At 43.2% G+C, this 72,089-nt stretch overlaps 3 protein-coding genes across 3 annotated transcripts in view; all 3 read right to left on the bottom strand.

Moving 5' to 3' along the window:
- The window catches only part of LOC306767264 (leucine-rich repeat and fibronectin type-III domain-containing protein 2-like), a gene marked incomplete at both ends in the record, with an annotated part of 16,018 nt that extends 12 nt beyond the window's left edge, over positions 1 to 16,006 (bottom strand). Inside the window, 6 exons of the mRNA XM_079255185.1 lie at positions 1 to 60; positions 3,087 to 3,160; positions 4,074 to 4,245; positions 4,387 to 4,935; positions 10,925 to 11,789; positions 14,634 to 16,006. The exon at positions 1 to 60 is cut by the window's left edge and continues 12 nt beyond it. Of these exons, the coding sequence (XP_079111311.1) occupies positions 1 to 60; positions 3,087 to 3,160; positions 4,074 to 4,245; positions 4,387 to 4,935; positions 10,925 to 11,789; positions 14,634 to 16,006 (3,093 nt within the window). The remainder of the gene's footprint in view (positions 61 to 3,086; positions 3,161 to 4,073; positions 4,246 to 4,386; positions 4,936 to 10,924; positions 11,790 to 14,633) is intronic.
- Positions 16,007 to 40,984: 24,978 nt separating this feature from the next.
- On the bottom strand, positions 40,985 to 57,410 carry cfap206 (cilia and flagella associated protein 206; the record flags this gene model as incomplete). Its single annotated transcript, XM_079255184.1, has 12 exons — positions 40,985 to 41,209; positions 41,310 to 41,450; positions 41,599 to 41,792; positions 42,880 to 43,020; positions 43,121 to 43,319; positions 47,762 to 47,881; positions 47,969 to 48,183; positions 52,758 to 52,925; positions 53,343 to 53,531; positions 54,638 to 54,728; positions 54,920 to 54,994; positions 57,339 to 57,410. The coding sequence occupies 12 exons, from the start codon at positions 57,408 to 57,410 to the stop codon at positions 40,985 to 40,987; spliced, it is 1,830 nt and encodes a 609-aa protein (XP_079111310.1).
- Positions 57,411 to 59,676: 2,266 nt separating this feature from the next.
- LOC306767578 (uncharacterized protein) lies at positions 59,677 to 69,763 on the bottom strand. The gene is made up of 8 exons (XM_079255654.1): positions 69,639 to 69,763; positions 67,155 to 67,277; positions 66,694 to 66,822; positions 65,066 to 65,258; positions 64,828 to 64,952; positions 63,702 to 63,889; positions 63,258 to 63,391; positions 59,677 to 60,013 (listed from the first exon to the last, which is right to left on the bottom strand). Exons 1-8 carry the CDS (start codon positions 69,708 to 69,710, stop codon positions 59,781 to 59,783), a joined length of 1,197 nt encoding a protein of 398 aa, XP_079111780.1. The 5' UTR covers positions 69,711 to 69,763; the 3' UTR covers positions 59,677 to 59,780.
- Between the last annotated feature and the right edge of the window lie 2,326 nt (positions 69,764 to 72,089).

Here is a 72,089-nt window from a genome sequence, read left to right as displayed (position 1 = left end):
TTTCTTGCTCTGGTGTGAAAATGGCCCCCCTTCCTCCTTGTCGCTCTCGTCCCCTGTACCCTATGTGAAAAGACACACTTGTGAGAAATTGCTCAGGAATGAGTATGTGCAGTGCAGCTATGGTATATATGCAATTCTGTAATTCTGTTGATGGATTTGTTCTTGTCGAAATGTACGGATTACAGATGCCACTGTATATCTGCTCAGATTTGGCTGGACTCTGAGCCCAGCTTCCCTTAGTGTCACTCCATGGTTTACCATATGGTCATCTAATGTTGCCCGGATTTCATTTGAGAGATTTGGTCCTCTCCTTCTTACGGCATGTCTTCCTGCTTAAGGTCTGCCTCTGCCTCTGCATAGTTCAATAAATGGGCATTCACATTTGCTATTATTTCAATAATAGCTGGTTCTAGTTATTATTATATATTATTCTGCCAAATTTTGCCGTGCTACTACTCCTGCACCGTTCAAGTCACTTCAATCATTCAGATCTTAAACTGTGCAGCTCCTTCAGGACATGTGCTACGATTTTTTTTTATTTTAAATCTTTGTAGTTTTTGAGATATTTAGCATTTTGTAAAAACTAAATTCAGCCTTGTGATTGGATGAAAGTCCTTCGAACCGAATCCAAATTAGACGTTGAAAAAATTCAGCTCGGCAATTGGTTGGTTTTTGCATAATGAGCTGAAAACAGCTTCAACAGGGGTTCGGAGCACTGCACCGGTTTGCAGTGTCCAGTTTGTCTCGGTCCCGGTCTCCATTGTCTTTCTTGCAAAATGTTTGAAATGCTACTGCTCCTACACTGTTTGTCTCACTTCAACCATTCAAGTATCAAACTCTTCATCCCATTCAGGAGATATGATCTATGACTTTTGGTCTTTGTAACATTTAGACTTTTTTTTCTTCAGCTTCAAACTTTGCACTTAAAGTATGGCCGGTCTGTACATATATGTTACAATTAGTGCAATGTCTGTCCTCAAAAGTTGCACCCTTAATACAAAGTGTTTCTTTGAAGTAAAAAATAAACCGTGCAAAAATGACAATTCAATAATAAATTGATGTTAAAATGCTTTGAATGAAACAAAGTTTTCTTTCCTGTGCAAAATGCTATTCCTCCTTCACCTTTTGCCTGACTTCAACCATTCAAACATCAAACTCTTCAGCTCATTCAGGAGATATTGCTATGACTTTTGGTCTTTGTAACATTTAAACTTTTTAAGGTATTGAAGTTTTTGTCAATTTTTCAAATCTGTTTCTGTGATTGTCTGTTTCTAGAAGTTGAAAACCCAATACAAAGTGCATTTTTCAAGTAACAAAATAAACTGTGCATAAATGACTGTCCTATGTAAAATACTTACTGTGACAATGCTTCAAATGAAACAATGTTGCTCACGTAGAACAATGAAGGCCACAGCTGTGATTGTTTAGTGGATAAATGAATTACCTTGTATTCAGAAGGTTATGGGTTCAAACCCAGGTACTGGATCTTGATAATCTTGCCAAATGGTTGTACTTCTTGTAACACTTATGCTGACAAAAACTAATTTCATTATCTTGTGTGCTACTTCACACATTTAAATCTTTTGCCGATTCCACACTGCAGGAAGTTTATACCATTCCAATGGTAAAACATTTTTACGCTTCTGCAAGCTACAACAGAAAGCTGTGCTGGTGTAGTGGTTAAAGAAATGGCTCTCATTCAGATGTTCATGGGTTTGAATCCCAGTGTGTTACTATAATAAATTAAGTTGGATAGTTGTGGTGCTTCTCCAAAAGGTTATGCAATTGCATAAAAGAGCATTTGCTCTTTTTTTTTTTTCAAGAGAAAAGAAAGAAGGGGAAACAGTGTGTCTAATCTGCTAAAACTGAAATGAAAAACACATTATCAATCCCCAAAGGGAAATTCAATATTGTAGTATATAATAAAAACACAGTATTTGCAAAAACAGTAAAAAACTACAACAGTATTACAGTACAACAAGATATACAAAGTGGAATAATAACAATATGCAAAAAGAAATCGACGCACACACACAACCGTTATCAGACATGCCTGCAGAGAGACTTAACAGATAAACATCTGCAATAGTTAGTAGGAAGTAGTTGGAAAGATGAACACTTTTGTGGGCATGTACATGTGAATGTGCAACCTGTGGTCATGCCATCAAGGATCAACTGAGTGCTACCATGGCCTGAAGCATCAGGCAGGAACCCAAGACCCCAGGGCCTAGCAGGCCATTCCCGACTCCCGGCCAGGCACCAACCCCGCCCCCCCAACCACCTGCCTGTGTCGTGTGTGCATGGGTGAGTCATGATTGTAGTGTAATTAAAAATAAAAGCAGTATTATTAGTAGTGTTAGTACTAGTTGTAGTTGTAACAGTATTAGAAGAAGAAGTAGTAGTATTAGTAGTGGTAGTAGGAATTATAGTAGTAGTAGGAGCAGTTGTAACAGTAGTAGTGTAAGTAGTAGTAGAGGTAATTGTAGCAGTTTTAATAGTAGTAGTGTAAAAGTAGCAGTAGTAGTTGTAGCAGTACTACTAGTAGTAGTTGAAGCAGTAGCAGTTGTAGTTGTAGCAGTAGTAGTAGAAATAGTAGTAGTGGTATTATTAGTTGTAGCAGTAATAGCAGCAGCAGTAGTAGTTGTAGCAGCAGAAGTAGAAGCAATAGTAGTCGTTGTAGCTGTAGTAGTAGTTGTAGGAGTATTAGTAGTAGTAGTTGTAACAGTAGTAGTATAAGTAATAGTAGAGGTAGTTGGAGCAGTAGCAGCAGTATTTAGGTTGAGGTAAACTTTATTAATCCCCGAGGGGGAATTCAGGTTCAGGAACAACTTGTCCTATAACATTATACACAGGTCACAGGTCTGAGTGCCGACCCTGGATAGGGCGCACCGCACACTCCGTACCAAGCCAGCACAAGATGACCTGCCACAAAGGGCATTTATGGTAAAATGTCACTATTTTACAGAGAAGGAACTACTTCTCAAAAAGGCAGCTGAGGCGGGGGTGATTACAACCACAGATGGTGATCGTATCTGCATACTACCAGACTTGACCCAGGCTGTGAGTAAACAGCGCGCCACGTTTACCGAGGTGAGGAATCTGCTTCGGAGCAGCAGCGGAGTTCGCTCCGACCTGAGGTACCCAGCAACACTGAGGATTACTACAGCAGATGGTCAAGAGATGACATTCAAGGACCCAAAATGGCCAAAAGAGTTTGTCATAAAGGTAGAGTATGTAAGATTTTCAATATTTTCAAAATAAATTAACTAAAAAAATAACTACAATCGTAATTAGATAGTTTTTTTTAAACATGTAGGTTCCAGTCTGTCATATTTGATGCGTTATTAAATGACAAGTTTAATTAATGACAAAGACCCTTCTTCAATGTTTGCCTACCAGTAAAATTTGCCTACCTTTAAATGCCGGCATGCACTAATCGCATATCCTATACTGTCCAATGTTCATTTCACCCCGTCTCTGATAGATCCATCTTTTCAACAGTGGCACAGGAGAGGAATCAGATGTGTAAAGTACCTTTTTATGGGAGGCTGATTCATAACTTTTGATCTGTTCAAAAGGGACTTTGGTGTACCACAAGCTGACTTCTTTTGGTATCTCCAAGTACGCAGTTCTGTAAAAGCAAATTTTTCATTAACATTGCCTCAAGAAACATGGCTTGATTAATGCTTGGACATGAATGGTAACGGCTCCCGCCAGGCATGATGTGGGTATAATCGTGTCCAGATTGGAGGGTGATTCCTCAGGACTGAACTGACGTGAGAGGGCATCTGGTTTAGTCTTGTTGGACCCTGGTCTGTAAGTAATGACAAAGTTAAATCTTCCAAAGAATAAGGCCCACCGGGCCTGACGAGAGTTAAGTCTTTTAGCAGTCTGGATGTACTCCAAATTTCGATGATCTGTCCAGACGATAAAAGGCAGTTCAGTTCCCTCCAACCAGTGCCTCCACTCCTCCAATGCCAACTTTACAGCCAACAATTCACAATCCCCAACGTTGTAGTTTCTTTCTGCTGGTGATAAGCGTCTTGAGAAGAAAGCGCAAGGATGGAGCTGACTCGTCTGGGCTGACCTCTGTGAAAGAACTGCGCCGACCCCAACATCAGAAGCGTCAACCTCCACAATGAACTGTCTGGTGGGATCAGGCTGGTGGAGGACAGGAGCAGAGGTGAAGCTTGCCTTCAGTCTCTGAAAAGCACCTTCAGCATCCTCTGACCAAACAAAGGGAACCTTCGAGAAAGTGAGACGGGTAAGGGGCGCAACAACGTGACTAAAGTTCTTAATGAACCGCCTGTAGAAATTGGCAAATCCAATAAAACGTTGTAGTTGTCTAACAGAATCAGGTCTTGGCCAGCTGGCTACAGCCCTCACCTTCTCAGGATCTGTTTTCATCTGCCCACGTGCAAAGATGTATCCCAAAAAAGTCACCAACTCCGCATGAAACTCGCACTTCTCGGCTTTCACAAACAGTTTGTTCTCCAACAACCGTTGGAGAACCTGACGAACATGGCAAACATGTTCCTCATGGTTTCTTGAGAAAATTAAAATGTCGTCCAAGTACACAAAAACAAAGCGATTCAGGAAATCTCGCAAAACATCATTGACCAAAGCTTGGAAAACTGCAGGAGCATTGGTAAGACCAAAGGGCATGACCAAATATTCAAAGTGTCCCATCGGTGTGTTGAAGGCAGTTTTCCACTCGTCACCCTCCTTGATGCGAATCAAATGGTATGCATTCCTTAAATCCAATTTGGTGAAGATGGTGGAGTCCCGAAGTGCATCAAAAGCAACACAAATGTGACCCAACTGGCCACAATAGAAGCACTCACCAGCCTGCCTTCTCCTAGTTCGTTCTGCTTGGGTCAGATGTGCTCTTCCCAATTGCATGGGCTCCTCAATAGTTTGATTAGAGGGTTGAGTCTGTAAGGAAGGAGATATATTAGTGGCAGCAGTCCGAAGGGTTGAGGAAATCGCTCTCCTTTCTCTCCGTCTTTCTCGTAGCCTATTATCCACTGTGATGGCAAGAGAAATTAAAACATCCAGTGAAGTGGGAAGATCACATGTAGCCAGTTCATCTTTAACTGCATCGTTCAAACTGTTAAGAAAATGATCTTGTAATGCCTCGTTGTTCCAGCTGGCGTCTGCCGCCAAAGTCCGGAACTCAACAGTAAATTCAACTTAAACCACCCTGATGAATTGAGAGTAGTCGTTTGGCTGAATCTCGGCCTCTCACAGGGTTGTCAAATACCTTCCTCATTTCTTCCAGGAATCCATCGAGAGAAAAAGAACTTATTGGTCAGCTCCCTAGTACAGCTTCTGCCCAGGAAAGGGCTCTGTCACTCAAAAATTCGACTATATAAGAAATCTTGGCCTGGTCAGACAAGAAGGTTAATAGTTTCTGTTCAAAAACCAAAGAACATTGCAATAAAAAACCTCTACATTTCCCCAATTCTCCAGAGTATGGCTTGGAATCAGGAACATGACCCTCTCGACTGGGCAGGGGAGCAGGTGGCACTGAGGCAACAGCAGAGGTGCAGAACTGAGGAAATTGAAGGCTGAGAGCATAAATTAAGCAAGGCTGCCACCCTGTCACTTAGCTCAGCCATTTTGTTTTGCATGGACTGCTGACTTTGTCCAAGGGTATTCAACATCTGTGAATGTTGTCCAAGCAAATTACCTTGGCTGGCAACAGCATGTAAAAGATCTGTGGAGCTGGGTTCCGCTTTCCGGTCAGCTGGGTCCATGTTGGCCAGATCGTTCCGTCACATGTGCAGGGTTTTGGACCCAAAGAGCAGACAGGGAATGTTGGGCTGAGCACCAACTTTATTGTGAGCAGGTGAGATTCAGGGAGCTGATGGAGTTGCAGGCCGGCTGGCAGGTGAATGGATGTTTGGGAGTTCAGGTGGATCCGGGTGTGGCGCAAGACTGGTTGCTGAGTGGGTTCCAAGAGATTGAAGATGGCGATGGAATCAGACTGGATACTTCTAGGAGGACAAAGAATCATTAGACATGAGATAAGCGTTTACATAACCTTAAGAATTCTAGAGACCAGATACCACTAGTTCGTAGTACAATCTGGCGTTGACTGCTGGATGGACTCTGAGGGATATACTGCTGTGTGATGGGTTGATGAATGACAGCTGTGATGGGTTGATGAATGACAGCTATGATGGGTTGATGAATGACAGCTATGATGGGTTGATGAATGACAGCTGTGACGTAGGAATCTGAAAGAGAACCCCCCCACACACAGAGTCTGAAGACCTATGACACTATGGGAAACCTTTACAGATAGAGCTTGGCAGGAGGCAGTCACAATAATTCATTCTTCTTCAATATGCATTAGATATGGTCTACTACACTTTCAGGTATTACAAAGACTGCATTTATCTCCAAGTAGAATAGGTAAAATGTACCCTGGTTCAGACTCATTTTGTCTCAGGTGCAGACGTGGCCCTGCTGACCTCAGTCACATGTTTTGGCTTTGCCCTAAACTTTACACATTCTGTCAGGCCATCTTTAAGACAATATCATTTATGTGTAAGAGGAATATTGAACCATGTTCTATAACTGCTCTATTTGGGGTTGGCCCTCCAGGTACACCAATTACTACGCACCAAACCGATGTAATAGCATTCATTACACTACTTGCAAGATGCTTAATACTGCTCAACTGGAAAAAAGCCGCTCCCCCGTCTCATAAGCGATGGATAGAAGATGTTATGTCACACTTGAAGCTCGAGCATTTGAAACATACTGTCAATGACTATTCATAAATACATTGTGACGTGGCAGCCATTTCTGTTGTATTTTGAGACTGAATTTAACAGATTAAGTGATTCCACCTTGTGTCCTAGCTGCGGTGTCCTCGCAGAGGAACCAATAACTGCCATGAAGGAGGAGGTGCAGGAGATGGAGAGAAATAAACACCACCCTGACAGAAACCACACTAAAGATAAACTTGTGAATAATTGAGAATTCTCCACCTCTGATGTGTTGCATCACTTCTAGACGTAAAGTAGCAGCGTTTGGTTCCAACGTGAGAGGATGATTGACAACACAATCATTCAGATTGGATGATTGTTCAGGTGAACGCAGGTGAAGCGCTGACGCCATTTAGTAGCATGTTATGTAGCGTCTCCACTATCTGCACACATCTGCAGCTGTACAACAGGTTTCCTCCTGGGCATGGAGGCACCTCCACCTGCCTCCATCTGCCCGATGGCCGCTACACCACGTCTGGCTGTGGAGAACATCGTTCTGTTCCTCTGCTCTGGGTTGGGAAAAGGAGCGGATCCGACCTGTCAGTCCCTTCCCTTTGGAAGGTGCCGGACTGGAGTCCAGAGTCTCCAAGGCTCATCCGCAGGGACAGATAAGCCACTGTACGCCTTTACGCATTTGGGTGGATTTTATATCCAACCATCCCTTCATGTTCTGTATCTGCAGGTGGAGGAAACACCCTGATCAGCCTGATGATGGGCGACACGTCATTTTAATACAATTACTCATTTAGACCTTTATTATTATGGTTTCTGTATGACTTAACTGTGTGAAATGGTTTTTATAACATGTAAAACTACTTCGTTTCAGGACAGAATTCAGCGGTTGATGTTTGTGGTGGTGTAACAATATAAAAGGTGCATTTTCTTTTTTTTTTTTCTTTATTCTTTGCACATGCTGTTAATGTATAACATTTTGTGTGAAAGTTTATATTTGATTTTGAACAAATGTTTCAAATTTCACACAATTTCCTTGGTTTTATTTTCTGCCTTTGATGTCACCGTTTCCAGATGTTGTGCGTACGCCAGGGTCAGAGTTGGCGTGGAGGTCAGGATGTTTTACCGCCAAGTCGTGTTTTGACAAATCCCAAAAGTTGACTATAATTGGCATACACCGGGTTTTGTGCGACAGCTTCGTAAATAAGGCTCCTGATCTTTTTTCAGTCAAATAGTAAGGTGTTTGACTTGTTGTTTGTGTTCTGAGTCAAAAGGATTGAACTGAATCTGATCACATTAAAACGAACTAGAGAAGACAAACTACATGTTGCAATAACCTTCTGCACAACAGGCTTTCATTAAAGATTTTATTACAAACGTTCAGTTTGAAACCATATTTTAGTTAGACATTGCAGGTGTAACGGCCCTTGAATGGTTGCTGACAGACAATAACATCACACCAAGGATCAGGATCTGCACATTTATTCTGTGAATAACATGAAAGGGCACAGTTGAGACACGGACAACGGCACAGTCTCTCTCTCAGTGGGAACGTGGGAAAATCCCCAGCACATTTAGTCACATTAAACTCATTAACTCATTAAAAAAAACTAAAAGAGTAGCAGTAATATATTCACTTTCTTAAGGCGTCTAAGCCAAAGCAAAACATTTTTTGACCGTTAGCTTGTTAAAGAGAGAGACAACACTGAAACGCGTCTTACCCATACAAAAGTTTCCCAGCTGCAAAATGTCACACATGCAGCTGTGGTGCACCACTAATTACAGCCCCCCTCACAACAACAGGCTACTAGGAACTTTGATAACAATGTTTGATAGATGACCTGACAAATATTTAAAAAAAAACAGCCATTTGACAGTAAAGTATGACAGGTTTGAAGAATGTTCATAATAACTGATTAACATTAAGAAATGTTCATCTTTTCTTTAAAAAAGCATTTTTACTCAGCTACACAGGTAGACCATGCATGAGGTGGGCATGGAGGACTACAATCTTGAAAATGTGGCTATCATATCATATGGTAAAACCAAACAAAAAAAAATGAGTATGCAGTGTTTTCAAGTAACCCATGAGGTCTGCGTGAGCACATGGAGGTGCATGTTCCTTCCAGTGAATGAGTAAAAGCACTTTTACAGGCACTTTGGTGCATTTTAAAAAAGTTTTTACTACAAATTAAACAGTTGGGGTTGTTTCTCCTGGTTTTTCCATTTACTTTGGTAACCTTAATTAATTTTTTTCCATTAATGCGACACCTGGGTCTTTTTTCATGCTGTTCTTTTAAAACTGATACAACTTAAAAGCATTTCAAATATAGGACTATACTTCATTATAGTATTTTTGGCCCAGTACTCTCCAACAGTTTGTGTCACTGATCTGGATAAACTAAGCACAGAAAGTGAGTAAATGAGTGTTTGATGGGTTATTTCTTTGTTTATGATGATAATAATTATTAGGAATGAATATGGTACTGTTGGTAAAGTTTGTTTATTTCCATTTCTATTGAAGTCACAGCTGTCAGGAAAATGAATTTGTGGGATGATAGGTGAGTATGTGGAGGTATCAGAGTACAGCTTTACATAGTGCTGAGGCCCCTGTTTGTAAATGAAGAGTTAATTATACATTTTGTTCAGACTTAAATATTGCACATAAATTAATGACACCAGACAAGAATCAGGAGCAGAGTAAGTTATTAAGACAGAAGATTTGGCACATTTTCCACAGCCACCATCCACATACTCAACTTTGCTGTGCATCTTTCAGATGAGTTTCCCTGACAAATGTGGCCCTGTTTAAAAGGAAAATAAAGACTTTCCAACTACAAAAGGACAGTTGGAAATATAGTAGTAGTTGATGATCCAAGTTGGAAAAAAAAAAAAAAGCATCGTTATGAAAACAAAACAATCCACCACGCATTGTTTTAAATAAGTTTTGTTCTCAGTTTTAAGTTCAACTATGATGTTTGTCTTTTGCATAATTTTTTAGTTTTGCTTTTGTGATGTGTCCAGATTTCAGTAACCAGTTCTGGCTAGTACGTTATACTTTTACTGATAAATTCATCTTCCTAGCTGAGGTTGTAAAAAAAGAAAAAAAGAAATCCTCCATAAATGTATACCTTAATTGTCTGTGTAGGTATTTACCAATAAACCAGGACATCATGTTTTGTTTAATGCAGTGATGGCAAACCCTGGTCCTCGAGAACCACAGTCCTATATGTTTTCTATGTGTCCCTCCTCTCACACACATGATTAAAATCAAATTGATTCAACATCCTATCCAGTTCTGAAGGTGATTCATCAATTTAAACCAGGTGTGATAGAGCAAGGACACCTGAAGATCTTGCAGGATGAGGACCAAGGTTCCTTACCGCTGGTTTAACTTAAGGTGTTCTTTGTTTGCTTTGCAAACATGGCTACTGAAAATTATTAAAATAAAAGTTAAAGAAAGAAAAAACACTCGATTGCAACTGAAACTAAAACATATTTATACAAAAACTGATACTAACAGGCAGAATTATGCAGGTTATCCTATCATTTGCATTGATTTCTTCTTCATGTCATTTGGCATTTTTAAACAAAACAGCAACGTTTCACATGTGATGCGGTCACACAGGATATTCATGGCTATTCCACATACAAATTCCCCTTTAAAACATATACTTTGTATAAAAAAGTACATATATATATATATATATATATATATATATATATATATATATATATATATATATATATATAACCTGTCTATCCACTCAGCATTGGTGAGTAGCGAAAATAATCATTTACAAAACTTTATAATGTAACCTCAATTACACTTTACTTAAAAAGTCAAATGACATGCAGTGGAATATTCATGAGAACATTTAAAATAGAGAAAACGAAAATGTAATACTTTATATGGTAGAGTAGAAATTTGTGAGAAACACCTAGAAGAATATCCATGTAACACACAGGCAGAAACACAAGATCATTTTGTGGGAAGAGCAGCATCAAGCCATGAATCCTGGTTATATTCCTCCTGCACTTGGTTATTACACCTGCCTCGTGCAAGACAAAAACCTTTTATTCAGTAGTTTTGTCTTGAAAGGCAACTGGCCATCAGTTTTGGAAGAGTATATTTGCACAGTAAGACTGATGTCTTAAACGGTACTTTCTAACACCCAGTCAGCACTGTCTACCTTCCCCCTGCTCCCACATGTACCCTTTTTCTCCTCAGACTGCAGTTGCATGCCATTTGCAGATAGTCTCCTCTTTGTCCAGACGTGGCTGATTCTACAAGGTTTGCTAGGAAGGTGAGAAGCACTATCCATTGTGTCTCCTAAGTCAAATGACTGGCTCCTCTTTGGCTTGTAATTAAGCGGCAGCATGAGAAGCCGACTAAGGCTGTAGTCGATTGTCTGACTCAGCTTTGTCGTCATTGTGGTACTGCTGAATGCTACTGGGTCACAGCCCTGTGCCCCTCGCAGGTGATCCAGGTTGGACAGGGGTTTGGCAGGAGTTGATCTTAAAATGTTGGTAAGTGTGCTGTTTGGGCGGCATGATCCACCAGCAATGGAGTTTGAAGAAGAAGAACAGGAAGAAGAGGTGAGGCTGCTCTGGAGGGAGTCACGCTTGAACTCCATCACCTCCTCCTGCAGAGTCATGTTGACCTCCGGCTCAGTTCGATGCTGAGACAGAGGCCAGAGCATACGAAGTCGGTCCACATTGATCTGAGAAATTGTTTCTCCAAGGATGCTCAACTTTCCTGAAGATGGTTCAATATCGGTAGCCTTGTGGTGTACTATGATGACAACAATGAACACTAGCAGGAAGGTCACAGTGATGCCCCCCGCCACCAGGATCACGCTGCCCCCTAGCAGTTTGCTGGACAGAGACTGGCACTGAAGATATCTATCCTGGGTGAAGAAATGTGTGCAGCCCACCATATTGGTGGCTGTGAGTGTGCTGGTAGTGTCATCCCAGGTGGCAAGCAGGCACAGATCATAGCGGGTTCCCGACACCAGATTTGTCAACAAGAAAGTATTCCTTGAGGCTGGAACCATCCTTTAAAACAGACAAATAGACAATAAGTTATATACAATAAAAAATGAACACTGGACCTTGTTTAACAACTTCTGATGAATCTTCTAAAAAAACTTAACTTGAACTTAAATTTTTTTTTTTTACAAAAACTGCTGTCAGTCTCATAGTACCAGTCAAAATTTTGGACACACTTTGTTATTGGTTTTAATCGGAAAGTGGTGAATAGCGTTTTTGTAGGACCATAAAAGCTCCTGATGTATACACACACACACACACACACACACACACAGAAACCAGTTTGTCCCTTATTTTAAAAGTAATAACCTGGTTATAAATAATCACACAGTGAGGTTCAATCACTTCAGGTAGTTGCTTTATAAAGACCAGATAATAACTTATATTCATGAACATGGAAAACAACCCTGCAGTCTGGTCACATGATCAACATCCTCCTGGTGTAGTGGAAAAAGAAGGAGTGATGTACTGCAGAATAAATGCTCATTCCACCTTAAATATGGAACCTCTTAAAGTTTGTAAAGTCAATAACCTCCTAATGCATCTAAATACATTCAGAATCTTTCAACACAGATGGAGCGAGTGGATCTGATTGAAGGTTGATCAGCTGGGTTACTAACCAGGAGGTCCGTATGTTAACTAGGAGGTCAGTGTTTAACAGGCAGACGCTTTTATCCAAAGCAACCTACATGTGATCAATTAACCATAGGAATTAACCTAACAAGCAAGTCTTGTCGGTGGGATGAAGACGAGTACCCAGAGAGAACCCACACATACACAAGGAGAACATGTGAACTCCACACAGTTTAAACCAGTGACCTTCTTGCAGTGAGGCTCCAGGACTAACCACTATGGCACCATCCTGTTTCAGTATGTCATTATCCAGGAGGTCCAGAGGGTTTGCCATGTTGCTAGCCAGGAAGTCAGTAGCATTATCACCCAGGAAGTAAGCTGTGTTATGAACTGGGTAGTCAGGTCATGACCTTGATATCCTAATAAAACTAAACCATATCATAAAAAGACAGTGTGATTGTAAATTTAATTTTAATGTAATTGCTGAAGATCACATCCACCAGGTGGATCAGTAAGTCACAGGTCACTTGGAGATTTATCTGACTTGTTCTTAAATTAATTGACAAAATTGTATTATTTTCCCTAACGGAGATTACTACAGGACACGGTTGCAGTGTTAGATATTCTGGATGTCCCGAAACATTACAGAAAGTTCCACTCCTTTACAGCAGAGGGCGCATACTGTATGTGGGTATGTACTGACACGGAGTAGGGAGGAGAATAATAAAGAGTGGAAGTATGGCTGAACAGTGGCCGTGTTTATTTATCAAACTCATGTGAGTGCACAAAATATTACAGTGTCAGAAATCTAAAGCATCTGTAGCAGATGTTCTCCGGGCCGCTGCATGACAAGGGCAAGGAAACCCATTCTAGCTACCGTCTCTTGTTGCGAGGTGAAAGAGGCAGATATGTCTATAAAAAGTAGAACCTGACAGCGGAGGAGGAAAAGAAGCTGCAGACATATCACAAGTTTTAACAATGTATAATGATGAAAACAAACTATTTTTGCCAGATACGAAATTTAATGAGACTGCAGGGGGACTCTATGCATTTTGTGACAAAGCTAAAGCTACTAATGCAGCAGTGCGACTATGCTAACAGTGATCAAATGACAAGACTGTGTTCACCAAACACAACCTAGGACGTTACGTGACATTGTAACAGACATGAATGATGTTATATTACAGGTGTAGTGATTTGAATACTATTCCAAACCTTGTTTAATTAAAACAGGAACACCAAGGATCAGCGATACTCTGGTCATGTCTGTCTTTGCAGTGCATTGATTTGGTAATGTGTGCTGAAGTCAAGTCTTGATGATAAAATATGTATAAAACACCCCCGCATGTTCTCAACCTAAGTACACAGAATTTACATCAGATTCACTAAGAATTTATGCAGAAAAGCAGCATTAATTTCTGTCCGATCATTTATGTTAACGGTTTGCCATATATGTGCATCATCGTAACGGGACAAGGTAACGAGCATGCGCAGAATGACCTGAATTGAAAAAGAGCAGATTTAACCTTTATATGACAAAGGAATCTGTTCAGATTTAAAGTATAAATATATATATATATATATATATATATATATATATATATATATATATATATATATATATATATATATATAAATTTATATATATATATATATATATATATATATATATATATATATATATATATATATATATATATATACATATATATATATATATATATATATACATATATATATATATATATATACATATATATATATACATATATATATACATATATATATATACATATATATATATATATATATATATATATATATATATATATATATATATATATATATGCCCAGCCCTGGTATGCCGGGTGGTGCTGGCCTGTGGTAGTTTTGCTCTGGGTGGGCTGGTCCCACTCTGTCCTGGTCAGGGCTCTTCTGGGGGGGATGGGGATTCCTCGGACCCATGTGGTGCTGGCTCTCCATGCGCCATCCGTCCGTCCATCAGTTAATCACTATTTATATAATCTAGCAGGGATCATCAACTCTGAGATCTTGGGCTATTCTTCTGCAGATTTTCTGCTTCAAAACATCTCACTCAACTTAATGAACCATTGTGCAGAACTTGGAAAGCTGTTGGAGAACTATTTAATTTGAATCAGGTTTTTAGCAAAGGTCAACATTTAAAACCTGCAGAATAGCAGCCTAAGAGCTCCAGATTTGGTAATTCATGTTCATAGACTGCACCAACATCACTTGAAAACAAAACAAAATATTTACCTGTAGATTAGAACCTTGTCATCAGAGCAATTATACTGGAGCTGGTACATTTTCACCTTTGGGGCTGACTCTCTCATTGTCCACTTGACCAACGCTGTAGTAGTTTTCACGTCTGAGACAGACACTGTCCTCTCTGGTTGGCCTTGTGAAGTCTTGCTAATTCTTACAGTACCTGCAATGTCAGATAGATGGGTATTGAGTTGTTCTGGTCTCCCACTGCCATTGTTTAGATGAGGGAGATATATGATGGACACCTCCACAGAGGCACTGGACTCCCCAGCAACATTGGAAGCAATGCAAGTGAAGGTGCCATAGTCCTTGGAGGTGGCAATGTTGATAATCAGAGTTCCATTGCTGAAAACTGTGATTTGGGAAGAGTTGCCAAGCAGTCGGTCATCAGGTGACACCCAGTGGATGGTTGGGCTAGGGTCTCCAATTGCTTCACAACTTAAACTTGCCATCTGTCCTTCTAAAACAAGCATCCTGTGTGTATGCTTTGTAATACGAGGTGGTTGACAAACAAAGTCCTCTTCCTTTACGTACCAAAAATAAAGACCCTTCAGGGCAGGTGGGGAAGCACAAGTCTCCAGTTCATTTTGTCTGTCAAGCCTACGCAGCCACAGCATCTCACAGTTACAGTGCAGTGGGTTCCCACCAAGGCTCAGGGACAGCTGAGGAGCATACAGTGCAGTAAGGAAAACTGGATCCTGTGCTCGGGCAAAGGCTGAATCTGGGGGAAGCTTCTGCAAGTTATTTGATGCCAAATCAAGTCTTGTCAACTTTTCCAGGTTTGCAAAGGTACCCTCTGGAATAAATTTTAAAAGATTGTGGTCCAAGCTAAGCTGGTGCAGATTAATCATTTGTTGGACTGAGTCCCAGGGGAAAAACATCAAATTGTTATAGGAAAGGTCTAAATCCTCCAAAGCAAGCGCCAGGTCTTCAAAGGCCTTGTCATGGATGTGTCTCAACTGGTTGTTGTTTATAATCAGATGCTGTAGGTTAACCAAGCCTCGCAAGTCATCAGGCCCTAGCTCTATTAAGCGGTTGTTGTCAAGATGAATTGAGTGAAGCAATTCCAGGTCAATAAACGAAAAGGGCTGAATGTAGCTGATAGTGTTCCTTGAGAGGGTCAGGTCCACTAAATCACTCATGTTGGCAAAGTCCTGCTGCGTGATGCAGCGGATGTAGTTGCCTCCCAGCCGTAGCTCCACTGTGCTGGGGTCAATGTCTGAAGGCACAAAAAGAAGACCTCTGGAGGGACACAAGGTCCCCAGGGATTCCGAAAGATTACGGCATTCACAGTACTTGGGACACTTGTGGGCGATTATCACCGTTGCTCCCACGACCAGCAGACAGCTGATGATGTGGTCCATGTAGAGATGTGGTCCATGTAGAGTCCTACATATAAATCTAGGCAGTAAACAAAGTTAAAAAATAGATTGGTTGTGGTAGTTACTGAAAAACGTAACTAGTTACAGTTACTAGTTATTTGAATTAAAAATTAACTCAGTTAGTTTGTTGACTGCTTACAACAAAAACTAAAGTATTGCTGTTAAAAGTAACACTGCCCTCACATTGCTCAAACTTCCTACCTGCTCCTCTGCTCTTCTCAGTGTTGTCTGCTTCTCATATGAAGACTACTGCCCAGAGGTCAAGTGTCGTACCCTGCCGAAGGGTCAAGTGTCATACCAAGGCAGAGAGCTCAAGTGTCCGTACCCCTGCCCAGAGGGCATGTTGTACCCAGGCCGAGCGGTCAAATGTTGTACCCCTGCCAAGAATGGGTGTTGTACTCCTGCCGAGAGGTAAAGTGTTGTACCAAGGTCGAGAGGTCAACTTATCGTACCCCTGCCTAGAGGTCAAGTGTCGTACCCCTGCTGAGAGGTCAAGTGTCGTACCCCTGCTGAGAGGTCAAGTGTCGTACCCCTGCTGAGAGGGCAAGTGTCGTACCCCTGCCTAGAGGTCAAGTGTCGTACCCCTGCTGAGAGGTCAAGTGTCGTACCCCTGCCTAGAGGTCAAGTGTTGTACCCCTGCTGAGAGGGCAAGTGTCGTACCCCTGCCTAGAGGTCAAGTGTTGTACCCCTGCTGAGAGGGCAAGTGTCGTACCCCTGCCGAGAGGGCAAGTGTCGTACCCCTGCCGAAAGGTCAAGTGACGTACCCCTGCCGAGAGGGCAAGTGTCGTACCCCTGCCTAGAGGTCAAGTGACGTACCCCTGCCCAGAGGTCAAGTGTCGTACCCCTGCTGAGAGGGCAAGTGTCGTACCCCTGCTGAGAGGGCAAGTGTCGTACCCCTGCCGAAAGGTCAAGTGACGTACCCCTGCCGAAAGGTCAAGTGTCGTACCCCTGCCTAGAGGTCAAGTGTCGTACCCCTGCCTAGAGGTCAAGTGTCGTACCCCTGCTGAGAGGGCAAGTGTCGTACCCCTGCTGAGAGGTCAAGTGACGTACCCCTGCCGAAAGGTCAAGTGACGTACCCCTGCCGAAAGGTCAAGTGTCGTACCCCTGCCTAGAGGTCAAGTATCGTACCCCTGCCGAAAGGTCAAGTGTCGTACCCCTGCCGAAAGGTCAAGTGACGTACCCCTGCTGAAAGGTCAAGTGTCGTACCCCTGCCTAGAGGTCAAGTGTCGTACCCCTGCCTAGAGGTCAAGTGTCGTACCCCTGCCGAAAGGTCAAGTGACGTACCCCTGCCTAGAGGTCAAGTGTCGTACCCCTGCCTAGAGGTCAAGTGTCGTACCCCTGCTGAGAGGTCAAGTGTCGTACCCCTGCCGAAAGGTCAAGTGACGTACCCCTGCCGAAAGGTCAAGTGTCGTACCCCTGCCTAGAGGTCAAGTGTCGTACCCCTGCCTAGAGGTCAAGTGTCGTACCCCTGCTGAGAGGTCAAGTGTCGTACCCCTGCCGAGAGGGCAAGTGTCGTACCCCTGCCGAGAGGTCAAGTGACGTACCCCTGCCGAAAGGTCAAGTGACGTACCCCTGCCGAAAGGTCAAGTGTCGTACCCCTGCCGAAAGGTCAAGTGACGTACCCCTGCCGAAAGGTCAAGTGTCGTACCCCTGCCTAGAGGTCAAGTATCGTACCCCTGCCGAAAGGTCAAGTGTCGTACCCCTGCCGAAAGGTCAAGTGACGTACCCCTGCTGAAAGGTCAAGTGTCGTACCCCTGCCTAGAGGTCAAGTGTCGTACCCCTGCCTAGAGGTCAAGTGTCGTACCCCTGCCGAAAGGTCAAGTGACGTACCCCTGCCTAGAGGTCAAGTGTCGTACCCCTGCCTAGAGGTCAAGTGTCGTACCCCTGCTGAGAGGTCAAGTGTCGTACCCCTGCCGAAAGGTCAAGTGACGTACCCCTGCCGAAAGGTCAAGTGTCGTACCCCTGCCTAGAGGTCAAGTGTCGTACCCCTGCCTAGAGGTCAAGTGTCGTACCCCTGCTGAGAGGTCAAGTGTCGTACCCCTGCCGAGAGGGCAAGTGTCGTACCCCTGCCGAGAGGTCAAGTGACGTACCCCTGCCGAAAGGTCAAGTGACGTACCCCTGCCGAAAGGTCAAGTGTCGTACCCCTGCCGAAAGGTCAAGTGACGTACCCCTGCCGAAAGGTCAAGTGTCGTACCCCTGCCTAGAGGTCCAGTGTCGTACCCCTGCCTAGAGGTCAAGTGTCGTACCCCTGCCGAAAGGTCAAGTGACGTACCCCTGCCTAGAGGTCAAATGTCGTACCCCTGCTGAGAGGTCAAGTGTCGTACCCCTGCCGAAAGGTCAAGTGACGTACCCCTGCCGAAAGGTCAAGTGTCGTACCCCTGCCTAGAGGTCAAGTGTCGTACCCCTGCCTAGAGGTCAAGTGTCGTACCCCTGCTGAGAGGTCAAGTGTCGTACCCCTGCTGAGAGGGCAAGTGTCGTACCCCTGCTGAGAGGTCAAGTGACGTACCCCTGCCGAAAGGTCAAGTGACGTACCCCTGCCGAAAGGTCAAGTGTCGTACCCCTGCCGAAAGGTCAAGTGACGTACCCCTGCCCAGAGGTCAAGTGTCGTACCCCTGCCTAGAGGTCAAGTGTCGTACCCCTGCTGAGAGGTCAAGTGTCGTACCACGGCTGAGAGGGCAAGTGTCGTACCCCTGCCCAGAGGGCAAGTGTCGTACCCCTGCTGAGAGGTCAAGTGACGTACCCCTGCCGAAAGGTCAAGTGTCGTACCCCTGCCTAGAGGTCAAGTGTCGTACCCCTGCCTAGAGGTCAAGTGTCGTACCCCTGCTGAGAGGTCAAGTATCGTACCCCTGCCTAGAGGTCAAGTGTCGTACCCCTGCTGAGAGGGCAAGTGTCGTACCCCTGCTGAGAGGGCAAGTGTCGTACCCCTGCTGAGAGGGCAAGTGTCGTACCCCTGCCGAAAGGTCAAGTGTCGTACCCCTGCTGAGAGGGCAAGTGTCGTACCCCTGCTGAGAGGGCAAGTGTCGTACCCCTGCTGAGAGGGCAAGTGTCGTACCCAGATAAAAAGGACAAGCTTCATGCCCTTGCAGTTAAAAGCAACTCCCTTAAGGATGGCAGTAACAGCATGTTGTTGTGAATATATTGTTTTTAACATGTAAAGCATTTTATAAAAATTTTGATTATATTGTTTAAAGTTGTGCACAACTCAGCACAAAGGTTGGGTTTTCTTTAATGCTGTGAGTAAATAACTATAAGATGGCAAAGAGAGTATGAACAAAGTGTTGCATTCTCTGTTATGTATTCAGTTACTGTACTAGATGTGTAACTATGTGTAAATTTACTGTAGTTTTCAGATGGCTGTGCATCCAGTGCGCAGTGTCCAAAATTAACTTTTTGGCTTACCGGCCAGGTAGGCCGGTAGATGAAAAGATCCACCAGCCAAGTGTATTTTTACTGACCTAAATATTTTATTATTTTGCAAATATATACTTAAGCACATGTTATTTCTATTCTACAAATTCATGCTGGATGCAATTCAGAGGAAATCACAGCTATTTAACAAGAAAAAAACTTTTTGATGAACTGGTTATGTTAGAATTTATTCACGGAAATCTCTGAAATTTAGACTCCTGGCTCTACTTTTGATACTTCCTTGAAGTCTGGTCTCCTGCTCCTGACACCATCCTTGTTCCACAGCATCTCTGATCTCTGGAAAACACAGCTGGACCATCAGGAGATCTGTCAGTGTCTCTTGGCTTAGTTTTGACTTCTTTCATTGGCTGTGTCCGAATGTTTACCCACCTCCCGACATAGTGCCCTATATAGTGGTCACACAACTTTCTAGGGGTGTCACAATGTCCTGAGAAAAAAAGTAGTGCACTCAAAAAGACCAACAATGCATCTTGAAGAGTAGCGAGCATCGCTGGTCACTAGCTGAGTTAATGTAGACCATAATGCAGCTCAAATTGGCACAAGTGACACAAAAGTCAAAGCAGGTTAAGAAAAAACAATAGATCATTTTTTTTATGTCCTTATTTGTTGAATAAATATGCAACAATTAAAGAATAAAATGCATTATAAAAATTTTTTCACACGAGTTCGGATTGGATTTGGAACGACGCATTGTGGTTCCCATGGTGACAGCTGGTAGTTGATCAGCTGAACTTTCTGGTTGATCCTGCGACTTTATCCTCTATTTCACCATGCTTTATTTTTGAAGGCTGGCTGGCTCCTGCTAAAAATGTCCTGCTACGGAAACACCGTAGTGGGAGACGTCCTCGTGTGACGGGAGCATGCGTTTGAGTCAGTGTGTGAGGTGAACGCCTTTAATACATGCAGACAGCGGAGGAGCATTAAAAAGAAATCTACCTAAACAAAAACTTAAAAATATGACAAAGTTTGCTGATTTGTACATTCCCTTTTGGATCTGGGATTCCTTTCCCGAATTCCCCGTGGGTGCCGACATTGCTCACACGACAGGATGCATGACCGAATAGTGAGAACTTGCTAAGTGATGCATTGGACAAAACGTTTGTATTTATCTTTTCTTGTTAAACAAAGTGTTGATTATGAGAATTTTCATCTGACCTTTTCTGTAATTAAATAAATCAAATAATTCAATTAAAAGTTGCAGCCCTACTCTCCCAATTCCCGCAACAGTCACAATTTAGTCAATCTGGGTTCCAAAAAGCATCAGAGTGAAAAAAAAGATCCATGCTCACATACTTATTTTCCTGAGGTTGGTATAGTTGGGACTAAAAGAGTGGACACAGCCATTTTTTGTTCCATTCAGTGACACCAGTTTGATGTCTCATGAGAAAGCTATTAAACTGACAGAAACAGTTCAGATAAAAAAACTACATTTTCATTTTTAATGTCTTTAGGACTATCTGATTCTCGGTGTTGTTGTGTAGAGCTGACAATCCAGTCGGATATAAAATCTAATCAAATTATTTAAAAATGATCAGAAACTGTGGTCCAAAATAGCATCAAGCACAATGTCGGCAGATGTATTCATGTCTACCAGGGCCCGACCAATATATCAGCCCGCCGATATTATCGGCGATATGGGGGTCCAGGGTGATATCGACTATCGATAAAAAATTGCTGATTTTTTATTGATTTATTTTTGTCATGTTTGTTTCTGAGACTGTCCAGTTGAAAATGTAACTGGGCTACTTACCCAGCAGATGGGCGCCGTCTGCTGGGTAAGTAGCGGGGGCGGGGCCGGGACAAAGCCGAGACAGAGCAAACTGGACGGTGAAACAGATAGCAGCTGAGCCAAGTAAAGTCACGTCTGCTCACCAACATTTTATATTTAGTCACTGGTAAGTTGAAATGTTAAATAAACACAGTGATGTTTTCCCTCTTACATTCTCTACAGACTTGTCATTGCGTGCCTCGTGGCCGCGCTGCAGCGGGGAATGCCGTGCTTAGCGTTTAGCCTGGTGAACATGTGTGAAAGTTGGTGGCTGCGTGCCATTTACACAACTTCTGAATACTTCTTATTATTAGTGGTGCAACGGATCATCATTGATCCGCGATCCGTTCGGGTCAGTATCTACTGTTCGGCACACACGTGATTCGCGGACTGATATAAAAAAATTTTTTTAAAAGCTGCGTGTAAAATTCCACACAAGTGCAGCGTGGTCATGGCGAGCGGAGGAACTTGAACGCCTCAGTTCATTCTAATCCCCTGTGTGGGAACACTTTGGTTTCCCTGTCAGATACGATGAAGAAGGAAAGAGGTCAGCTGATAAAACATGGCGGTGTGTCGGCACTGTGGAATAAGAAAACCGGATTTACAGTTTTTAAATCTGTGAATAATTCAGATCATTCATGGTGTCTAACAGGTAGACATGAGTTTAAAAATTAGCTTAGAATGTAGTGTTTTAGCTTTGAGGAATATATTTGAATTTTTTTTCTGGTAGATGGATTTATCGGCCATTATATCGGCTATTGGCTCTAAAGTCTTTTTATTGGTATTGGTATAAAAAAAAATCCATATCGGTCGGGCCCTAATGTCTACACAAAAGAAGAAATAAAAGACATAATATGCCCTGATGTCCCAGAGTAACAACAGAACCACAACCATTAGTGTATTTAGGAAAACCTTCTGTGTGAAGTTACTTTTTACTAACCTACAAACTGCTAAGATGTGGTTGCCAGGATGAAGCTTTGTGATCAAGCTTGAGGCCATCCCTGTAGGAAAAACATAACAAACATAAATATTAGTTTTCAAGTTTTGAAGTTGATCTGCTGTGCGTGAAAAATCTTTAAACAATCTGCAATAAACATGAAAAACTTAAACAAGATATATACATCTGGAGGGTAGATTATGTATACTTGGTACATTTCAAGTATCTTTGAGACTGTGTAGGTTAAACATCTGAGCGCCAACGCTGTAAAATTGTAAAAAGCAGCAGGCCGTATCTCCAGAAAGAAGGCTCTTACCGCTTTCCAGCATTAGCTAGCAGGACATCAACAAACAAATGTGTCATCAAAAATTCATAATCTTTCTTTTTGTATTATATTTAGAGTATAGCTTAAAAACTTTACAAACTTTGGTGGTTTACAGGTTAATACTTGGACTCTCTGAAGAAGAGATGGGGTTGAGTTTCCCTTCCATCAATTTATTCCTCCGTCACAGTTTTATACACCTTTAGATAATTGCAGAAAGGCCACAGACAGGTGACTGAACCCGATAAGGTTGTTTTTGTGGTTTGCTATTATTACCTCTTAGCAGTGTTTTTGCCAAAATTCTTAAATTCAGAGTGAATCTTCAAAAAGTACTTAAGAGTTTTTAGACAGTTATATAAAGATCAACAGCGCAGATGCAGCTCTGTAATCTGCACAAGCAACTGTGCTCAACTCACATGGAGGAAAGGCACTCCACATATCCAGTGAATGGGAGGCAGATAGTGATAATATTGTGCCTGGATCCATATCCTAACTATTCAAGTGGAAACATAGACCGGAAACTTTTGATTCAGTATTTAAAGGAGGGTGGTCTTTGAGAGTTCCAGTGGAGGAGGATCAACAGATGAGCCAGAAGGGACCCAAAGCTACAATGAATTTTCCTGCAAGTGGAAGCACCCCAAACAAGGACGTCAAGAGTAGTTCTTATTTTGTTCCTGCTAATATTAGATTAGATTACATTCAACTTTATTATCATTACACATGTACCAGTATAATGCAACGAAACGCAGCTGGCATCTAACCAGAGTGTAATAAGTAACAAGTCCAAAGTATTTATTATCTGCAGTATGTACAAGTATTTTACAGCTGTGGCATGGAGTGATTGTCACAGTGTCCTGATTTGAGTACGATGAGCATTAAATACAGATGGATATGGGCTTTAAATATACATCCAGTGTTGGTAGAAACTATTAACATAATTACAGATGGTATGTACAGGTCTTATACCTGAACACTAGTGGAATTGGATATTAAATAGTATAAATAATAATAATGTGCAGCAGGCTGACCAAGTAAAAGTGAAGTAAAAATCAGTGCCAAGTATTCAGTTAGTTTGGGGGGTGGTGTGATGAGGTAAGTCAGTGGGGGGGAAGAGTTCAGCAGGGAGACAGCCCTGGGGAAGAAGCTGTTCCTCAGCCTGCTTGTTTTCGTCCTGAGGCTCCTGAAGCGTCTGCCAGACGGCAAGAGTGCAAATAGTCCATGTGTAGGGTGTGATGCGGTGAGCTCGCTGCAGACAGCGCTTCCTCAGGACATCCTCAAGGGCTGGAAGTGGAGTCCCTGTGACGTGCTGGGCGCTTTTCACCACCCGCTGCAGTGCCTTGCGATCTGAGACGGAGCAGTTCCCATACCAGACTGTGACACAGCTGGTCAGGATGCTCTTCCATCGCACAGCGATAAAAGTTCACCAGGATGGCTGAAGACAGACGGTGTTTCTTCAGCGTCCTCAGGAAGAAGAGGCGCTGGTGAACCTTTTTCATAATATAAGACAAAGCTTCATATATGTGTTTCTCTCTTCTTCTTTCTAACCTGTCCTGTCAGCAGAATGACGGTCTGGCTGCCGTACAGTGCTGTTCGGGTCACGGGGCAGAGCCTCAGCAGGGAAACTCAGACTTCCCTCTCCCCAGCCATTCCAAGGTGTTCCCAGGCCAGCGTGTCCTGGGTCTTCCTCGGGGTCTCCTCCCAGAGGGACGTGCCCGGAGCACCTCACCAGGGAGGTCCAGGAGGCATCCTGACCCCATTTATAAGACTGTGTGTAGCAACGATGACTACAGGTGGTATACGTAAAGAAAACAGGAAATGCGGCACAAAAAAAATGCTCAATTTATAAAGCAGTGCGCACACACGTCCCAAGCCTGTTTTGTATTATAAATCAGGATCAACACTACATTTTTTTGCTGCTCACTCCCATATATTAGAAGCTGGTGGAGAAAATGAATGAGCCCACAGGTACACACAAACTAAATGCACCAAATGCTCCTTTGTTTCACTTTTTAAATAAATGCACACAAATGAGACGTCTCTGACTCCAGTTTATTTATTGTTAAAATACTGGTGTGTGTCCCATCTGGGTTGCAGTGCTGCACCTTAGTTGGAAAGGGGTAGGTCAGTGATTCAACCTTGTGTCCCCCAGCAGGCTTGTCCTTGCAGAGGACACAATAACTGCCACCAAGGAGGAGGTGCAGGAGATGGGGAGAAATAAATACCACTCAGACAGAAATGACACTAAAAGATAAACTTGTGAATAAATAAGAATTCTCTACCTCTAATGTGTTGCATCAAATCTAGACGCTGCGTAAAGCAGAAGCGTTTGGTTCCAACATGGGAAGATGGAAGTTAACGTCATTCAGCCGTGTGACGTAGAAGGAGATCACTGCTGCTGTTGCCAAGCACATCTGACACGTAAGTGATGACTGACAGAAAATTACACAAACAATTTTACATTGTTTCGGAGATGTAAAATGAGCTATATTGTGATATGAGATTGTGGTCATATCGCCCAGCCCAAGCAGCTACTGTCGACTTATTAATTGTGTGATCTGGCTTTTGTAACACGTAGAACTGCTTGGTTTCAGAACATATTTTAGTGGTTGACATTTTATGTGGTGGAGTAAGAATATCAAATACGCATTTTCTTTTTTTTTTTTGTTGCAAATGCTGTTAATGTACAACATTCTGTGTGAAAGTTTATATTTGAACAAATGTCTCAAATTTCATACCATTTCTTTGGTTTTATTTTCTGCCACGCCAAGTCGTCTTTTTATAAATCCCAAAAGTTGACTATGATAATAACTGATGCCTGAACCACCTCAACTGGCTCCTCTCAAAGCGGAGGAGCAGCGGCTCTACTCTGAGCTCCTCTCGGATGACCGAACTCCTCACCGCATCCCTAAGGCAGGGAACCCCAGTCCTGGTCCTCGAGGACCGGTGTCCTGCAAGTTTTCCAAGTGTCCCCGCTTCACCACACCTGATTCAAATCAATGTGTATTTAGCAGACATTTGCAGAGCTTGTCTGAGTCTAAGTCTGGTGTATTCCAGCAGGAACACTTGGAAAACCTGCAGGACAAGAGTTCTCGAGGACCAGAATTGGGGGTTCCTGCTCTAAAGGAGAGCCCAGCCACCCAGAGGAAACTCATTTCAGCCGCCTGTACACGAGATCTCCTTCTTTCGGTCACGACCCACAGCTCATGACCATAGGTGAGGGTAGGAACGTAGATCGACTGGTAAATCGAGAGCTTCGCCTTCTGGCTCAGCTCCTTCTTCACCACGACAGACCGGCGCAGAGTCCGCATTACTGCAGACGCCGCACCGATCCGTCTGTCCATCTCACGCTCCATCCTTCCCTCACTCGTTAACAAGACCCCGAGATATTTAAACTCCTCCACTTGAGGCAGGACCTGACTCCCGACCCGGAGAGGACAATCCACCCTATTCCGGCTGAGGACCATGGTCACAGATTTGGAGGTGCTGATTCTCATCCCAGCCGCTCCACACTCGGCCGCGAATCGCTCAAGTGAGAGCTGGAGACCAGATGAAGCCAACAGGACCACGTCATCCGCTAAAACCAGAGATCCAATCCCGAGGCCACCAAAGCGGATCCCCTCAACACCTCGCCTGCGTCTAGAAAGTTTGTCCATAAAAGTTATAAACAGAATCAGTGATAAAGGGCAGCCTTGGCGGAGTCCAACCCTCACCGGAGACAAATCTGGCTTACTACCGGAAATGCGGACCAAGCTCTGACACCTGTCGTACAGGGACCGGACAGCTTGTAGAAGGGGCTCCACTAGCGCCTACTCCCGGAGTACCCTCTACAGGAGTCCCGAAAGGACGCGGTCAAATGTTGTCTCCAAGTTCACAAAGCACTTGTAGACTGGTTGAGCAAACTCCCATGCCCCCCCAGGTCACCAAAGAGGGTATAGAGCTGTTCCACTGTCCAACAGGGTGGCAAACCACACTGCTCCTCAATCCGAGATTCAACTATCCGACGGACCCTCCTCTCCAGGACCCCTCAATAAGCCAGAGAGGAAGCTGGTAAGGTTGTTTTACAATTAGATTTTACATTGGTGTTAAACAGCTTCCATATGCAGGAACTCTCTTCCAAATACTAGCCTTGAAAACCAAAAAAAGAAATCTCACGTTCAGTAACAGTAGCTGCAGGGCTAGCTGCTAGTTTCCTGCCAGCTTGCTGCTACTTCTTTTGATGACTGTTTCAAACAATAAGTTCTTTGACTTATTTTACTATAAGTTCAGTTGAGATTACGCCCCTATGGGACCTCTGATCCTAGTGAAGCTCAGGATGAGGCATGTAAGCCAAGAACAAACCGACACGTGTCAGTATTTATGGCGGATCCTTTGAGAGACGCAGGGGCTTCTTACAGAAGGTATTACTGGAGAAACCAAAGACCAACCTGGCCATCATGGAGCTCAAAGGAAACTGATAAACAATACTAAACCTTCAAAAAGGCAGCAGAAACTCTCTTTTAAAGAGAGGAAATAACACTCATCTGAACACAAGGTCATCACTTCATTCAGGTCAACAGAGAATGATATTATGGGATTAGAATTGTGCCAAAAGGATAGAAAAAGACACCAAGAATATCAAACTAAATTTTAGAATGTGAGAGTAAAAAAACTTTAATAAAAAAGGAAAAAACTTTTCAAAAGTAAAACTTAGTATCTGAAATTTAATTCCTTCTTCTCATGAGACCCTCCTACTCGAGAGATTTGTGCCAAAATCAGAAACGAAAAGTCAGGCAGAACAAAGGTCAGAAAGCAAAATGAAACCGAGAACTAAACCGATCAGCGAGAATGAAATACAAGAAACTGGTAACAAGTGACTGATAACAATGACTCTATACTGCAGTGTAGAGTCACTATACTGTCTCTGGAAATGCACATGATAGATTTCACAGTGTCATAGAACAAGTCCGGGACGCAGAGTTTTAGGGCACTTTAACATCAGCCTTTTAGATCTGAATCCTAGTCTGTTTCCTTGTAAAGTCCGCTTCATTTGTGCAAATGTGAATGCACCAAACAAATTCTGATTCGAACCAAAGAAGTGGACTTGATCTGCCAACTAACGCAGGTCTCAGTCCGTTTCTAGCAAAACTAAACATAAGAAGCAGACTACAAAAAAAATTACTTCCTGCATTTGGCATAGCATTGCATTTTGGGTAAATAAATAGCAATCATCTTCTGCCTCGTCTGCTGGTCATACTGCATGTATTGTTGCAGTGTATTTCTGTAGAATATTTGCATAATACAGAATAAAAAAAAAACCAAAGCAGCAATTGTTTCGTGCTCCATGTTTAACTGGCAAGAGTTTTCTAGAGTTCCTACGTGACATCTAACATCCATGTAAATGAAATGGTTTAAAGAGAGAATTCTTTATTATATCCCATTTAGTAAAGTAGCTGAGAAATGCACGTCACAGGAAATGTATAAATTTAATTAAGAGATTAGCAGTTTGACTCTTCTGACTGGCCTGTGACCTCAATGATGGACCATGATATTGATTATTGCCCCCTTGCCCCCAACAATCAGGACAGTATGTGACTGCAACTGCTGAAGCTTAACCACCTTTAGCTTAAACATGTAAGGACTAATCGTAAATCAGGTAGGATTAAGGCCAGGCCCTCCCACACCTGGTACTCTACTTAACTTGAATCAACACCACTTGCAGAAGAAAAGCTGGAGGACCGCAAACAACTTCCAGAGTTCATCCTCTCATTGGCAAGATTGTGACTCAGACAAGCATAGTAATGCAGTTTTCTGTTCTTTACCTTGGATGTAGGGAAGCATGTAGTTTCTGCTGAAGGTTATAGGTTATGACAGCACAGCAAGGCTAAATAAAACTTGGATGGCACATATCTGCTCCACTACATGACCAAGTAATGGTCAAGTGATAGTAATTATCAATGGTGGATAATGAACAGACGCCACTTGCAAAACCACTTGGGAACTTTTCATTCTGAATACAGAGAAAAGCTTGAAGGTTACTTTAGAAATAAACGATCCAATAATAAACTACCGAACATATATAGTGGAGTTTTTTTCCTAAAGCAGCATCAGTCTCATCGAAAACTCAGCTCACCTTAAGGAAATGACTAGAACTAGAAAAATGGATACTAATACTGACACCGTTTTAATTACAGTTGACTGTACTGCAGCTAATTAAGTAGGGTTGTCAAAATATTAAATCAAATCAAATCAAACTTTATTGAATCAAATCAAATCAAACTTTATTAGTATAGCACTTTTCATACAAAAACATATCAAAGTGCTTAACAAAAAAAAACAACAGTTTTACACTTACAAACACACAAGCATGGAACACACACGCACACACACAACACAAACCCTTCCCCTGTCCATTTCTGCCAAAATAGAAACTACTAACTTGACGATTCAATCTCTGTATCTTTCTTGACACTGCTGCGAGGAAACAACATCTGGGGAATCCATCCATGTCAGGAGCCGCCCCAGGAATGACCAACAGCGACACAGCGACAGGAAACACCCAGGCTGGGGCAGGCTGGAATCCACACCACAGCCATATGGCTGCAGTGTAGAACCCCTACCAGCAACCCCCGCCAGGACGACCCCCGCCGGTCAAACAGCCCCCGACACGGAGGATCCCCATGAGGAAAAAGAGACACTGGAGCTAAAAACATAAAAAAATTTAATAAAGACACACAAGATAAAATTACTAAAAAAAATAAATAAATCAATAATTTTGTAAAACAATCAGAACAATAAGATTAAACCTAAGTAATATTTAAACATAAAGATACATAAAATATGTCATAAAATTAGGTAAGACAATGACAACAAAGCAAATTTAAAACAAAGATTAAAAAAGTATGAAAAAATATGTACATAAACAGCTTTAATTAAAAATAAATAAATAAAGAAACAAATAAAGAAGAAAAGAAGAAAAATTCAAGTGATACATGAGAGGCAGGACACCAAAGCGCGAAGAACAAAGAATGATGTTCATGTTGTGGTTTCTGCTCTGACGTGTACTGCAGTGGATGTGCCTGTTTCCCCGGCAGCAAAGTCCGCACCAGGTTCTCATCTGTCAGCTGTCATCGCCTGATTGTTGGTTCATCAGTGATAACAGCTCTCGGCCATTTGCAGCATTACTGCCAAAGTATTCCTTCACTCTGTCTAAACGTTTGTCTGTTCTGTCACTAATGCGTGATTCTTGCCTGCCTGTCTGTCAACCCTCCTACCTGCCCGTCAACCCTCGTAGCTGCCCGTCAACCCTCCTACCTGCCCGTCAACCCTCGTACCTGCCCGTCAACCCTCCTACCTGCCCGTCAACCCTCCTACCTGCCCGTCAACCCTCGTACCTGTCCGTCAACCCTCGTACCTGCCCGTCAACCCTCCTACCTGCCCGTCAACCCTCCTACCTGCCCGCTAACCTGCCTTCCTGCCCGTCAACCCTCGTAGCTGCCCGTCAACCCTCCTACCTGCCCGTCAACCCTCGTACCTGCCCGTCAACCCTCCTACCTGCCCGTCAACCCTCGTACCTGCCCGTCAACCCTCCTACCTGCCCATCAACCCTCCTACCTGCCCGCTAACCTGCCTTCCTGCCCGTCAACCCTCCTTCCTGCCCGTCAACCTGTCTGCCTGCCCGTCAACCTGTCTGCCTGCCCGTCAACCCTCCTACCTGCCCGTCAATCCTCCTACCTGCCCGTCAACCCTCCTACCTGCCCGTCAACCCTCCTACCTGCCCGTCAACCCTCCTACCTGCCCGTCAACCTGTCTGCCTGCCCGTCAACCTATCTGCCTGCCCGTCAACCTGTCCGCCTGCCCGTCAACCTGTCTGCCTGCCCGTCAACCCTCCTACCTGCCCGTCAACCCTCGTACCTGCCCGTCAACCCTCCTACCTTCCCGTCAACCCTCCTACCTGCCCGTCAACCCTCCTACCTGCCCGTCAACCCTCCTACCTGCCCGTCAACCTGCCTGCCTGCCCGTCAACCCTCCTACCTGCCTGCCTGCCCGTCAACCCTCCTACCTGCCCGTCAACCTGCCTGCCTGCCCGTCAACCCTCCTACCTGCCTGCCTGCCCGTCAACCCTCCTACCTGCCTGCCTGCCCGTCAACCCTCCTACCTGCCCGTCAACCCTCCTACCTGCCCGTCAACCCTCCTACCTGCCCGTCAACCTGCCTGCCTGCCCGTCAACCCTCCTACCTGCCCGTCAACCCTCCTACCTGCCCGCTAACCTGCCTTCCTGCCCGTCAACCCTCGTAGCTGCCCGTCAACCCTCGTAGCTGCCCGTCAACCCTCCTACCTGCCCGTCAACCTGTCTGCCTGCCCGTCAACCCTCCTACCTGCCCGTCAACCCTCGTACCTGCCCGTCAACCCTCCTACCTGCCCATCAACCCTCCTACCTGCCCGCTAACCTGCCTTCCTGCCCGTCAACCCTCCTACCTGCCCGTCAACCCTCCTACCTGCCCGTCAACCCTCCTACCTGCCCGTCAACCCTCCTACCTGCCCGTCAACCTGCCTGCCTGCCCGTCAACCCTCCTACCTGCCTGCCTGCCCGTCAACCCTCCTACCTGCCCGTCAACCCTCGTACCTGCCCGTCAACCCTCCTACCTGCCCGTCAACCCTCCTACCTGCCCGTCAACCCTCGTACCTGCCCGTCAACCCTCCTACCTGCCCGTCAACCCTCCTACCTGCCCGCTAACCTGCCTTCCTGCCCGTCAACCCTCGTAGCTGCCCGTCAACCCTCGTAGCTGCCCGTCAACCCTCCTACCTGCCCGTCAACCTGTCTGCCTGCCCGTCTACCCTCCTACCTGCCCGTCAACCCTCGTACCTGCCCGTCAACCCTCCTACCTGCCCATCAACCCTCCTACCTGCCCGCTAACCTGCCTTCCTGCCCGTCAACCCTCCTACCTGCCTGTCAACCCGTCTGCCTGCCCGTCAACCTGTCTGCCTGCCCGTCAACCCTCCTACCTGCCCGTCAACCCTCGTACCTGCCCGTCAATCCTCCTACCTTCCCGTCAACCCTCCTACCTGCCCGTCAACCCTCCTACCTGCCCGTCAACCCTCCTACCTGCCTGTCAACCTGTCTGCCTGCCCGTCAACCTGTCTGCCTGCCCGTCAACCTGTCCGCCTGCCCGTCAACCTGTCTGCCTGCCCGTCAACCCTCCTACCTGCCCGTCAACCCTCGTACCTGCCCGTCAATCCTCCTACCTTCCCGTCAACCCTCCTACCTGCCCGTCAACCCTCCTACCTGCCCGTCAACCCTCCTACCTGCCCGTCAACCTGCCTGCCTGCCCGTCAACCCTCCTACCTGCCTGCCTGCCCGTCAACCCTCCTACCTGCCCGTCAACCCTCCTACCTGCCCGTCAACCTGCCTGCCTGCCCGTCAACCCTCCTACCTGCCTGCCTGCCCGTCAACCCTCCTGCCTGCCCGTCAACCTGCCTGCCTGCCCGTCAACCTGACCCTTTTTTGGAGTGTAATATCAACATTTCTTGTGTTTCCTCCTGTTAATTGTTTATTACTTCAGCTTTATCTATAGTTTAATGTTGAGTGTAATGCCATGTTGACAAGAACTTCTCATGTTAAATATAATTCTTACTTGTATCCATTCAACAGGAGAGGGCTCTGAGTGCAGTTGCTGAGAAATTGTTTTAAATTATATCCTAATCTTGTAGAAATACTCAGAAGATAAATCATCTTATTCTAACAGCAGGCTCTATTCTCTCCATATGATGATCAATCAATGTCATTGATTTATTTACACTTATCTTTTACAGTGGAGTACTCAAGAGTCTGAGGATTCAGATCACTTTACGCCTTCAACTTCTTCTGAAGCTGCCCGTGGTCTACAAGGTGAGGATGGAGTGTCAATGGTGAAATTAGATAAATGTTGCATATTTCCCCCCTCTTTCTCTCTCTCCTTCCTATCTTCTCTGTACAACTCTGATGCCCCTCAAATAAAGCATTTGTTGCCTGATATAACTAATTTTCATTCTTTTGTATCCCTCCTACTGTGGCAGGATCAAAACAACCAGATCCTGACCAGCCCAGGTCTCCAGGTGATGGACCTGTTCATGGACCAGCAGGTGAGGATGATGTTGTCCTGATGGCAGAATTGATGTTTAGCAGCTCATTTCTGGAAGAAGGTCCCATCATATTTTCATTATGACTGCTTTTCTCTGTCATTCCAGACACACCCCAGTCACAGGCAGATGGTTCAAAACAGCCACACTTGTAGTTTTACCTCAGGACCTTGTATAACGACAGGAGACGGGGCTTCAGTTACAAGTGGTTTTCCATTCATAAGTGGTTGGAGTACTCACAACTTACAAACCCTTATTAAACTCTTCTAAGTGCTACTATGTTATGTGCTACATATACATTATTTCCATGTCAATGAAGATTTTTTTGCTACTTTCCATGTTTACTGCTTGTTCATGCAGATCCACGAGTAAGTTAGCTTTTTGCCTCCTCCATTTTGTAAATAAGTGCAACTTGTTAATAAATACACATTTTAATGGAGAGGAGAGTCAATGTGCTGATGTCCATTAAGGTTGTTTAACCAGGCTGTAGTTGCCAAATACATAAGGAGAAAAAAGTCCAGCCTAATGCTCAGATATGCACCAAATGTATTTGCTCGAAAATTGTCTGTTGATGAGACACAGTATTTTAATTACTTTTGCAACTTCAGAAGCCTTAGTGTAAATCCAACTTTTAAGACCTTTGAAGTTAAATTTCAGTTTTTGGCTTTGTATAATGAGGAGCAAAGTATCTGCACCAGACAAATGCATTTTAATCTATAATATTCCAGTTTTTATCCTGGGGTGCATGCCCCCAGGCCCCTCTAGCTAAATTTGTTCCCCCACCTACATCACCAGTGCTGTAATACTGGATCAAGCCTTGACTACATAATGGCAGATAATTTCATTTGGTCTTTTTTTTTTTTTTTTTTTTTTTTTTTTTTTAAAATAAACACTTGTGATCGGCAGGCTCTTCTTTATCATGAGCTCATACTGGCCAGATTCAGGTTTTGCTCACATACAACATTGACTTTTGTAGTTATGCATCATATACTTCATAACTCTTGGCCACCCAGATGTTTCTCTGGCCACCCTATGGCCACCCCTAAAAAAAATTTCTACGGGCATCCCTGTCTGAGGTCCTCTGGCAGGTCATTCCAAAAGCCAGGACCATAAAACTGGGACGAGGTCTCGCCATATGTTTGAGTTCTAACTTTTGGAATATTTGAAAGGCCGGTACCAGAAGACCTCAGGGTCTGCGAGGGCTCAAAACTTAAAATAGGGTCAGATAAATAAGAAGGCCCAAAACCATTAAGACATTTGTAAATGACTAAAAGAACCTTATAAATCAACCCTGCAACGCATGGGGAGCGAATGCAGCAATTTTAAAAAGGTGTAAATGTGTTTCTGCCCTCTGGTCCTCATCAGAACTCATGCCGCCGAACTCTGGATTAACTGCAAACTAGAAGTACTCTTCTTTGGAAGACCAGACAGCAGGGAGTTACAATAATCTATTCTACTAGAAATAAAAGCATCAGCATCTCCGTACTGGCAAGAAAGAAATGGGCAGACGCTGTCAATGTTTTTAAGATGATAAAATCCCGTCTTTGTTACATTTCTGATGTGTGGAATAAAAGCATAGACTGTATATACAGAGATGGGCGGAGCCTCCGTGACGTCACTCGTAGGTTTTTGAAGAGCTGAATTGAAGCTCGGTGGGCGGTTCCTACCATCGCCATCTTGGCAGGGGCATGCGTGTCGTCTCGCCCGGAAAATACAAATATGGGCAAAGAGGTGGAGCTGAGAGGGGGGCTGTGAGCGTCATGGTGGATGATGGACATCTAGTGAACTCCGAGCTTTCTGTAGCTAAGAGCTAACCGAGCTAACCCGGAGATAACAGGAGCTAACCAGCTAACGGAGGTAAGCGGGCTAAAGCTAAGTCACGTTGTTAACCGGCTAAAAACCGCGGTTGTTCTATGTTCTTCTGACTTGCAGCGGGAGATTGGGTACCTGTCAATCAAAAGGACACACCCCTAAATATGCCGAACTTCAAGATTAAATTACTTTTAAATGGGCGAGTTAGAAAAAAAATTCACTCCCCCCACAGTTGTCATGAAGGTAAACCTGACCTATTAAACTGAAAATGGATTTTTGAACCAGGCTGTAAACATGTTTATTTCTGCTGTAAACATGTTTATTTCTGCTGTGGAGTTGGCCTTTTTAACATGGGAGTCTATGGGGATTTGCTCTGTTTTGCAGCCCCTAGCAGATGAAGAGGGAACTGCAGTTTTATGCACTTCCACATAGGCTTCACTTTTAACCGCTGGAGGATGCCGCTTGAATAAAAGTCAGCTAAGGCAAACAAAACACCCAGATTTCTCACACACTGATGGAAAGGATGGAAACCTTGCAGTTTGCATGAAACCAAGACCAATAATTAAAACCTCAGTTTTGTCCTGGTTTAGCTGTAGAAAATTCTCTGCCATCCATGACTTAATATTTAAAATACAGTTTAAAAGGGTATTAATTGGCTCTAGGTCATCAGGAGACACGGCAATGTAAAGCTGCGTATCATCAGCATAGCTGTGAAAGGCAACACCGTGTTTCCTGATGATGTCCCCAAGAGGCAATGTGTCCAGATTAAAAAGTATTGGGCCTAAAATTGATCTTTGGGGAACACCCCACTGGATTTCATGGATTCCTGAGGAGCATGTATCCAATCTTACCAAAAATCTTCAAACCATTTAAAAGCAGTACCTGAGATGCCCACCAGACTTCTGAGTCTTGTTAATAAGATCTGGTGGTCTACTGTGTCGAAGGCAGCTCTAAGACCCAGCAGAACAACAACAGAAAGTTTCTGTGAGTACAAGTTCGATCTTAGGTCATAAACAATTTTTAAAAGGCCCCATCTTGGTGCTGTGGTTTGTCCTAAAACCAGACTGATATCTTTCTAAAATACAGTGTTTATTTAAAAACTCATTTAATTGGGTAAAAACAACTTTTTATTTAGTTCATTAAGTTTGATACAGGTCTGTAGTTATCAATAATGTTTGGATCTAAATTACTCCTCTGCAGAAGGGGTCTCACCAACGCAGTCTTTAAGGCAGATGGGAAGACATCCATCTGCAAAGAGTAATTTACTATATTTAAATACTTTGGCTAATAAACCATAAAATGTTTTTAAAAGCGATGTGGGAATTGGGTCTAAAAGGCAGGTTGTTGGGTTTAACTGGGAGAAAACTCAACCAAGCATCTTTGCATCAACCAGGACAAAACTCTCCAGAAGTCCCTCAGGTAAAAACAGTACTTCAGATCTGTTAAACTCAACACATTGATGAGATTAAAGATTGGATCTAATTGCACCAACTCTATCCCTAATACCAAACTTCTGCTTCAATACTGATATCACTTTTTGTAAAATGGTAAAACACACTCCAGTGGCAACATTTCCTTAATTTTAAAAGAGACTTTGGGAATAATAACAATCAAAATAAATAATTGGCATAGTAACTGAAATTTTCCGTCCTTTAGAAGAAATTAAATTAAAACAACTGTTTAAATAAAATACTGCAGCAGTAAAACCTCCTCGGCTGGATGGCTGTATCACTGTTTTTCCTTTCTCAGCTTCCTCGCCAAGAAGAGTGTTCACATTTAACTCTGTTGATCTCAAAAGTTAAGGAATTTAACTAACATGGTTACTTTAGTTTGAATGTCGTTGCTTCATTTGACTTATTCTCATTGTTCACAGGTTTGTGTCTGTAAACTATACATCAAACATTGTATGAACCAGAATAAAAAAATGTGTATGTCATCTTACTAAATAATTTTAAATATTTTAGGCTAATAGAATAATTTTATTTCCTTTATATAATGCTTTGCTACAATAGTTTAGAATAAATATGAAAGATTAAATGGGTAATGGGGTGGTGTACTTGAATAAATTCATGTTTGTGTGACCCCACCATAACAAATCAGTACAGTAGGTTTTTGTAGGCCAATGAACTTATTAAAATATTTTAAGAACGTAATATATATTTTTAAATGCATTTATTAACCATGGACATGTTTTAGATCTGTGTATGCAGGTTACTGTAGGTTTATGTTGGGCTGGGAGAGACTTTGTGCTGTTTTCTTTCACAGTGCAGTGAACAGGTAAACTACACGATCACCTGTCGGTCCTGACTGAAGTTACAGAACAAGTGTGCGTGTTGGTCCTTTAAATGTTTTATTAAGTTTCTTCCATTTGTGAGACACATTCTGTTGTATCGCTGCACTGCAGCGCCTCGGTATGAAGCGGCTCAACTTTATGGTATGAAGAGAGTAGGGGACCCAGCCAAAAAAGTTTGGTACACCCTGGACAGGTCACCAGTCCATCGCAGGGCCAACACAGAGAGCCATTCACACTCACACTCACTCCTAGGGACAATTTAAAGTAACCAGTTAACCTAACATGCATGTCTTTGGATGGTGGGAGGAAGCCCGAGTACCTGGCGAGAACCCAAACATACACACGGAGAACATGAAAACTCCACACAGAAAGACCAATGTTTGAACCTCCGCCTGACCTTCTTGCTGTGCTAACCACTGCAGCACCGAGCAGTCCTATTTATTAGGTTATTGTTTCATAACAACAAACACTTAACAGAAAAAGACTTGGACAAAATTGATATTCACTACTCTGAAAGGGGACTTAATGCCAGGTTTGTTTGTTTTTTAAGTATTTAAGATTTTATTTATAGCTTCATGTATGTTTACAAATTATTAATTAAGCTCTTCATCATAATTTTGTAACCTTTAATGTCATAGCTTGTAATAAAGTGCATTTTTTTTCTTTTTACAAATTGGAATCTGCTCACCCAACCACAGAGCTACTGTTTAGCAGATAAATAACCCCAACTGTCAACTGGAGAAATTATCAATGTAAGTTTCAAAAGTCAGAAAATGAGGACAGTGGACGTTGCCTTAGCAAGGTTGTTCTCGATTTATCCAAACAATGACAGAAAAAAACTCATTATTTGAAAACCAGCTTTGTGATTTTCATCACATCAAAGATTATGTTGGCATACTTCTATAAGCCATATAAGCAAAGCTGAAGTGTTAATAGCACGTTTCATACATTAGCAACACATTGTGCTTGACAAGGCTACCATTAAAATACATGCAACATGTTCCTACATGCATACAGACTAAATACTGCAACATGTTCCTACATGCATACAGACTAAATACTGCAACATGTTCCTACATGCATACAGACTAAACACTGCAACATGTTCCTACATGCATACAGACTAAATACTGCAACATGTTCCTACATGCATACAGACTAAATACTGCAACATGTTCCTACATGCATACAGACTAAACACTGCAACATGTTCCTACATGCATACAGACTAAATACTGCAACATGTTCCTACATGCATACAGACTAAATACTGCAACATGTTCCTACATGCATACAGACTAAATACTGCAACATGTTCCTACATGCATACAGACTAAATACTGCAACATGTTCCTACATGCATACAGACTAAACACTGCAACATGTTCCTACATGCATACAGACTAAACACTGCAACATGTTCCTACATGTATACAGACTAAATACTGCAACATGTTCCTACATGCATACAGACTAAACACTGCAACATGTTCCTACATGCATACAGACTAAACACTGCAACATGTTCCTACATGCATACAGACTAAATACATGCAACATGTTCCTACATGCATACAGACTAAACACTGCAACATGTTCCTACATGCATACAGACTAAACACTGCAACATGTTCCTACATGCATACAGACTAAATACTGCAACATGTTCCTACATGCATACAGACTAAACACTGCAACATGTTCCTACATGCATACAGACTAAATACTGCAACATGTTCCTACATGCATACAGACTAAATACTGCAACATGTTCCTACATGCATACAGACTAAACACTGCAACATGTTCCTACATGCATACAGACTAAACACTGCAACATGTTCCTACATGCATACAGACTAAACACTGCAACATGTTCCTACATGCATACAGACTAAACACTGTAACATGTTCCTACATGCATACAGACTAAACACTGTAACATGTTCCTACATGCATACAGACTAAACACTGTAACATGTTCCTACATGCATACAGACTAAATACTGCAACATGTTCTTACATCTTCCATACTGCTAAATCAGGCCTTTGCATGTGAAGCGTCTGCTAAATGACAGTAGAAAAAAGAGCAGCAATGTAAGAGGTGGGAATGTGAAGGCTGTGTAAACATCTTAATGCAGTGTAACTCGATGTTTCTTACCTCATTTAAACGGCCTTGTCAGACGGTGGTTTTTGTTTTGTTTTTTTCAGATTATGCGTTCAATCATTTAAAAAATACACTTAATGCCACATTATTCCAACTACGTTTCCGTGGAGCTTCTTGCATTTTTCCAACATAATATTGTCTTTGTCCAGACAAATGTCGGCAGAACCAGCCTTCTGGTACATCGCATCGTCACGTTTGAAAAAAAAAAGACCGATTCAGATACAGAGATAAGAAAATGTAAGACTCCATTTTCACGGGCTCAAAGATGCCTGTCCCGACAGACAGATGGGACTTAGCTGGGATTTCCTGTGCTCACCGGGAACTGGCGACAATATCCCTCTCTGGGATTTTCTACGGTAGCCCTGACGGTCACACTGCCACATTTCGCATAAAAAAAAGTGGAAAGAAAATAAAGCAAAATGACTGATCGATACACGTGAAAACCGCATTTATATATATATATATATATATATATATATATATATATATATATATATATATATATATATATATATATATATATATATATACACATAGATCTGGAAGAAGGAAATATTTTTATTAAATACTTTGTTCTTTCCATAGTTGAATGTGCTGACAACAAAATCACACAGAAATTATCAATGAAAAACAAACATATCAACCCATTGAGGTCTGGATTTGGAGTTCTACTCCAAATGAAAATGGAAAAACACACTACAGGCTGATCCAACTTTGATGTAATGTCCTTTAAACAAGTCAGAATGAGGCTCAGTAGTGTGTGTGGCCTCTGCGTGCCTGTATGACCTCCCTACAACACCTGGGCATGCTCCTGATGAGGCGGTGGATGTTCTCCTGAGGGATCTCCTCCCAGACCTGGACTAAAGCATCCGCCAACTCCTGGACAGTCGGTGGTGCAACTTGGCGTTGGTGGATGGAGCGAGACATGATGTCCCAGATGTGTTCAGCTGGATCCAGGTCTGGGGAACGGGCGGGCCGGTCCATAACATCAATGCCTTGGTGTTGCAGGAACTGCTGACACACTCCAGCCACATGAGGTCTAGCATTGTCTTGCATTAGGAGGAACCCAGGGCCAACCGCACCAGCATATGGTCCCACAAGGGGTCTGAGGATCTCATCTCGGTACCTAATGGCAGTCAGGCTACCTCTGGCGAGCACATGGAGGGCTGTGCGGCCCTCCAAAGAAATGCCCCCCCACACCATTACTGACCCACTGCCAAACCGGTCCTGCTGGAGGATGATATACTGTAGAGAAACCCGCCTTCATTCATGATTCAAAGTGTGATTATGATCAACGATGACGTTATCGTTACGTTGTTTTTTGGCATAGTTTCATAGCGTTAAAATGGACAATGTCCACAACTTGCACAACTAGAAATTAAACAACGCAATACGAACCGTTTTCAGTGTGATATTCTTTCACTATTCTAGAACCTTCTTGGAACATCATACAAAATGTATGAACACAGTTGGTGTAAATGAGTTTATTTGGACCAAGTACTTCAGTCACAAGCAGAAAAAACAGCTCTGTGAGAGTTCAGGTTATTGATACCAAAACAAACACTAGAAATGTTTGCTGCAACATGTCAGATATACCATGAATAAATGTTTTAACAACTCAAAACTGCATGAAAAGTAGGTGTGGTATTCTGCTGACAGATGAACTGTGGTGGCACATTTCCACACTGGTTCTGCCTGCTAGTCTCTGAAAAGCCAATCCACTCCGGAGGCTTCAGTGTGGATTTACACATTGAGGAAGCCTCCTGTGGGCCTTTACTATTCAACCATGTCTTCATTTTCTGAACAGCTAAAGGTCAGGGTGGTGACCTGGTGGTGACCTACCCGATCACCATTTCATCATAAGTATTCATTTAGAACTTGATGCGTATGACAGCATGGCTCCTGCACACCTTGATAATTAGCTGTGGGAAGTCAGTGTCAGACAGTTTCACAATGACACCACATATTTGTGGTTGAGGTTCTTATCAATAACATTTCTGTTTAAGTGTGAGGCGTGAATGATCAGTATCAGATTGCAAGTAAATTTCCTCCTCTTGGCCAAAGAATTAGCAAAGAGCAAAACATCACAAAATCTGCTTAGAACAAGTTTTATTCCACTTGACATTTCTGCCTGCTTTTATTGTTCATTAACAGATCTGGTCAAGTTTGTTTTAACTACCTGTGCACCTCTTTGCCCCCTTAGACCGGCCAGGTAGATCTGGGGTCTGGGTACGTTACTTCCACCATCTGTCTTGCTTTGAGATGCAGCATCTTTCGGCAGCCAGGTCTGTGTGGCGTTTTCCCGTCTCATGTGGCTCAGATCAGTCTGAGCTGAGTGTGTGACTTTGGTCCGAACATCAGCCTGAGGTTGTGGACATGATTGTTAAACTACAAACAGGACAGTTATAAGGTGACTTTGTTCAGTTTAGAAAGTCTGCTGAATGTAACCTAATCGGTCTCACCAATCTGAGAGCTTTCCGTCGAAGCTCCCACTCATTCCACTCGTATGATTTGTCAATGTTTGACTCCATCGGGTGGAGGACTGTTTGTGTGCCAATCTCACATTTGATCGTGGGCTTCATCACTAAAGTCTCCTCCTGCATCTATAAAACCACATATAAAAAATACATTTGGAACAAATAAAAGTTTTATTTTAAAAGATAAAATCTGTGAGTTACATCAAATATGTTCTGAAATTCTTGGCTAGTTGTACCAATGAAAGAAAGTAAATAATATTCTGGGGGTCCTAACCTTGGAGTGTGCACTCACACAGAAAAACTGCTGATGGAGTTGGAGAAGTTGAAGAAGTTCAGGAAAATGTTTAACTTTTCCTGCCACGTCTGCAGTAAAGTCATCTGGACAAGAGGCAAATTTCAAGGCAGCCTGCTTGGAGCTGAAAGCGTAGAGATTCTGCTTGTGTTTCAGGACTCCAATGCTTGGATTACCTACGGAAAGACAGTCATATAAAAACCTTCTTCACTTGTGAGCACCAGAAGGGTCTGCCCAACACAGAAATGTTCATTTGATCATTCTACCATTTTCAGTGTAGTTTTTATGACCAGATTAAAACATCCCTCCCCCCCAGACCTGAGGAAAAAGCAGAGAATATAGCACCCTGTGACCTATCACACGATGATAACACTGGATGAATGCCAGCTAAACTTCCTGATAAATTATTAGTGTAGGTACAGGGAAAATACTGGATTAACTTTGGCCCATAATGGGACCAAAAATCACAGTATTTTGAAAATTACAGAAACAATGTAAGAATTTTTTTTACAGCAAGAGTCAAAGCACTCTTTTCCTGATCTATGATCGCTTGCAGTGCTGCTGGCCAAAGGAAGGGTGGGCTGGCAACCCAAAAGGAAACAGAAACAGGAGAAGTTTAAAAGAAGTATTGCAGAATAAATGCAGATGGATGGTAATGTGTACACTAATGCTATCTATAAGTAAATTAATTTTCTTTTTGCTTCAAAGTTCTCAGAAACTTTAACTTGGTGTGTAGTAATAACATTTTTTGTAGAAAAGTATGTTCTTCTGTAATTGGAACTACAGAGTTGGAGATCTGAATATTTTCCTTTTCTACATATTGCATTAATGTTAGTTCCTCACTACTGTGTAGTCTAGTAAATATAACCTACTGTGTCACAAGTCATGACAAGACTCCTCCACTAAAAACAGCAAAATCCTGAGTTCCTCAGTGTGTAAGTGCCATTTACTCCACACACTGGGAGTTTTTTTTTCTTATTTGTTGAACCATTCACATGCTGTTGTAACAGAATTTCCCAAATGATCTTAAATGTGTCCTTCATCAAAGTGGAACTAGCTGTATATATATATACATATATATACATATATATATATATATATATATATATACACATATATATATATATATATATATATATATATATATACATATATATATATATATATACATATATATATATATATATACATATATATATATATAACATCGACTGGAAACACCTACATTTAAAAACCTCCCAGATATGGCTAAAAAGTTTTTACCTGGAAGTAGAAGGCCATCTCTCTTTACAAACATGTAAGCACAGAATCCATTATACTGTAGCGGCAACTCATTAAAACGGGATGTAGTTTCAGGCAGGAGCCACTCCTGCCTCTTCCACTCTGTTTGATCAATCTGTTCATCTAAAATACAGAACAGCAGCTCAAATTAGTTTAGCTTAGCAATGATAATGAATTAGATGAACGATACTGTAATGTACCTAATGAGTGACATCAGTCATACCTGAGGACTCTTCCTTCCTCTGTTCATCTGTCTTCACTTCAGCCGTCTCTAACAGGCTGTCCAGATATGTCTCAGAGAAAGTCTTTGCCTGAGAGTCGAGGAAATGTTGAAGACCGACTGTGATGTTTCCAAGGATTTTCAGCAGCTCAGCCTCATCCTGAACTCTGAACCACAACTTGGAAAGTAGCTTAAATAAAGGCTGAAAGAAAAATGGAGGGATGGGAAAGAGTAAGAATGCTGTAGATAAAGTTATAAAAAAGCAATAGTTTCCTTAGCCGTAGGAGTGAAGTGAGACTGTCAAAGTGAGTTTTATGTCAGTATGTGTAGTGTCAGAGAGCTTTCAGAAGACTGTCCACTCCACTTTGACTCCCAAACTGTGATGCAGCACACATTCTGTATGTAGTGCATCTAGCAGCGATACTAAAACTCAGGCTTTGAGAAATGTTTAGCTTGCTCTGTAAGTCATTCCACCACTGTGGCACAACAGAGGAAGAGTCTGGCTAGTGATTTAGCCCCATGTAGTGGTGGTAACGGTATCTTTCACTGGTGGAGCGCAGCTCTCGAGAGGGAGAGTAGCTCCTTCAGGAGTGAAGGAAAACAAGAACTGTTTGAGTTACTTTTTTGTAAGCCAGAAGCAAAGCTTTGAATTTGATGCAATGTGTGATTAGCAGCAGAGAGACATGAGCTCTTTTGGGCTGGTTGAAGACCAGACGTGCTGCTGCGTTCTGGATCATCTGCAGAGGTTTAACCGAGCTTTCAGGCAGACCTACCAGTAGGGAACTGCAGTAATCGATGCGCGAGATGACCAGAGCCTGAACCAAAAGCTAAGTCGTATGTTCTGTCAGATATGGTCTGATTCTCTTGATGTTGTAGAGAGCAAATCAACAAGTACGGGCAACATGGACCTTAAAGGTCAGCTGGGTCATCTCCCATGACTCCAACATTACAGGCAGCAGACATAGGCACAAGTGTGACAGAATAAAACTATTTGCAGTGGTATGGAAGGATTGACTGGACAGACAATCCCTCTGTTTTGGACAGATTGAGCCGAAGGTGGCGATCCTTCATCCATGTAGAGATATCAGCAAGGCAAGCTGATATTTTCAGTGAAATTGTCGTCTGGTGGGAAGGAAAGGAAAGATGAGTGTCATGTGAATAGCAGTAGTAGGAGAAGCTATGAGAGCTTATAGCTGCACCAAGTGAGGAGATGTATATTGAAAAGAGAAGAGGGCCGAGCACCGATCCCTGAGGCTCCCCTGTTTTCATGTGATCTGGACACTTCTCCTCACCAGGATACTCTGAAGGATCTTCCTGTGAGGTAGGACGTGGACCATGAGAGGAGAGGTCCAGAGATGCCGAGCTGGAGCAAGAATCTGGTTTGACAGTTTAAGAAGCAGTAGACAGGTCCGGTAGTATCAGGACTGAAGCCTGAGCAGTGGATCTGGTCCGGCAGTATCAGGACTGAAGCCTGAGCAGTGGATCTGGTCCAGCAGTATCAGGACTGAAGCCTGAGCAGTGGATCTGGTCCAGCAGTATCAGGACTGAAGCCTGAGCAGTGGATCTGGTCCGGCAGTATCAGGACTGAAGCCTGAGCAGTGGATCTGGTCCAGCAGGATCAGGACTGAAGCCTGACTACTGGATCTGGTCCAGCAGTATCAGGACTGAAGCCTGAGCAGTGGATCTGGTCCAGCAGGATCAGGACTGAAGCCTGACTACTGGATCTGGTCCAGCAGTATCAGGACTGAAGCCTGAGCAGTGGATCTGGTCCAGCAGGATCAGGACTGAAGCCTGACTACTGGATCTGGTCCAGCAGTATCAGGACTGAAGCCTGAGCAGTGGATCTGGTCCAGCAGGATCAGGACTGAAGCCTGACTACTGGATCTGGTCCAGCAGTATCAGGACTGAAGCCTGAGCAGTGGATCTGGTCCAGCAGGATCAGGACTGAAGCCTGACTACTGGATCTGGTCCAGCAGGATCAGGACTGAAGCCTGACTACTGGATCTGGTCCAGCAGTATCAGGACTGAAGCCTGAGCAGTGGATCTGGTCCAGCAGGATCAGGACTGAAGCCTGACTACTGGATCTGGTCCAGCAGTATCAGGACTGAAGCCTGAGCAGTGGATCTGGTCCAGCAGGATCAGGACTGAAGCCTGACTACTGGATCTGGTCCAGCAGTATCAGGACTGAAGCCTGAGCAGTGGATCTGGTCCAGCAAGATCAGGACTGAAGCCTGACTACTGGATCTGGTCCGGCAGTATCAGGACTGAAGCCTGAGCAGTGGATCTGGTCCAGCAAGATCAGGACTGAAGCCTGACTACTGGATCTGGTCTGGCAGTATCAGGACTGAAGCCTGAGCAGTGGATCTGGTCCAGCAAGATCAGGACTGAAGTCTGACTACTGGATCTGGTCCGGCAGTATCAGGACTGAAGCCTGAGCAGTGGATCTGGTCCGGCAGTATCAGGACCGAAGTCTGACCAGTGGATCTGGTCCAGCAGGATCAGGACTAAAGATTGACAAGTTGATCTGGTCCGGCAGGATCAGGACTGAAGTCTGACCAGTGGATCTGGTCCAGCAGGATCAGGACTAAAGACTGACAAGTTGATCTGGTCCGGCAGGATCAGGACTGAAGACTGACCAGTGGATCTGGCAAGCCATAAGGGGGACCAGTAACCGACAGGAGACCAGTTTCAGAGGAATAGTCCTGCCTGAAGCCAGACTGATGTGGATCTAACAGGTTTTTATCATGGAGGAACTGTGAGGCCTGACCAAAGACGACACGCTTTCGTAGTTTTGATAAGAACGGAACCAGTGAGACTGGCTGCTAGTTTTCAACTTGGGCTGGGTTGAGTGTGGGTTTTTTCAGCAGCAGGGTGACCCGAGCTTGCTTGAAGACAGAGGGAAAGACACCTGATTCGAGAGAGGAGTTTATAATATTGGTCACTGTGATGATTGTAGGTAGAATGCCTCTGCAGGATGTCCGTAGGGACTGGATCAAGAGGACAGATAGAGGGTTTTAAGTCTACTAGAAGTTTGACTTTGTCTTCATTTCAAGGGCGGAAAGAGTAGAGTGAGGCACCACTAGCTGGATGTGGTGGCTGAGTTTATCAGCTTCAGAGAGCTGATTACTGATAGTAGTAACCTTTTCAGTAAAAAAACGATGTGAACATTTCTGCAGTCAGCCCGGTGGGAGGCTGAGCAGGTGGTGGAAAGAGAAGAGTGTTAAATGCACTGTGGATCTGGTTCTGATAAAAGTCTATCTTGGCACCCGTGTGTGATGCCTTAGAACCTCAGTGGGCCATGGACTGGGAGGATTTGGTCTAACTGGTTCTGACAGCAGAGGATGGAGTTTGTCCAGAACAGAAGAGAGAAGCAGAGTGTTTCTCACTATTGGTCAGTAAGGAGAAGTCTGAGTGGGAAGGGAGAGTTGAGTAAACCTTGCTAAGACAACTGTGTAAGGCTGAGAGATTCCAGGTTTCTTCAGTAGGAAACCATTTTTGGAGCCTCTTGGGTGTCATGCAGTGAGTTTCATGTCAATGTAGTTCAGAGCTTTCACAAAGACTTAACTCCACTTTGACTCCCAAACTGTGATGTTGCATACAATTTGTATGTAGTGCATCTAGTAGCGATACTATAACCCCCTAAACTAAATATTCTGTTGTATTCCACAGTAATTTGAGCAGGAAGTGGTCTGAGAGGTGCAGTGCGGGGACTGACAGATCAGCTGTGCAGCAGTTTCTGGTCAGAACCAAATCAATGGTGAAGACTGAATTAGTTTGAGACTGAAAGAGTTGATGAGATCCAGAAAGTCATTTGCCTGTTTTGCCAATCTGCGTCTGCCATGATAATTTGCAGTGTGCCATCATCAGGTATGCCACAGAGTATCAGGTCCAGTTCAGAGATAATCATCTACATCCCCTTCTGGAGGCCGGTCCCTGACTGGAATGTATGCACTGGTGGGTGTAGAGACCTTTATTGCAAGAGACTGTGAAGCAATGAGCAGGTAGCCATGGTAGCGAGGTTAAAGCTCCACTTTTCAGACAGAAAAATGCCCTCATCACCTTGTTGAGCAGAGAGATGTTTGGGTGAATTCTGCATCAACAGAAAGGGAAGTTGGAGAAGCTGTGTTTTCTGGACAGATCCAGGTCTCAGTCAGGACTAGGACCTGAACGTCTGAGAGACATTCATCAATAAAATGATGAAGTTTGTTTTATTTACTGTGGACTGACAGTTCTATAGTCCGAAGGTAACAGCAGATGTGGGCGGGACAAGTTTTGTGGATTGCATTGTCTATGGGGGACACGTTTCAGTGTATCTCAGCATATTGGACAGGGATGAGTTTGTAGCACGTTGTGTATTAACCTAATATACGTTATACTTCTGTTCAAAAAGAAATAAGACGCATTTTTACCTGTAGAGTTAAAATAAATGGATACATTATCATTACAGTCTCTGCGCTAAGCTCATAAAGTTGTGCAGTATAGAATAAATATATTTATTCTATACTGTATAACTATATAAACAGTATAGAACATGAAAACACAAGTCTAAAATATTAGTAAATATGAGTATTTCACGAAAACCTTTTTCTCAGAAAAGAAGAAAACATGATAGTTGTCCACAGGCTCTGTGACTGACGAACTTACAGATACTACTGCAGTTGGGATAGCTGTCTTTGGTTTTACTTTCTCTCTGAGGAGCTTCAGCTGAGACAAGATTTCCGTCTGCAGACTTTCAATGTGTTTGGCACATAAACATGAATCCGTCTGGTGGTGAAGAAAAAAAATCACGGTGTTTACAGAGCATGAAAAAAGAGCAGTTCATTTTACAGTTGTTTACTACTGTTACCCCACCAGTAAGATTTTGAGGAACACTTCATGCTGCCTGATGTTGTAGAGAGCCTGTTTGAGCAGGACAATGGGCACATTGGGCTGTCCAGACTGGGAGTCAGGGTCTGTCAGCTTCTCCAGCACAGCAGTGTATTTCCAAGCCAAACTCTGAGTCACACTCAGCTCCTTTTTGATGCTTTCAATGGTGACTGGAAGCGCTTCGCTAAGAGCTGCTGGCACTGTCAAGGCAATTTATTAGAAGAACAAGTTATTGCCTATAAATGAAGAAAGCTGAAAATGTTTTCTTTCTTAATAATAATAATATTAATGCATTTTATTTAAAAGCACCTTTGAGGTCACGACAAGGACACTGTACAATAAAAACAGGCATTAAAACAGCAACAAAAGAACCAATAAAATACAACATAAAACCATGGGACAGAGTGGTGACTGGGAGTATGTAGTGTAGATTTTGTTCCAATGAGAAGAATTTCTGTTTTATACCTGTTTAATTACAGGAAGTTGGAGGTGAACCCGGATTTAATTTCAGAGAGGCAAGTAGTGAGGGAGGAGGGAGGAAGTGTGGAGTTTGGTTTGCTGGAGAGGTAGTGCTGGGTGTCCTCCGTGAAGCAGTAAAAATGGATGTTAAACTTACGGAAGATATTGCCAAGAGTAAGGAGTAGGATGATGAAGAGAAGCGGTGCCAGGACTGAACCCTGGGGCACACCTGATGTAATGGGTAATATTGGGAACTGAAGGACTTGAGATGGATGAACTGAGTGTTGCCTGAGAAATAAGAATGAAACCAGTGGAGTGGGGAGCGGGAAACGCTGATGGAAGTCTATTAAGGAGAATTGAGTGAGAAATCTTGTGAAAGGCCGCACTCAGATCAAGAAGGATGAGAATCGTGAAAAGACCAGAATCAGCAGCCATGAGGAGGTCCTTGGTGATTTTAATAAGAATTGTTTCTGTACTGTAAGGTGGAAACCAGACTGGAACGGCTCATACTGGGAGTTTTGGGCGTTGAGTTGAGTAGCAACTACTTTTTCAAGAATTTTGGAAATGAAGGGAAGATTAGAAATGGGATGGAGGTTATTATAATTAGTGGGATCTAAACCAAGATTTTTAATAATGGAGTAAAGGTTGCAGTTTTAAAGAGAATGGGAATGGTTCCAGTGGTTAGTGGGGAGTGAATGATGGCAGAGATCAGAGGGAGAAGAGAGAAAGTACAGGACTTAACTAAGACTGTAGGGAGGGGATTGAGACAGGTGGAAGACTTTTGCAAATGAGGTCTGAGATTTCTTGAATATTTGGTCAATAGAAACTGGAAACTGACTGACGGGAAGTGAAACATTCATATGAAGTAACACATGAGAAATCAGGATTAAGATTTTGGTGGACCTTGAGAATTTTCTCATTGAAAAACGACATGAGAGAGTCCCAGCTGTCAGGTGAGTACAGGTGGGAGTGGAGAGAGTCGGGGGGGGGGGGGGGGGGGGGGTTGGAAAATTTTCATTAACCTGTGAAAACAGCGTCTATGTGTTACCTTCATTTGAACAGACTATACCAGAAAAATAGTCTGCTTTGTTTTTGCAATGAAGTCCTTGTAATGCTGTAAATGGGAATGGTGCATTTCTTTATGGATGGCAGGCTAGTTCTCCTATAGAGACGTTCAAGCTGGCAATCTTTAGCTTTATATATAATATAAGCTTCACTGCTTTGTCAGTTATGGGTTGTGGGAAGCTGAAGTCTATCCCAGTAGTCATTGGGCGAGATGCAGGTTGCCAGTCCATCACAGAGAAGTTGGGTCTTCTTGAGGAAATTTCAGTTTCTCTCTGATACTTTGTTCTTACAGGTCTTTAAACATGTTCAGCCTTCTTATTCTTGTGCTCGACGTCCGAAAACATGAATGAATATTACACAGTACTGATAACCTATAAGCAGGCAAATCGTTTTAATGCCATTTAAAAGCTTTCACCCCCTTTAAAGCACTTTGAGACAAATGTACTTGATGTTAAGGGCAATAGGAATAAATTTATTTTCTGTGATTGCAGCAATCAGTCTTAAAGTAGGCTACCGCCTTGTCTTCAGTTTAAATCCTCATCCCAACAGCAGGAAGACTAGATCCAAAATTTCAACCCCTAACTACCTAAATTTATTTAGGATTATATTAATACAAAATAAATTTTAAAAACTTTTGGAAAAAAATAATTAAAAAAGGAAAGAATGTAATATAAAAAAAATCCCTCCCTGAGCCGTCACCTTATCGTGGTGGAGGGGTTTGTGCGTCCCGAAGATCCTAGCAGCTATGTTGTCTGGGGCTTTATGCCCTGGTAGGGTCACCCATGGCAAACAGGTGTCTAGGGGAGGGACCAGACCAAGTACGGCTCATCGACCTCTATGATGACCACAAATCTGGGCAGAAATGTTGCCTTGCCCGGACACGGTTTACCGGGACCCCCCTCTGGAGCCAAGCCTGGGGGTGGGGTACGAGAGCGAGCATCTAGTGGCCGGGCCTTCGCCCATGACGCCCGGTCAGGCTCAGCCCGAAAGGGTTACATGGGCCCCACCTCCCGTTGGCTCACCATCTGCAGGAGGAGCCGTAGGGGTCGGGTGCAATGTGAGCTGGGCGGCAGCTGGAGGGTGCTCCTTCTGGGGACTCCATTGTTCTGCTGGGGGACTTCAATGCTCAAGTGGGCAATGACAGTGAGACCTGGAGGGGAGTGATTGGGAGGCATGGTCCCCCCCCCCCCCCGAACCCAAATGGTGTTTTGTTATTGGACTTCTGTGCTCGTCATGGATTGTCCATAACGAACACCATGTTCCAACATAAGAGTGTCCATATGTACACCTGGCATCAGGATTCCCTGGGCTGCAGCTCGATGATAGATTTTGTAGTCGTATCATCGGACCTGCGGCCACATGCCTTGGACGCTCAGGTGAAGAGGGGAGCGGAGCTGTCAACTGATCACCACCTGGTGGTGAGTTGGCTCAGATGGTGGGGGAGGAAGCCGGTCAGATCTGGCAGGCTCAAACGTGTTGTGAGGGTCTGCTGGGAACGTCTGGCTGAGTCTCCCGTCAGAGCGAGCTTCAACTCCCACCTTCAGCAGAGCTTCAACCATGTCCCGAGTGAGGCGGGGGACATTGAGTCCGAATGGGCTGTGTTCCGTGCCTCTATTGCTGAGGCGGCCAGCCGGAACTGTGGCTGTAAGGTCGTTGGTGCCTGTCGTGGTGGTAATCACATCATTCGTTGGGATGACATCCCTCACTGCCGTCAAGCTGAAGGAGTCCTATCGGCCCTTCTTGGCCTGTGGGACTCTGGAGGCAGCTGATGGGTACCGACAGGCTAAGTTGCATGTGGCTTCGGCTGTCGCCAAGGCAAAAACTCGGGCATGGGAGGAGTTCAGCGAGCCCATGGAGAAAGACTTCCGGACGGCTTCGAGGCGATTCTGGTCCACCATCCGGCGGCTCGGGAGGGGGAAGCAGTGCTCCATCAACACTGTGTACAGTGGAGGTGGGGAGCTGCTGACCTCAACTCGGGACGTTGTCGGTCGGTGGAAGGAACAGTTCGAAGACCTCCTCAATCCTACCAACACGTCTTCCGATGAGGAAGCAGAGCTGGGGGACTCAGGGGTGGACTCTCCTATCTCTGGGGCTGAAGTCACTGAGGTGGTCAAAAAGTTCCTTGGTGGCAAGGCCCCGGGGTGCTCCAGGAGTATGGGGTACTGGACCCCCTTGTACGAGCTGTCCGGTCCCTGTACGACAGGTGTCAGAGCTTGGTCCGCATTGCCGGTAGTAAGTCGGATTCGTTTCCGGTGAGGGTTGGACTCCACCAAGGCTGCCCTTTATCACCGATTCTGTTCATAACTTATATGGACAGAATTTCTAGGCGCAGCCGAGGTGTTGAGGGGATCCGGCTTGGTGGCCTCAGGATTAGGTCCCTGCTTTTTGCAGATGACGTGGTCCTGTTGGCTTCATCTGGTCGTGATCTCCAGCTCTCACTTGAGCGATTCGCGGCCGAGTGTGAAGCGGCTGGGATGAGAATCAGCACCTCTGAATCTGAGACCATGGTCCTCAGCCGGAATAGGGTGGATTGCCCTCTCCGGGTCGGGAGTCAGGTCCTGCCTCAAGTGGAGGAGTTTAAATATCTCGGGGTCTTGTTCACGAGTGAGGGAAGGATGGAGCGTGAGATCGACAGACGGATCGGTGCAGCGTCTGCAGTAATCCGGACTCTGCGCCGGTCTGTCGTGGTGAAGAAGGAGCTGAGCCAGAAGGCGAAGCTCTCGATTTATCAGTCGATCTACGTTCCTACCCTCACCTATGGTCATGAGCTGTGGGTCGTGACCGAAAGAACAAGATCTCGTATTCAGGCGGCTGAAATGAGTTTCCTCCGCAGGGGAACTCATTTCCCTTAGAGATAGGGTGAGGACCTCGGTCATCCGCAAGCGGATCAGAGTAGAGCCGCTGCTCCTCCGCATCAAAAGGAACCAGTTGAGGTGGCTCGGGTATCTGGTCAGGATGCCTCCTGGACCTCCCTGGTGAGGTGTTCCAGGCACATCCCTCTGGGAGAATACCCCGGGGAAGACCCAGGACACGCTGGAGGGATTATATCTCTCGGCTGGCCAGGGAACGCCTCGGGATCCCCCCGCAGAGTTGGCAAATGTGGCTGGGGAGAGGGAAGTCTGGGCTTCCCTGCTTAGGCTGCTGCCCCCCGCGACCCGACCCCGGATAAGTGGCAGAAGATGAAGATGAACATGACCATAAAAAAATTAAATATTAAATAAATATATAAAATAGGTCTTGAGGAGAGTACTTAAGCTGTGGATGTTGAAGTCATCGCCTGCTTGCTTGTTAGCTTTGTTGAAGAGTCGGATCCCCGTCACAGTCAGCGTAAAATCTTCTAGTAGCTGTTTCTTCTCCTTCTTCAACAGCACAATGAAGGCCCCAAGTTCAGTCATGGGGAAGATACTCTGGAGAGCAGCTGGGATGAAAGGAATAAACATCAGCATCAAACTGCATGCTGTTGAGATTATTACCACAATTAAATGAAGTCTCTAAAGATAACAACAAATGAAGCCCAAATGAATGGATGAGCAAAGGTTTATTAGTGGGTCTAAGGCTGCTGAGTAGTAACTGAGGTCAAATATTCAAGCTTTTATTTAATTTTTAATGCTGATATGTCTTTTTTCCTCCAAACTTTCTTTCTTCTTATCACAACAGGAGAACAGATGTTACCTGAGGGGCCGCTCTTTTAGGAAAAAAGACCTGGCAAAGCTTGACGGAAACTTTAAAGCACTGAAGATTTTTTCTCTTTAAATACGGTTATGCAAAACATCAGTGAGCTGCAGTCACTGAACTGTAACTTTAGTAACCCAGACTAAGAAGAAGGTTGTGATACCTGTGGCTTCTTCCACAGTGTTTACATCTGTAGGAGAGCCCAAAGCAGATCGGAGCAGGATGTAGGTGGTGATTTTATGGTACAGAGCTTCCAGGTCATGTCTGGTTTTTATCCTGATATCTGTGATCTCTCGGCTCAGTGCACCCAGCTTGGACTCAATCACACGATGTAGTTCCTCAAAAAATCCACCTGTAAAAACATTAAAAAATCATGAGATAATAAGACAACTGTTCTCTTAAATAATCAACAAATGTCAAGCTCTGACAAATATGCATAATATGCATAGTGGCATTCTACCACTATTCCACACTTACTGAAAGTATAACAGATGCGTGTAACAGACTGGTTCATAAACACAGCATGTGGAGGACTGAACCTGCCATCTCTCAGCTCTTCCTCATCCAGCTGCTCACTTTAGTCTGCTCTAGTTCAGCTCGACATTACTCACCAGAATAAATAAGGAGGAATAATTAAGGAATAAATACACTTGAATAAATGAATAGAAGATGAAATTTCAGAATTGGAAACATTCAAGACGTAAATATGACTTTGATTAAAAGTGTCACTAAATTTAAAAAAAAAAAAAAAAAAAAGAATTAAAAAAAAAAAAAGTGTCACTAAATAAATAAATGAAAATGTCAGATGGGAAAAATATTCGAAAATTATTTGGGGATAGCAAAATGTGAAAGTAATAAAGAAATAAATACAGACATAATAACAGAGAGAAAATTCTGAAAATCACCAAATAAAAAGAAAGTTAAACTGAAAACAACATGAAAACGTACATCAATTGGGAGTATTAACACAAAGTTCAATTAAAATAGGTCAAAATAACAAAAGAAATTATATTTTCTGTCACATCTTAAAGGCTTCTCAATGGAAAAAATGTATTGAAATAATTTATTGGTATATTGATTTGTTTGTATAAACCTGTTTCGATGTTTGTGTATTTGCTTTTTTATTTTGGCAGGTTCAGTCTCCATGACAGCCATGATGGCACAAAAACAGATGCAGACTAATAACAAGAGCAACAAGAGTAGAAAAAATTGTGAGTCTGAGCATAGCAACCTATATGACAGAGTTAGATATTAAACATTATTTAAAAAATAATTATTTAAAAAAACATTGTTTAAAAAATAACGTTTAATATCATCACATGATGAACACATGGTATCTGTTCAAAGCTGCTTTCAGAAAGCTCAGTGTAGTCTGCTAATAGCAGGACGGCACCAGGCAGACACCAACATGATATCTCACTGGTTGTAAAAACTCCAAGTTTTTTATAATTCACTTACGTCGAGAAGGATAAGTCATGTCAAAATACACTTGCATCTTCATTGTATCCAGTGATGGGCTGCACTTTTCCATGAGCTTACCCAGACAGAGCTGTAAGATAATTATATCAAAACTCATCACACTGAACTCCACACTTTAGTCTCACACACACACTCACACACACACACACACACACACACACACACACACACACACACACACACACACACACACACACACACACACACACACACACACACCTGTCTGTGTACTGCACTTTAGAAAAGACTAAAATAACTAACCTGTTTAAGTCTTTGGACATCTTGATTGGTCAGCGTGCAGTCAACATTTCCCCGCCCCAACAGCAAAGCTTTCACCTGAAGAGGAACAAACAGGAAGACAGACATGAAGAACTGACAAGAAAATAAGAAATCAGTCATAAATAACTAAACTTTTAGGCCTTTATATGTTGCTGAGCTAATTCTGTTAAAACAAAGCCATCATGACCCAAAATCATCTTTAACCCTCTACGGCAGTGGTACGTCCTACGACGACAACAATCCAACAGGCTTTTCCATGTATTCCTGCTTCAACACACCTGAATCAAATGGATCTAAGGAATAAATTAAATGGACCCAACAGCCTATCGGGTTCTGCACAATGAATTTGCATGTGTTGAAGCAGGGATACATGGAAAACCTGCTGGACTGTGGACCTCGTAGGACCCCTGCTTGATGTCATGATGCTGCCCTCAGGCAATAAATCACATAGTTGGTGCTCAAACTATAACATTTTTTAGACTTATTTTGTTGTTTACCTGTATATTAATAACCTTAATGGTTTGTTTGTTGCCACAGGGCAACACTGTGCAGCTGGGGCAGTTTTGTTCAGACAATATTCTAGCCAATAAGCATTTTGCAAAATAATAATCTAAGTGGTTTTTTTAACTTTACCAATGACAAACACTTGCAGAAGGTTGACTCAAAAATATATTCTAAGGTGAAGGTTCATTATCGAGTAGTTAGGCAGAGAATATACTTTTGATTATGCGTCTGCATTTTTAAAGCATTGTATGTGAATGCTCACAGAAACTAGTGCCGTTTTCACAACATTATGAGTAACCAGTAGGTGGGGTGTGGGATTACAATTGGATGTTAGGTCACAGGGTTGTTCGGCTTTAGGGCCCTTAAGTCCCAATTCAGTACCACTTCTGTTGTTTCTTTCTGACATGATTGAAAATTAAACAAACACTAACTTCCTCCTGTTTATGTAGTGATTCTGCCCTCTAAGACTCAGCCAGGAACTATGCCTTTGTTAATGACAGAAGTTAACAGACTCTAACAGAAAAAGTCTTATCACGAGAGCCAAAAGGCTCCCAACCATCCTCACCTCCAACCATCCAAGCAGGTAAAAAAGAGCGAGCCGTGCTTGTGCAATCATTTGCACGTTTGTCAGTATTTGTGTTTCCGTCATTTGTTGTTTTTCAGTGTTTTGTCGAATCTTCATTTGGCAGTTTCTTCCTGCATCCACAGCATTGCTGGGGAATAAACCCCCTCTGATCCACGTGAGGTTGTGTTGGACCAGTTTTACAGTTCTCTCCTGCTGGCGACATTACGTTGGACCAGTTTTACAGTTCTCTCCTGCTGGTGAGGTTGTGTTGGACCAGTTTTACAGTTCTCTCCTGCTGGTGAGGTTGTGTTGGACCAGTTTTACAGTTCTCTCCTGCTGGCGACATTACGTTGGACCAGTTTTACAGTTCTCTCCTGCTGGTGAGGTTGTGTTGGACCAGTTTTACAGTTCTCTCCTGCTGGCGACATTACGTTGGACCAGTTTTACAGTGCTCTCCTGCTGGTGAGGTTGTGTTGGACCAGTTTTACAGTTCTCTCCTGCTGGCGACATTACGTTGGACCAGTTTTACAGTTCTCTCCTGCTGGTGAGGTTGTGTTGGACCAGTTTTACAGTTCTCTCCTGCTGGTGAGGTTGTGTTGGACCAGTTTTACAGTTCTCTCCTGCTGGCGACATTACGTTGGACCAGTTTTACAGTTCTCTCCTGCTGGTGAGGTTGTGTTGGACCAGTTTTACAGTGCTCTCCTGCTGGTGAGGTTGTGTTGGACCAGTTTTACAGTTCTCTCCTGCTGGCGACATTACGTTGGACCAGTTTTACAGTTCTCTCCTGCTGGTGAGGTTGTGTTGGACCAGTTTTACAGTTCTCTCCTGCTGGCGACATTACGTTGGACCAGTTTTACAGTTCTCTCCTGCTGGTGAGGTTGTGTTGGACCAGTTTTACAGTTCTCTCCTGCTGGCGACATTACGTTGGACCAGTTTTACAGTTCTCTCCTGCTGGTGAGGTTGTGTTGGACCAGTTTTACAGTTCTCTCCTGCTGGTGAGGTTTGGATTCTTCAGTTTCTGCAACAGAACCGATCCGTCTGTGTTTGGTACAACAAACTTCCGGCGGTTAAAAGCGCATCATGTCAATGCGCGAGAAGAGGCTCACATGACCGGTGTAGAATGGTCGGGGTGCCACATTTAATTAGCTATTTTAACCCATCAAGAACCACCAAGCCTCCACAAAATGCAGATTTTTCTCTGATCCTAAAGAAATAAAGGCATTTAGAGGGTGAAAGCTAAACTACTGCGCCTTGCTAACACGGAGCCGTTAGTGAGCTAACATTGGTTAACATTAGTTTAGGTTAACAGGTTAGCTGCTGCTCGTCACTTACCAGAAACATCACCAGCGGCTCTGAAACCGGCTGTCCGCTCTGTTCACACTCCTGCACTATTCCACGAGCCATGTTTTTAATCATGCTTTCTTCTCCAGCTTGAGCCATGACAACACGTGCAAGAGGCTGATAGACATGGTTACCCTGGCAACCGGCTAACAGTAACGATGGTTACCCTGGCAACCGGCTAACAGAAAGGCGTGTGTTGCAGCATCATCCACTACGGGGCAATGTTACACTCTGCTGCTGAAACCAGGAAATTAAAAAACTTGTTAGAAGTTAGGAATAAAATTGGAATTATTCAGATATATGAGAACTATATAGAAGCATTCATGTTACGAAATACATTATATATATTGAATAATTGCATTTCTAATTATAATTGAATTTCCCTTCGGGGATTAAAGCATTTTTCATTTCATATATTCAATATGCATTAAATACTTAGACCAAGTAAAGTTTTAACATACCAAGCTGCTTCTTTTATTCCAAATTAATTATCACATTTTATAATGTGGTCCACCAATGTTGGAACAGTATGTATCATATTTGCATCATGCTGCCAATCCTTAAAGATGTTAAACATTGGAACAAAGTAGTTCATAACTAAAATTTTTTTTTTTTTTTTTTTAAAGTCATCTGAACTGAATTCCTAAACTCACAAAAACTAGTTCTTCCTTTTCCAAACAATACGGTGGAAGAGAGGTTCAGCACTGCAAAGCATCTGAAGAATTCACTAGTTGAAAGGATGGACAAAGACTTAAATCTGCAGTATTACATACACTGTTCCTTTTTCCAGATATCCATCCCTGGATTCATGAGAAAAGAAAATATTCCATCAGCCTGACTGAAAATATTTCAAGTGCAATATTTGGAGGCTTGAACAGACCACAGCTCATCTGCTAGCCTAACATGTGGTTTTTAATCACCACATACTGAGGAACCTTTAGAGCACACGGTCACTACGCACATACATGTCTTTAGGCAACAAAGGAATTCTATTAAACCAGAAACCTCTAGGTAGCAAATGGCCATTTAGTTTTTAGGTTTACAGCCTGGCACAAACACTGAAGACTACTGACATTATGTGCCACACCAGATTCCAGATGCAAATGATGCAGATTTTTATGATTTTTCACATCTGAAAATCCACAAACCACGTCATAAAAAAACGTCAAACATGAGGGGAAGAATATAAATGTTTACTATATTTATTTAAAAAAAATTCTAGATCAATAACGTGAGCAAATGATTGCAAAAGTTAGTTCAGTCTGTCAGAATTCATTTCAAAAGGAAAAAGACTGCAGTTTCTTCATCACATTTCATGGTAATTCTCACAAAGAGCAGAGCTTTAGGTGACATGACAACGCCGTGCTTTCAGGAAGGCATTTTAGAAAACATGCAAAAGGATGAAATCATATTGCAAATCATATCACATCATATACAGGAGGGGAGAAAAGAGGGTGGGGGTGAAGACAGGTTTCACAGCCTTTTCAGGATTAATGGGAGTACAATGATTTGGCACCACTGGAAAAGCCCGTCTAACCATGGACCTGCACAGTGAGCTACATGCAAAATATACATTTCCCACTTCAAATTTTTACAAATACAACAGGTCTCTTTAAATAAATGTAAGGATAAAACACAGCAAAAGTTAAAATAAAACAAAAAAGCCACGTGTGCAGCAGCAACCAAAAGACCAAAACACCTGCACACCATCATGAACCAGCTGAACATAAACCTCAGGTAAGCTCCAGAGCTCTGGCTAGGAATCTGCACCAACTTCACTCCCTGCACCTTTCTGCTCTCCTGCAAGATGTGTTCTGAGTTAAGATGGATTTAAGCTTTTGTCCTGAAGGATTATTTCAGCACAACTTTAAATTAGAGAAAAAGCAAACCGTTCTAACATTTCACAAGGAAATTTTCATTTAAAAGAAAAGATGTACCATATCTGCAGTCATACCCACTGAACAAAATCATTCTAATTTAGTTTGATTATATAAATAAATAAAGAGACTGAAGCCAGCAAACTTCATTTACTTCATGTCCCTCTAATGGCAAACTTTGATCAAAGACCAGCTTTAATTCTAGTTCCTGAAGCAAGTTGCTCATTTAAGTTTCAACTCTGAGACAGATTCAGTTACAGAATGAGAAAATAAAAGATTCTGCAGGGACAAGAACAGAAATTCATGACAAACAGCGAGCAGCCATGGACAAAAGTCAGCTTCATGTCTCAAATACATAAAACTGCTGGCAGAAAGATCTCTGCAGATCCTTGCCAGAAGACTGACTTCATAGAAAAACACTTAGAAAGACACAAATATTTCAGACTCGGGGCAATCCTTGCAACTGGAAAAGTTCTGTACATTTACAGACAGTTATATACATTTATACACACATTTATATTAGGCGAAATAACCTGCACACCATCAAACAGTCCTCTCAGAAGCACTTTCTGAAGACTATCTGAGGTCCATATTCCTCGTATTCTTCATGACTGATCCATGCAGAGTTGAAGGTGGGCAAGCTGGCAAGCACTGCTCCTCCACTCCACACTAAAAAGTCTCTGTCTTTGGGGCTGGTGACGCGAACGTTCACCCCGACATCTGCAGAGACCAGGCTTTTAATTTCAGCCTGGAGCCGCTCAGGTAGGCCAGGCAGCATCGTGTTCCCACCTACAGTCAGAGCAGAGAATACAATGAAACAGGACCAAGTTAATCTAAAGCACCAGGTGTTGTTAGCGGGTCTCTGCAGGAAGATAAACCTGGAAAAAAATAGAACATTTCTCTGCAACTAGAGTGTAAACCATCTTGGAATCAAAACAGGATTAAAAGTAAGACATGATAAAGAAGCCAACTTTATTTTAAGAAAGTACTTTTCAACAATAACTGCTGGACATAAAAATTATTTGAATTTTAAAGCATTAAGCAACAAAACAAAACAGAAATAAAACCATTAAAGAAAAAAAAAAAAAAAGCAAACTCATACTGGGTAAAAAGCCAATGAAAAGAGGAGGGTCTTAAGAAAAATACTTTCCCAGAGGAAAATATGAACTGAAATGACGATCAAGCAAGCCTCAGTGAGTGCAGTAATGTGTGTGTGAGGTGAGTGTGTTAAGTGGGATAACAGCAATGTTCAAGACAGTTTAGATTTGGAATAATTTCTTTTTTAATAAAATAGTTTTCTGATGAATATGTTGGTTTGACTTATAAATCACCTTTTGGCATCACCGTAGAAAATCTCAGAGCTTTAGAAGCATTATAGAACAGTGTTGTCCAGATAAACCCATTCACGGTCAGGGTGTCACATTTAATGAGCCATTAGCCCATCAGGGACCACCAGGCCCCTGCAAGATGCTGACATGTTTATCCTAAAAGCATAAAGCTGTCCTTTCGAGGGCGAAAGCTAAACTGCTGCGCCTAGCTAACGCAAAGCTGTGAGTTATCCAACTGATAAACGGTTAGCTAACAGTTTAAGCCAGTGGTTCCCAAAGTTGGGAGCAGCAGCAAGGCTTCATAAAACTTGTGGTGGTACATTTACAAATTTGTCCAGACCCAAATTTCCAAGAGAGACTTCAAATACTAAAGAAGAAAATATGATGAAGCCTATCTGCTCCTGCTTGGACAGGTAATGGTCAAGTAATCGTAATCTATGATGCGTAATAAAGAGACCCCACTGTGTGTTGTACATATCTAAAAAAAACTTATATTAGGAAGTATGAAGCCAAACAAGTTCCACCACCACTTGAGAACTTTTCATCCAGAACACAAAGAAAAGACTGCTGGGTACTTCAGAAATAAACCATCCAACTGTTGTATAAAGCAGTTTTACTCAAGCTGGATCATCTCACTGAACACTCGGCTCAACAGAAGATTGCAGAAATTCCTGGTTTGAAACGTTTCTCACCAGCAGGAGAATAAATCGTAACATTGACCAAGATTCAACTATAGTTAACTAATGATGCATTTCTTAGTATGCTTCTTTGGTTTGTGTGACAGGCTTGTCTTTACTGTCGTTGATGAAAAGGTGCTCCTGCAGACAAAGTTTGGGAAACACTGGTAGGCTAACAGGTTAGCATCACCAGCGGCTCTGAAACCGACTGTCCGCGCTGTTCACACTCCTGCATTATTCCACAAGTCATGATTTTAATCACACTTTCGTCTCCAGCTTGAGACATGACCAGACATGTGAGAGGCTGATAGTGAAAATACTGACTAGCTGCAGGTGTCCAGCGATAACCGGTTACCAGGGTAACCATATTGTCACCCCACAGTAAGGGGTGTGTTATAGTATCAGCCACTAGGGGGCAATGTTAAGCTCTCCTGCTGAAACCAGGAAATGACATTTAAAATCAAAGCTGGGGTAGGTAATCTTGCTCAGACTTAATTTTTTTTTTAATTCTGGGTGAAGTGGTTCCTCATCCTGATAGTCTCTACATTCTGTAATCATGATCAATAAGAAATATAGTTTACTGAAAATCTGTAAAAATCCAAATGTTCTGGCTGAATTGAAGTTGTTCATTTCTTATATTTCGTAAGCTTCTTCAGGGCTGAGAAAATGCAGGAAGGACTTCCCGACCCGGTTTATTTGCCTCCTCCGAGGCAAACAGCCGAGAAAGAAAATCGTTTGTGGAAAAAGCTGCGAACTCTAAAAACACTCAAAGCAAACCTCGCCACACCATTTAAAAAAAGATTTCTGGATACAAACGGTGATCCGGGTCACCACCAAAATTAAACCCGTTCTTCCTTTTTCACATTTCCAACAACTCCTGAAAATTTAATTAAAATCAGTCCATAACCTTTTGAGTTATCTTGAACACAAACAGATAAACACCTGTAAAAACATAACCTCCTTTATAAAGGAAAAAAGCCTGGGATCACACAAAACCAGAGGTCCAGCTGGGGCAGGTCATGTTGTGGAGCTAGCAAGATGTGAAAGTGGCGCCCTGTTTTGGCTCCACCCCTCTGGTTTTGATCCTTGCATGATCCAAGGTTTTGTTTTTTGTTTTGTTTTGTTTTTTTGTTTTTTTTTAAAGAAATGCTCCATTTGGGTCGGAACGTTTGGATTGGTCAGAGTTTTTACAGATTTACAGAAAACTGAGGGGTCTAACTATATTTCTTATTGTTCATGATTACAGAATGTATAGACTACTATCAGGACGAGGAACCGCTTCACCCAGAGGAACACTAACAGGTGAATCTGTGCACCACAAATGCAACATGGAACTATGTAAACACCGTCGGCCTGAACGATGACGGATGCTTTAGCTCTGGCTACAATCAGCTGATTCACGTGACTGACCCTCAAAAAAAAAAAAATCATACAATTATGCCAATAACTCATTTACAGAGCTGTTAACTGCACAAGCAAATACTCTGGCACGCAGGATTGTTATGAGTACTGATGATGTGAAAATAACCTTTTTAGAGCGTACTGTACTGCTGTATATACGCCTCATTTATGGTTTGACTAAAGCTCAAAAAAGCGTCACGCAGCATTTTATGATGCATTTACATTAGTTTTCATTTCCATGATGGACGAGTGTAAATAATGTACCTACATGCTGCATTGAAGAATTTTATGTGTAAATTCATGTTAGTTTCTGAGTCTGCTAATCCTATCGTCTTAACGCTTCAGACTGCCATAACATGACAAGGTATGGGTTTTGTCTTGTTCTGTTTCTTACGGATGTTGTCAGAACCTTTTTTGGTTTAATTGCAGATATGGACGGATGTGTCCGGAATGAAAATGAAGTGAAATAAACTTTTGTTTTCTCAACTGTGTTTAGTGGTCACAGAAATGGATTTAGTGAGCTTTTAGCTGACATTTTGTACGTTCAGTGGATCCCACATGTCTACATGTACATGACAGACTTGACATTACACCCGGTGAAATCAGCGTTAAAGACAAATAACACACCAGATAGGACGATGTTTTCAAGGAAGCAGCGCCGCAGATCAATGTCCGAGCTGAGGATTGACTTGAAGATGCTCTCGTGCATCCCGTGATGGTCACGCCCAATGAGGTGGGGTTTAAACAGGATTTCAGGAGCCCTGCAGGACAAACCATAAGCAGGAACGAGTCATGACGGCCAGGCAGACGCTGGAAAGAACAAGTTGGAGCCACAATTTCAACATTTGTTGATTAAGACCAAAGCAGCTCGTTTCCCACAGTACTACTGTCCAGTTTGCTCTGTCATGTGTTGCAGGACTAACACCATACACATCAGCTGTTTGAGCTACAATCCAACCGTTGCCATGCCAACATTGGTCATATCAGTATTTTAGATTCTCAGACACCACAGTTCCTCCTGGAGAAAAACTGGTGAGAAGTGATGGACTAACATCCAGCAGTGAGCGTTACCTGAACCTCTCTGTGCCAAGCGTGACCGTCTGTCCATCTGGCATGCTGTAATGCATCTCTCTGCAGGACGACTCCTGACTCAGCGCAGCTTCGTAGTTCAGAGCAACGCAGCAGCACTTCTCTTTCATCTCCCTCACTATCTCCTCCTCTGCCGTGGTGCGCATGCACACACCCTGTTCTTGCAGGAGCTTTAAACACAGAACAAAATATTTAAGCAATTAACTATCGCAGTTGACCTGACATGCATGTGTGTGCACGGCGGGAGGAAGCCGGAGAACACACACACACACGCACGCACGCACGCACGCACGCAGGACATGCAAACTCCACACAGAAAGGCCGCTGTTCAAACCTCTCCCTCAGCCAAGGCTCGAAGCAGTGACCTTACTGCGAGGCCGCAGTGCTAACCACGGTGCTGCATGTCAGATGGTCCATTTCTATTTGGTGGCAGCAACACATCTCTATAAAGTTGAAACAGGGAAAAGTGGACTGGACAAGTTGACTGGATTAACTGGCACCAGCTCAGTAAGACTGGGTATGAAATGAGCAGAGTCTCCCGGGTGTAAAGATGGGCAGACGTTCACAAACTTGAGACAAACTGGGTCTAAAAAAAATGTAGAAGTTCAGAAAAAAATGTTCAACATGAAACTGAGAATACTTTGAATCTTTTTTTTATTTTACACTGTAGATGATGGGATCTTCAAGGTCGGGAATCTCTGTGCAAAGGCAAGATTTCATGGACTCAGGAAGACTCCAGAAATCCCAGTTCAGGCTGAAATCCACACCTGCAGCTTAAAGCTCCATCATATGTGAAGAGGATCCAGAAACACGCCGTCTTCTCTGGACCAAAGCTCATTTAAAATGTCCTGGCGAAGTGAAAACGTGGACTTTAGAGCAGCTGGAAACCTTCGTCAGACCAGAATGGGACAACAATCCTCTCCTAAAACTCCAGCAACTGGTGTCCTGACTTCCCAGGTGTTTACAGGTCGATGCTGCACATCAAACATCCTGGAACTGGTCGTCAGATGTGTTGCCGCCATCAGATTTAAAATGGATTCCAAGTTTTTAACGCAGCCTCAGACTGACTGTTTCACTTTGTAGGAGCAACAGCAGATGCAACGCAAACCTTTTTAAGCTGCATTGTGACGTCGACACCAGCTAGCGGGAAGCGTTGCACTGCATGAGGTAGACAGTACCCCTCAAACACCGGCACACTGTGGCTTACACCATCTCCAGAGTCAAACACCACACCTTACACAAGAAGAAAAGTCACTTTTTAAACATCTCAAATTTCAGCATGCAGCAAAAAATCTGATCAAGTCTTCATACAAAGTTAAAAGTTATCCATCCAAAAGAAGAATTACCAGTGGTTCTGCCTGCTGCATAGAGCGCCAGCACTGCCTGCATGGCCACATAGGTCAGAGGAACGTTGAAACACTCAAACATCATCTCCACCATGCGCTGCCGGTTCTCCAGGGGGTTCATGGCTGCCTCAGTCAGCAAAACAGGGTGGTCCTCCGGGTCTACAGACAGCTGCTGGAACGTGTGACGCCAGATCTGAATGAAAACATCAGTCCATCACTCAAAAACCAACACTTTCCTGCGCCACAGCTTTCTCCTTACTGCTTTCCAAGCAAAGGAAAACTGTTGGGATGAAATTCTCAACCTTCAATGCGATCTCATGACAAGCTGCTCAGTCTGGATTAGCTAGGAATTAAAATTAGATTCATCATCCAGGAACTGAAACTAATCAATTCATTCTTCACACACAAAGCAGGGTTCAACTTCCAGTTATTTCACACTTTGAGACTTTAACAGAAATAAAAATCAACATTTTGGCCATTTTAAAGCTGGTGACATTACTTTGCCAATAATGCAATCGTACCCATTTCTGTTGAGCAAACGGCACAAAAACTGCAAGAACATCTGAGAAATGCAGTCTAATGTATTATTACATTATATTAACATGTTATGAAATTACTGGGCCACTGCGGTCCCAACATGACCGAAATCCTACACGGGGAATCGGGCGTGCAAACGATGCAGCTTCATTCCCAACATACTCCCACACTTTTTTACAGAATTAATAAGGGAAATGGAAGGAATGTTACATTTTTACAGGCTAAACATGTCATGTTACTGATTAGAGGTCAGTTTAATAGAATATGCTGAACCGTAGAATAACTAAATATTTGCAGGTTTGAGGTCATTTTTCTTTTCCTCTTCAAACATCACTGCCTGCCTGACAGCAAGGAAGATGTCCGACTGTATTCCTGCCTTCTGGTCTGTTCCGGCAGCCAAACACGCCTGTGGCTGGAAACTGAATGAACATATCACATGTTGTTCCTCATACTTCAGGTCTTTTGTTAATACCATTTATCTAATGTTGTATATTTAATGCAGAAAAACTTTAAAAAGCAGAAATGAGAAAGATTAAAATGTAATCAACTGGAACGGCTCATGTCTTTGCAAAATACACATTTCTTCCAGTTTGAAAAGGCATCGGCTCTCAGCCTCCGAGTCTCAGATGAGTTTTCTCCTGTTGTGTAGATCTTTTACTTTCACGTTTAACCATTTCCTGGTAACGACCTTCTTCCTGGCAAGTTATGTGGAAGAGATGCCTGTCCTCTCTGGATCCCGGACAAGAGTCTGGACCTGATTATTGTAGATCCAGTGCAGCGGTCCGACAACGCCGTCCCAGAGAAGTTTATTTGACTTGTGACAAGAAAACTGGCCGTCAACATGTTCACACCGTCTGCTGTGCTGCCATCAGGCTCTAGTTTGCAATAATTCAGCTATAAATGTTCATTTTTGCCCCGCACTAATCATTACATCATCAGCTGCAATTATTACATTTTCAAAGGATTTTATTTATGTTAGGGGAAAACAAATTAACTGCATATTCATTTTTTACATTAGCTTTATTAAAAATAGCCAGAATTGCATTATTGGCTTCCAGGTACAATAAGAAGGCCAAGACGACAAGATTTACCTTTTCCATTTCGTCCCAGTTCCGAATGATACCATTCTTTATGGGATGCTTTAGAGCCAAAACCCCTCTCATGTTCTGCGCATCGTGGCCAATGTAGGTCTCCTTCTGCAGGTTACCGTTCATTATTTCCTGCTCAGAAAAAAAAAAAAGATTTTTTTTTACCAATATCCAGAAGCTTCCCCATCAGATAAGAGTCATTCCACTATGTTGGGATGAATTTTCCACAGGCTCCAGCTGTCTTTGCCGGGACAAGTGTTAAAGTGACTTGCTGTTGAGCTTCAGGTGTTGTGGCTGTGCAGAGCTGAGCTGCAGAACTCCGACGACAAAAGCACTTCAGGCTCTCACATACAGATCTCATGATGGACACGATGCTTTTATTTACTGCCCAGATGCCCCATCTGGTCCCAGAGAGCTACAGTCTGCAAACATTCATGACATCAGAAAACCATAACTATGCTTACCTCATACTTCGGCATTCCAATTATTGTTGGGAATATAATATTTGGGTATTCCTGATCAGCAAATCCTGCCTTCATCAAACCAGATCCTGTATCTAGTATTATAGGAGTGTTGAAATTTGCCATCTGCAAACAAAAAGGCAACAAAAGAAAGGATTTAATTGAATATAAAGCAGGGAGTACGACACTCATCAAAACGGTTCAGCTTGAGCAATAATCTGCTTCAAGCTGGTTTTAAATCTGTTGTGTTCTACAGTTCTTCAAATACATTTTATGTACTTAAAAACCATCAAGACTGTAGAATACAAGACATTTAAAAGAAACATTCACATACATTTTATTTACACCTACGGGCCCACCACCCACTGGGGGGGATCATGGGGGTTAGGTGAAATGGGGGTTGGGTGGTGGTCCAGTTTTGCAGAAACCAGCGCTGGCGATGGAGGATGTCACCTTTCCCAGCTAATGTCTGAGATTGAGAGGTTCTGGCTGGATTAGCTGGACCATCGAGGAGGACTGGGTCTCCCATTCTGGAGCTGCAGCTAGCTGAGGGGCACCAAGCAGGTGCTGGTATACTTGTTGCCCCCTGGCTTGGCGCCGGTACATTGGGGGTTTACCCAGGTGGATTCGACTGGTCTTGACTGCTGTGTATGGCCATGCACCACACAACAGTTAAATGCACCTTCCCCTTTGGGGAGCAACTCTTCCATGAACTACTGTGTTCTGCTGGGCTTCAATGCTCACAAGGGCAATGACAAACTTTGGGAGATTGGGAGTAAAGGCCTCCTTGATCTGAACCAGAGTGGCGTTCAGTTATTGAACGCCACAAATACAAAATACTGCTGGGCTTCAATGCTCACAAGGGCAATGACAAACTTTGGGAGATTGGGAGTAAAGGCCTCCTTGATCTGAACCAGAGTGGCGTTCAGTTATTGAACGCCACAAATACAAAATACTGAAGAAATTAACTGCGAGGCAGTGCTAACCACGGTGCTGCATGTCAGATGGTCCATTTCTATTTGGTGGCAGCAACACATCTCTATAAAGTTGAAACAGGGAAAAGTGGACTGGACAAGTTGACTGGATTAACTGGCACCAGCTCAGTAAGACTGGGTATGAAATGAGCAGAGTCTCCCGGGTGTAAAGATGGGCAGACGTTCACAAACTTGAGACAAACTGGGTCTAAAAAAAGTTCAGAAAAAAATGTTCAACATGAAACTGAGAATACTTTGAATCTTTTTTTTATTTTACACTGTAGATGATGGGATCTTCAAGGTCGGGAATCTCTGTGCAAAGGCAAGATTTCATGGACTCAGGAAGACTCCAGAAATCCCAGTTCAGGCTGAAATCCACACATGCAGCTTAAAGCTCCATCATATGTGAAGAGGATCCAGAAACACGCCGTCTTCTCTGGACCAAAGCTCATTTAAAATGTCCTGGCGAAGTGAGAACGTGGACTTTAGAGCAGCTGGAAACCTTCGTCAGACCAGAATGGGACAACAATCTTCTCCTAAAACTCCAGCAACTGGTGTCCTGACTTCCCAGGTGTTTACAGGTCGATGCTGCACATCAAACATCCTGGAACTGGTCGTCAGATGTGTTGCCGCCATCAGATTTAAAATGGATTCCAAGTTTTTAACGCAGCCTCAGACTGACTGTTTCACTTTGTAGGAGCAACAGCAGATGCAGTTATTCAGTTCAGTTCAGTTATTGTAGTTCTGAGCTCATCATGGGCCATCTGTGACTAACCGCATGTTCAGGCATAACAATGTCCACAGGTGCGCCTGACACCAGGACCCTAATACACTCTGTTCCATGATCAACTTTGTAGTCATGTCATTGGACTTAAGGCTGCATATCTTAAGACACTCGCGTGAAGTGAGGGGCATAACTCAAATGATTACCAACTGGCTTAGATGCACCATTAACGCAGCATTCAGTGGGGATTGGAGGGTGCTGACCTTGATTTGGGATGCTAGGTGGTGAAAGGGGTACTTCATAGACCTCCTGAATCCCACTAACCCATTTTTCCAGTGAGGAAGAAGAGTCTGAGGACTCTGATGGGCTTCATCTCCAGGATCAAGGTAGTTAAGCAACATAAGTTGCTTTATGGAAAGCTTTTAGGATCAGATGAGATCCATCAGGGGCTCGTTAGGGCTCCGGATGCGGAGTCCGGATGCGGACTTAAATATTTAGAATAAATCCGTATAATTGTGTTCTATGTGTAGTTGGGTTAGAATGAGGACTGGAAGCAGCAGGAAAAGTTTGTTGCAGTAGAAAAAAGGCCCAACAGACCCATTTCATGTTTATTGTCTCAGATAAATGGAGATTAAATAGACTGGCACAGCTATAATTTAATCTGATATTATCAGTATGGATCCAGATCCAATGCTACTTCCAGTTTTGAACTCAATATATATAATATATATTAAACTCAATATAAAAACAGTGGAGAGAACAAACTAACTTAGTAATATTTAAACTCACCTGGAAGCCACATGCCTGTCCAACATGGCCATCAAGTGGGGTCTGCATCCCTTGTGATCCATATTGGGACATTCTTGTAGCTTCAGAACTCTGAACTCCATCAGAGTCCTTCTGTTCATCACCTCCACCTGGCTCAGACACAGGATGGATTTGGGGAACTGACTGGAAGATCTTCTCTGCAGACTGCAGAGAGCATGCAGGTACCACTGATGCCATCTCTTCATGTTTACTGATCATCTCAGAGAGGTCTGCTGATGAAGCACCGCTGTTATCTGGCAGCACATTGTTATTGTTGTTGTTACGGTACTCTTGTGCATTCAGATGGAAAACCAAAGAGTCATTTCGGTCTGGATCGATATTTTCAAGCAGCTTTTCTTGTGCATTACAGGGGTCATGAGGAATAAGGAAACTTGATATTTTAGTTGGGTGAGGTTGAAAGCCTTCCATCCCGTCAGGAGAAAGACGTTTGTTTCCACCTGGATCAAAGGCTCCTTCATCTGGCCTCAGTTCAGAGGTTAAAGAAACTGCTTGGCTGTTTGCGTTTGGTTGAACTCCTACTTCAGAAGGCTCCCTCGAGTCTGAAGTTCTGTTTAAAATGTTTGTTTCACATGAAGAGTTTTTAACTTCACAAACAGCTTGACACCCAGAAAATGGGAGTTCCTCTTCAGCAACATGTAAACCCAATGGTGCTGGACGGCTTTCAGCCTGGCAGACCCGAGAGTTGTTCTGGATCAACAATGACGATTTCTCACACTTGTTTGTTAAATGTTCACAGGGAGGGGGGTCCTTCCAGGGCCCCACTTCAAACTTGTCCATTCCAGAAAGTGAGACAGACCCTGAGGCTTTGTCCTCGCTCTTTTCCATATGCTCCATGTCTAAAGTTGTCTCTAGATTCTCCACCTCTCTCTCCTTTTCCAGCAGTAACCAGGAAACCTCTCTGTCTTTGTTTACGGTTGATGGCTGCCGAGTATCCAAAGGTGAAGTCTCTGATGGTTCACCGCCAGGGCTCTCAGAGGGGCACCTGAGTTTCTGGATCTTGAGGTTTTCTTCCACAATGAGCTCATCCAGGATGTGGACTTTCCTGAGCGCGGTCAGCAGGTCCAGCTCGACCTTCTGTCCCTCATCCGTCCTCAATTCAGCTTCAGCATCGAGTTCATCGTCCCAGCAGGCAGTACTCTCCGTCACAGACACTGGTGATTCAGGTTCACAGAGGTCGTCAGATCTTCCAGGAGAAAGGCATTCATCCAGGCCAAGAACACCAGCTTCCATCAGCTCACTGGATGAGATCCTCTAAAAATACACAGATAATACACAGAACATGGAAAGAAGTATGATGCATGTCTCTCAGATATCACAAAGGGTCCAAAATTAAGGCTGGAAATAAATCCAAAGGAAGCACAGCAGCCAATCTTTACCAGACAAACATTAAAATACTTCATACAGACCAGCGGTGTCCTGAATCAGTATCTGGAAGATCTCCCTGCTTCTGTACACCTGAATCAGATTCATGGGTCAACATGACAGGCTGAGTGGTGCCACTAGCTTTGAATCAGGGGACAGGAGCAGAAAAGGATCTCAGAAGGCAACTCGAAGGCCTGATACCAGCAGCTGCATTCAGCCTAGGTTTGGTTTAACAGCCGTGAGCAATTAATATATGAAGTAAAATGGCATCCGGAATGGGAGTTTGTCTACGCTCTAAACTGCAGTCTCTAAAAATGATAGATTTTATTTATTTTAAATAATAAGTTGAGAATACCATGGTCACCATCGGTTCCCTCATTGTGACCTGGCCCAACACCTGTACTACAGTATAAACAATGGGAGTTGGGGAAAGGACAGGTGATGTGGTGCATCTCAGGTAGGAGTTAATGCTGACAGACAACTTGTCATTTTCTCATGTGGTCCTTGTGAAAAGGCTGTCATTAAATTGATCTGGAATACATTAGAAAATTCCTTCTAAAAAAAGTCACATGGCTGTGTGAAAACCAGAGAGAAGAAGCTCAATTTAGGAATGAAAGTGTAGGAAATAACTCGCACAGCCATTAATGTCTGACCTGCTGGCAACAAGTGAGTAAACCTTTAAGGTAAAGCGTCTCTATGATGCCGTTTCAAGTTTTCTAAGCTTTTCTACAGTGTTACTGCATTGAATATATGAGCGGTGCCGTTTTTTTCTCACCTAAACATATGTTTGAGTTTTCCAGCGCTTTCTACGTTCAGTGTGGGGTTGCGTGAGTGCTTTAACATTTGGAAGCTACAGATAGTTGAGAAAAGATGAATGCCAACATGTACTGTGACAAACTGAAGGAGAGCATAATCCCCTCACTTCAGAAACTGGGCCCCAGGACAGTATTCCAACATGATAACGACCCCAAACACACCTCTGAGACACCCACTGCCATGCTAAAGAAGCTGAGGGTAAAGGTGATGACTAACCAGGCATGTCTCCAGACC

Source organism: Telmatherina bonti, assembly GCF_933228915.1.
Source record: "Telmatherina bonti genome assembly, chromosome: 16".
NCBI classification, from domain to species: Eukaryota; Metazoa; Chordata; class Actinopteri; order Atheriniformes; family Telmatherinidae; genus Telmatherina; species Telmatherina bonti.
This window is presented reverse-complemented; position numbering and strand designations above follow the sequence as displayed.

Bases quoted from the DNA above. Each gene is read 5' to 3' on its own strand.
- LOC306767578 (XM_079255654.1), bottom strand. From the start codon at position 69,710: ATGTCCCAATATGGATCACAAGGGATGCAGACCCCACTTGATGGCCAT. The intron at 67,278-69,638 runs GTGAGTTTAAAT...TTTTGTTTGCAG, and splicing joins GACAGGCATGTGGCTTCCAG to ATGGCAAATTTCAACACTCC. The intron at 60,014-63,257 runs GTGTGTTATTTG...CTCTGACTGTAG, and splicing joins TGAAAACATCGTCCTATCTG to GTGGGAACACGATGCTGCCT.